This window comes from Schistocerca cancellata, chromosome 4, assembly GCF_023864275.1.
Source record: "Schistocerca cancellata isolate TAMUIC-IGC-003103 chromosome 4, iqSchCanc2.1, whole genome shotgun sequence".
In the NCBI taxonomy this organism is placed as follows: Eukaryota; Metazoa; Arthropoda; class Insecta; order Orthoptera; family Acrididae; genus Schistocerca; species Schistocerca cancellata.
Genome location: NC_064629.1, coordinates 281,764,081 through 281,836,169, shown reverse-complemented (window position 1 = coordinate 281,836,169; position 72,089 = coordinate 281,764,081). Strand labels below are relative to the sequence as shown.

At 39.4% G+C, this 72,089-nt stretch overlaps 1 protein-coding gene across 2 annotated transcripts; it reads left to right on the top strand.

The window, feature by feature from the left end:
- Window positions 1-33,005: 33,005 nt before the first annotated feature.
- Window positions 33,006-67,286, top strand: LOC126183897 (transcription factor MafK). Of its 2 annotated transcripts, none has more exons than XM_049926220.1 (3): window positions 33,006-33,220; window positions 37,092-37,258; window positions 65,927-67,286. In XM_049926220.1, exons 1-3 carry the CDS (start codon window positions 33,161-33,163, stop codon window positions 66,123-66,125), a joined length of 426 nt encoding a protein of 141 aa, XP_049782177.1. In that variant the 5' UTR covers window positions 33,006-33,160; the 3' UTR covers window positions 66,126-67,286. The 2 variants fall into 2 exon arrangements, with proteins under 2 accessions (XP_049782177.1, XP_049782178.1); XM_049926221.1 differs by lacking the exon at window positions 33,006-33,220 and adding an exon at window positions 33,227-33,611.
- The last annotated feature ends 4,803 nt before the right edge of the window (window positions 67,287-72,089 follow it).

Sequence of the window (72,089 nt, the reverse complement as noted above, 5' to 3'; positions counted from 1 at the left end):
TTCTAGCGTTTTGTTTCACATAGATATAATTGGAAAATGGAAATATTTTTTTCAATTTTTTATCTTCATTAGACGTAGTTTTGTGTTTCGGAAACACATTTGTAGAAAATGGAAATATCTTGTTCAATGCTTTATCTTCCTTAGTTTCTAAAACTACATCATTATCATCATTTTTAATTTTATGATAAGGTTTCCAAAGGCTTCTTCCTCACAGATTTAAAGCTGTGATGTAATGGCTTTTGATGCATCTAATTAGATCAGCTTTATTTAATTTTCTATACCATTTTAAATTATTACCTTAAAAACAACCACGAAGTTGAAACACTGTCAATTACTCCATTGGCCTTCATATTCACAGAAAATAAAATTCATTAGAAATTTTAAACTCAATTTTCCAAAATTGATCAGTGAAAAGTCTTATTTAATAGATATTTAAATCTGAGTATTACATGATTGTCCTTTCTTATTTTTCATAATTCTGAAACGCATTTTTTATATTTACTACTGTGGTTATCTTTATGAGAAGGATTTTTGTAAAAACAGTCTCAGCTTTTTATCTCTTCACAAGCTTTACATTTCTTTGCTGCTGTGTTTTTTTTGCTTGTTTTTACTCTTTTTCCATTGACAATAAAGTTTTTGAATGATTTTCCTCTTAATTTCTTGTAAATTATTCTTATAATAATATTTAGAAATACCTTTTCCTCATTCACAAGGAATTCGATAATCATTATAATTTTTTACATGATATTCATTTACACATTTTGTACACATTGTTCTGTATTCATCTCTTGTATATTTCTCTGAAATAAAATTATCAGTTAACTTCTCAGAATCACAATATTTACACAATTTGGATTTGACTAGGTGCTGAACCTGCTCCATTTATATAGATAAAAATTATTAGATTTGTGAAAATGTAAAATATTATAGCATTAATCTATTCTCAATCATCATCACTATAAGGATCATTACCCAAAAAACATAATCATCATCAAACTGATTTGTAAGAGACTTTTCATTAAATATTTTAATAACTCTTCTAAACATTTGACATTTAATTTGTTCTTTTAACCATTCATCAATACACTCTTTATGAGAAATATGATTACAGCTTGTTTTTATAAATTGATGATTTTCATTACTTGAAAGTTTTGGACATTTACAACCTTCCGACTGTTCCATTATTTCATATAGCTTGAATTTATTTTGTATAAGGATTCAAATAGTTCTTGGCATTTTAAAATTCTCTCCCAATTCAGTTTTTGTTTAAATTTCATTTTGAATTTTTCAGACAATGTTTGTTCATTTGACATATCATCCAAGCTTACTTCATCTTGAAATAAAATGATACAGCGCTTGTTTCTCCAGAAGCCCCATGTTTTACTCCACCTTCTTCTTTTTGCACTCCCATCGCTTGCTGTTGTGTGCTGCTATTTGTGTGGCCTACTGGTGTGTTATACAAATTTGTTTCCTTTAAATCTTTCAAATTTTTAATATTCATCCGGTCATGTTCATTATTTCATTATTGTTATTTATCCATAGTGCTTCTGCTGCTTCATTTTGGAGTTTTTGCTATAAATCTTAGTTATGGTGTCAAAACTGCTTATGAGCACCAACTGCATGTGTTCCCTGTACTAAACTGCATGTGGCACTCTGTCTAATGCACAACTGTATACATGCTCTGCACTATGATAGCTGGTTTCCATTGCACTATGTTTAGTGTAGCAGTATACATGCATTTCTGTAAGTGCGGTCTTATTGCCACACCACTGCACCTACCACCATGATGACATCAAAGGTATTGTTTTGCATTTTAAAACTTTTTATTTGACCTACCACTAAGTTATTTATACTTTCTTTGTAAGGTTTGCTTATCAATTTAGCTCGGTTTGGATGTATGCTTATTCAACAGAACACCAGTTCTGTGAATGCATCTCAGTCGATTGTTCATAAAAATTACTTTGGATATTTTATCACAACTGTGCATGAGAGGACCATACCTTAACTATTATTTTCCCTTTATTCTTCTTGTAGTTAATTTGATAATGTCCTACGTAGGGGAAATGCTTCATTAAAGCAATATTTTCGCAACCAAGCTGTTTTGTTCAAGAATATGGTTTGTAACAGCCAATACCCATAAGTCATCCTCACTCGTATGTTTCTCACTGGCAATGAAAGATGTGTCGCCTATATATTCTTTGACACAATTTTCATTAATTCTTTGTAAAAGCTGAGTGCTTTCAGTGAAGTCTCAAGTTGTTTGTTGATTTGATGTATAGCATGACCAGCGGAACTGAAAACAGGGAGAATGAGGTTAGAGTATTTTCGTTTCACTAAGTAAGAAATTAATTTAATTTGAATGGTGCACAAAGCAAAAATAAAATATGACTGTAAAATGTAAACTTTGTCTGGGAAACAAATTTTTGAAGTCTGCATGGAGTACAGCACCTAATTTAAGGAAGTATATGCAGGTAATCAATTACAATTTCAAAATTTATTATGTAGCAGTAAAGTCACAACTTGAAATACATGTACATTCTACTGCCAAGTGACACCACAAGTTGCCAAGAAATACATTTCCAGCCTAAAGAAACAATGTAACTACAAATGTTAGTAAATGAGTAATATAATGATTATTATTTATTATAGTAGGAATATAACAAATGGAAAAATATAAATATTTTACGAATGATCACACAATATTTGTTCTCATTGCAAAAGATTCATCCAAGAAGGTTATCTGAAATGAAACAATACCTGCACTGACAGCAGAAAAGGAAGTCTGACCTTCAAACGGAAAGTACAGGTACAACGATACCATAATCTACACCTTCCTTCACAAATAACGCTACCAGTTACAGCACTGTCAACAAGCTACATTTAGATTTTGTCTACTGTTCTGTTCAACCCTTTTCAGAGGTAGGAGATGAGTCATTCATCAAGTTAATAAGTGCTTTGGTATCAAATAGCAGAGTGATGTGTAGGGCTGTTGCTGCACAATTGAAAGAAAGGTACAATAACCATAAGATGAGACTCATAGAAGAGCTATCAAGAGTCGATGCAGTTACGACAGCAGTTTGCTGGAAACATTTTAGTGCGGCATCCTGGGGTTACTGTGCACTGTGTACAAAACCTGGTATCCTTACTACAAACATGCATGTGGGATGCCACACATACAATGTTCTGACTGCTGCTATTGAGAGCATCCATAGCGATAATATTCATGATGGCTGCAGAAGTTATTCAGAGATGAAGAGGCTTGCACAGTAGCACGGAGAGCTGCATCAAACTAGAGTTAGGACTGAAGACCGAAACAACAGCAACAGTGAAGTGGTATCTTTTGTAACAATGGCAGTAATTTCATCAAAGCTTTTAGGTAAGTTAATTTAATCTTCTCTTTCTGTTTAGTTTTCATAAGTAATAATTCTACTGTACTTTCACACGTATCAACTTTCCAGTGATTTCTTTTAGGGAAATCTAACATTAAATCTGGTGAAGGTGAGTTTGAGGTATTTGATGTATCAGAAAAGATGCAGTTGGTTTTTTGATGAGGCTGTGAGTGAATTCTAGTATAACTAGCTGTTTCATCAGTGATGTGCTGTGCATACATTTAATCTGATAGCAGTCAAGGTAAATAGGACATAAATTGCTTCTTGCTAACAGTCTTGTTGCATGTTACATTTGTACATCTATATGATTGTAGTACAGCCAAAAGTAGAGAATGATATTGATTTTAAGAAGATATCAAGAGCAACATTGGTATGTTGTTAAACTTTATGGAATAAACAAGGAAGTATTGTGATTGCTGATTCCATATATATGATGAGCCATAAGTTGCCTGTCACTCCTACTACTGCAAGATGGAACAGCATGTATGACAGTGTTAAACATCTGGTGTCTACAATAGAACAGTGCAGCCTAGTGCACTTTGTGTGCTCATGGACAGCATTGGGCTAGTACACTTTCAATCAGTAGATGTGACGTTTCTGAATGAGTGTGTTGCTGTAAATTTTAAATCTGTTGCAATATAAAACATACAAAACTTTAGCGTTAGTATATTATGTTGTTAATGAATTTCATAAACATTTTTTTCAGGTCATGAAACCTATTGCAATGGCACTGAACTTTTTTCAAGCTGAAAAGAATATGTGCATAGGGTACTTGCTTTCCTACTATCAAATGTTTGCTGTGGAAACTGTAAAATAAAAAGAAATAATGACAGACCTTTATTGTACTGCAGACCAGTGGCTGAAGCCTTAATGGAAGGAGTACTATACAGGTTTGGCCGAATCATGCTAGATAAGAAGCTAACCATAGCAGCAAGTTTGATCCCAGCACTACAATTTTCCTGGCTGAAGAGACAAGAGAAGGAAGAAACTGATTCTTTCTTAAAGGGAAAACAGGTTATGACCTGTAGGATGGAGTAGGGTGAAACATTGTCTTTATGAAATGAAGAAATCTCCGAAGGAAAGGATGAAGTAGTTATGTTACATATAAATATATATACTATGTGATCAAAAGCATCCAGACACCTGGCTGAAAATTACTTACAAGTTTGTAGCGCCCTCCATCGGTAATGTTGGAATTCAATATGGTGTTGGCCCACCCTTGGCCCTGATGACAGTTTCCACTCTCACAGGCATATGGTCAGTCAGGTGCCAGAAGGTTTCTTGGGGAATGGGAGCCCATTCTTCACGGAGTGCTGCACTGAGTAGGGATTTCGATGTAGGTCGGTGAGACCTGGCCGAAGTCGCCGTTCCAAAATATCCCAAAGGTATTCTATAGGATTCAGGTCAGGACTCTATGCAGGCCAGTCCATTACGGGGATGACATTGTCGTGTAACCACTCTGCCACAGGTCGTGAGTTCTGAACAGTTGTTCAGTCATGTTGAAAGATGTAATCACCATCCCGAAATTGCTCTTCAACTGTGGGAAGCAAGAAGGTGCTTAAAACATCAGTGTAGGCCTGTGCTGTGATAGTGCCACGCAAAACAACAAGGGGTGCAAGCCCTATCCAAGAAAATACGACCACACCATAACTCCACCGCCTCCGCATTTTACTGTTGGCACTACACACGCTGGCAGATGACATTCACCGGGAATTCGCCATATCCACACCCTGTCATTGGATCGCCACATTGTGTTCCGTGATTTGTCACTCCACACAACATTTTTCCACTCTTCACTTGTCCAACGTTTACGCTCCTTACACCAAGCTAGGCATCGTTTGTCATGTTCTGGTGTGATGTGTGGCTTGTGAGCAGCTGCTTGACCATGAAGTTGAAGTTTTCTCACCTCCTGCCTAACTGCCATAGTAGTTGCAGTGGATTCTGATGCAGTTTGGAATTCCTGTGTGATGGTCTGGATAGACGTCTGCCTATTACATGCTACGACCCTCTTCAACTGTCGGTGGTCTCTGTCAGTCAAAAGACGAGGTCGACTGGTACGGTTTTGTGCTGTATGTGTCCCTTCACGTTTTCACTTTACTTTCACATCAAAAACAGTGGAGCTTAGGGATGTTTAGGAGTGTGGAAATCTCAGGTACAGACGTATGACACAAGTGACACCCAATTTTCTGACCAAGTTCGAAGTTCGTGAGTTGTGTGGAGCACCCCATTCTGCTCTCTCACAATGTCTAATGACTACTGAGGTTGCTGATATGGAGTACCTGGCAGTAGGTGGCAGCACAATGCACCTAATATGAAAAACGTATGTTTTGGTGGTGTCCGGATACTTTTGATCACATAGCGTATATATTATATATATATTAATTGTTGTGTTCTCTGTCTTTCTTTTTCATGTGTGATAACCCTCTATCTCTTCCTGTACTGGTGGTGGTATCAGAATGCCCACTCTTACTCGTTCATACCAGAAGTCATCATCATGGTACAAGGAGCGTGGCTTTACCAATCCTTTGGGCACAATAGAACCAGTGGATAATGATGCCTGTTGAGCCAGGTACCTGTCGCTACATGGCTGCATGTGAGAGAAGGGATTGCTGGTAAGGTAGTAGTGAAATAGACCTCAATGTATTGGAGAAGGGAATATTGGATTCTTTTGTTTTGTGTGTTAATCAATCCGTTCTCTCTTAACACGTTTTATGTTTGCTACATGCAGCTTTTCTATTACTAATTTTTTAAAGTTAGGTCGCTAGTCCACCCAATTGAAAAGTGATTGTAATTATACTAACTATGCTTAAAAATATAATCTGTAATTGAGTATTGTGCATAATTTGCAAGTAATTGTAACTGAATCCTGTTACTTTTGGAGCCAACACCGAGAGTAATCTACTATTCCCAAGAAAAACGATTCAAAACATGTTAAATAAACTACATTCCCTTTGTTACTTTTTTTTGCAAGTATTCGAGGGGAGACGATCAAATGCCACTTCTGCTAAATATAGCAGTATATTCTCTATAACAGAACTTCTCGACACAGTTGCGTTCGTAATACTGGTTGAAACTGCCAGGCAAATTGCTCGTATGTGGTGGAATCGATGCGGGCGACTGATTGTAGCGATATTGCTTTTCGATGTATCGCTGCGATCAGACGTTCGTATGTGTGGTCCTTAAGTTGGCAGCCTGTCTCGTTATTCAAGCCAGCGATTGACGCACGAGTGGCCAATGACAGACAACTGAGAGTATGCAACGCGTATGTCCCAGAAAGTTCAAATTTGTGCGGCAACAAACTTTCGATGGCAGAAAGCATCGAGCACGAGAGGCGCCTGTAGTGGAATATAATTACATGAGCTTCCATAGAAGGCCGCACATAAAGCTCGCTGCCTGCTGCAGCCTGGATGGAATGTGCATACTCACCGTAGTAAAAATCCGATACCTTCGCACGAGGCTGTGGTTTGGTTGGGGCCTGATACCATAGCTTAAATGAGAATTACTATGATAATCACTATCATCTTTTTTGTAGTTTCCTTAAATTACATCGGTATATTCGAAATGTTGGCCCTAGGTCTTAGAAGAATTTGAATATGTCCGTACAACCCGTCTGCTTTTACCCATAACGTCATCAAAACAGCAGACGTAAACCATTTAGTCACGGACGAGGGACTGCTTCTCGCGTAAATAAAGCATCAGCTGCAAGAGCTACAGGATTTGTGACGCTTGTGTCCTCTGTCTGAAATAAGAAAGTATGCTCATTCAGAGAAAGTTAGTAAGTTGTCGTCAAATGATCTTATCGCACTGCTTTTCGGCTCAAAAGATGTTTACAGGAATCAAACGTCAGTACGCGGTCGAGAATTGAAGGGATACTTGGGTTATCTCACACACACAAACGTTATGTACGTAAATATAACGCACCGCTATGACCTACCAACTTGAACATGTGCTCACCGAAAGACTAGAGCTGCAAATTAGCAGTTCTCAAGTATACACAAACAGTTCTCGAATGCGAATGTTGTGGACATTAGTGGTGTTGGCTGAAGGAGCCATACTATACATAGTCTTCACGGTAAAGGCCGTTGAATAAATTCTTAATACAAAGACTTCTCGAAATGGTCACACTGAATCATTTTGTGCCAAACACAGAAGAAGTGCTATAATGACGAAAATAGAAGCATCATAATCCCCTCCAATAACAACGGCAGCAGTATCACTTCACCAGACCTGTCAGTAACAGCAGCAGAACAGTGTCATCACCAGTTACAGAGCTTCAAGAAAACCAGCAGCTGACACTCTAGGACCTAGACGTATTATACATAGAGAAATACCCAGAGATTCAACCTTAGACCCAGAAAATAAACAGAAAAATCATCATCATCTGTAACAGCAGCAGCAAACATCCTACTACTGCTGTAAGACCAAAAAGAGCTGCAATGCAGGATGAGGACATTTTATAATATTGTGGCACAACAAGGAAAGAACCATCCCATATGCAAGTAGCAGGGCCCAACCCAATAATAAGCTGTGCCATTATCCTTACAAGAAGTTTCATTCGCCCCACAGAATAGTGCCTTCAGTGTGTTCAAAGAAATAACAACATATAACTTAGAGGGACCAAGTGCTAACAGATTCAGTAATAAAATAATTAGTGTGCTACAAATCAATGTATGCAGCATTAGAAATAAGACAATAGAATTAAAACTTTATTACAGAATTAAGAAAGTTGATATACTTTGTATACAGACAAGAATATGGTGGTTCTAAATCTGTATAAATCTCTATGTGGAGCTGTAGAAATATTGAAATATCACTATCTATGGTGACTTTTATGTAGGAATATCGAACTCTGACAAGCAAGTTTTGACTTTTTTTAAAAATATTCTAAGGTCATTGAATTTATTCTGTGTCAACGAAAGTGCTGCTAGTAAAGAAACCTGCTTATATAATATTTTTAACATCTCTAGTGACATTGCCACCATTAGTCTTGTAGATATATAGTTTTTCTGATCATGAACCATTACTCATTACTCTCTGCAGCAAATAGTAAAATTACACCAATACTCCCAAGAAAATGTTGTACCTACAAGTAGTGATGTGGGTGAGCAGTCAGAAAGCTGAGTTTATGAACTTGTTTGCTGATAGACTAAGTAAGGTAAAACAGAGTATTTTTGTATTGAACGTGAACCCAATTTGGAAAAACTAATGTTGAAACTATATTTGGTAGATTCATTAGCAAATACACTGATGTATGGTAAAAAAAAATGTGTGTGAAATCTTATGGGACTTAACTGCTAAGGTCATCAGTCTCTAAGCTTACACACTACTCAACCTAAATTATCCTAAGGACAAACACACACACACCCATGCCCGAGGGAGGACTCAAACCTCCACCGGGACCAGCTGCACAGCCCATGACTGTAGCGCCTTAGACCGCTCGGCTAATCCTGCGTGGCTGTATGATACAATTTCGTGCCCCTAAGTTAGACTATTTTCAAATGTAATCCTTAAAAATGTTGCCACACCAGTGTGGTAGTAAACTTGAAATCATTAGGGAAAATGATACTGCTACTGCAAAGCATATATAAAAATAACTAAGGCTGATACTGAAAACTGTTAATTTGACCTGTGAACCTTTAGCATTCATTATTAACAAATTTTTACAGATTTAAATTTTCTCTACATCACTTAAAATTTTAGAAGTTCTACCAATTTTTTAAAAAGTTGATAAAAACTCCCTCAAAATTATTGACCAGTCTCAGAAGATCCAATGAATTCCAAAATATTTGAAGCTCTTTTGTGCAGTCAATTAAGTGACTATTCTGAAGAAAATAATTTTCTTTCAAAGAATTAATTTGGTTACAGACAGAGAAAATATGCCACTTCAGCAACTGCTGACATTTTAAACCAGATAATCATAGCTCGAGTCTGGCCTTGGCAGCCAGAAACAGTGGTCATGTGTGTGTGTGAGAGCTGTGTTTGTATGAATGTGTGTGTGTACATGTTGTCTATTTCAGAAGAGGGCCTTCTGGCTGAAAGCTTTGTATTTATAGTCTTTTTGTTGTGCATGCCTGCAATTCATCATCTTCGCTATATGGCGAGTAGCAATTATCCTTTTCATAATATTGTCATTATTCCATCTTGGATTTTCTGTTGTTTGATTTTACTAACAGCAGTAATTGCTTCATAGTTATGTAACAGAAAACAATATGTCTCTGCAAGAAACAGGCACTGTCCAATGGGAATTATTGAGTCAGGGGTACTATAGGTACCATTCTCTTTCATATTTGGAGTCAATGATGTGCCACATCATGTTCCCCATTCTGTGATTTGCTATGTGGATGAAACAACAATAATTACCATCCATCAAGACACATCAGTATTAAAACCTATCACTGGAGTCACTACATGCTGCGGCGAATTGGTTCTCCTCCAACGGATGTCGGTGTAACCCAGAAAAAATGCATCGTCTTCTGTTTGGATTTTCTGATGACATAGAAAATAAGTATTTTAAACTTTTAGGATTTCATATTGGCTCCTAGTTGACTTGAGGATAACACATCAGTCATATTGGCCAAAGAATATCAAGGATAGCATACCTAATATGGAAACTGGGAAATTAGTAACTTCTAAATATCTAAGGCTGACATGGTTTGGACTGTCTCAGTCTCACATTTCTTATGGACTGTTTGTATGGGGGAACTATGAGTATGTAAGTGATGCACAAAAAATACAGAAAGAAGTCCTATGAGAAATATGTAGGGTTGGGACAAGGAATCATTGTGGACCTCTGTTTAGAAAACTTACGATACCACAGCTAAAATTGTAAACCTGCACACATATGTCTCATCGCTATATGTTAAACTGAATGTAAGAGAATATCATGTAAGAGGAGATATTCACCAGCACAACAGAATGCAAAATGAAAATTGACAGCTCTCTCACCCAGAGTCAACTTCCCAAAAATCATAAATAAATTACCACCATCTACATGCCTAGGAAATAATTCCAAAGAAAACTGTATAGATGGTTGGTTGAAAACCCATTTCATAAAATAACCAAATCTGTCGATGTACAAAAAGTTAACGTGACATGCAAAAATTCAAAATGCATGACAAAATGTATGCAACTATATATCACTGTAATTAAATATATTGGTAACTTTTTATCAGAGTAATTATGTATAAAATATGATGACTACTCTATATTAGGTCAATGGCAAATAAGGATTGGGTGGTTGACTGATTCATGAAAACCCAATATTTGTAAAATATGCACCATAACAAGAATTAGAGATATTCTCACGAGGCCACATCTGCTAGCTTCAGCAACTCACAACCAAGCTGACACATATCAGCTTAAGCTAGACTTTGTGATGTGTTGCAGATTATTGTCACCACAACATTTATTCCAAAAACTAATAAGGAAGCAAAATTAACATGGTCAGTGTTCTAAACTAAATGCACAAGTACAATATACAAACCATAACATGATTACCAGTACCTCACAGATCAAAACTGATGTCTGGTAACAGTATATTCAGTCCATCCAGTAACAGAACATGAATACAGAAGATAGAAATTTGTGATATTGGTACAGAGTGTTAGTACTTGCCTATACAAATAGATACGTTTCAAGTTTCTGCACTGATTTCATCTTATGCAGTATTTACATGAAATTCCTGCCATGTAACAGTGCTACCAATATACTTGTAGCTAGTTACTTGCAGATACTCTTGCAGTCTCCATAACATCAGATTCAGAAGAGACACTAAAATAACAAGTAAATTGAGCCATTGATGAAGTCTGTGGTAAACAATCTATTAGCCTCATATTGGGAAGCTGTCTTATGTAGTATCATTTGTCAATTGCACTTCATGCTAACAATTTAAGTGATCAATATATGGCTCTCTGGCTCTCTGTCCTGCCGCTGGATAATGCCTCACCTTCTGTGCATGTGCTGATTGTTGCTGTGACCCAGAGCCAGGGCAAAATTAATGCCGGATGGCCTCTCCACTGTGTTGCAATGTATCTTATATTCTTGTTTTTATCTATATCTAATGACAGCAAGTGGAGAGTTCCAGGTTGTACCTACAAGAGCATGTGGAGATGTAATGCCTCCAAATTTTTTATTCTGTTCTCAATATCGTTTGAGCATAATATGTCATGCATAATACTTGGCTGAGTTTCCCACTTCATTGGTGCGAGTTACAACCCTCTGCTGCCAGTGGGCTCTGAATTGTAGCATGTAACATGACAGTCTGCAAAGTAACTGTCAGTGTCTGAGAAAAAGCATGCTGCAATTGAGTTTCTAACCACAGAAAGAGTTCGTCCACACACACAGAGCACCATTTCCTTCAGCATGACAATACCAAACCCCACACAAGTGCTGAGACTTCTGTAACAATCTGACACCTTGGATTCACTGTCATTGATCATCCTCCATACAGTCTAAACTTGGGCCGATCCAATTTTCATCTGTTTCCAAAACTTAAAGATCACCTTCAAGGACTTCACTTTGATAGTTTTGAAGTGGTGCAATCAGATGGAGTCACGGTTCGATCAACAAAGTAAAACATTCTACAGTGATGGTGTCAACAAACTGGTCTCTTGTTGGGAGAAACGTATTCGTAGTCAGAGGGGTTATGTTGAGAAATCAATATGTAGATGCAAAGAATAAAGATGTAGAATGTTAATAAAGTTTGTTTTATTTAAAAAGTTTTAAGAGTTTACACATAAAAAAATAGGAGACATTACTTTTCTGCATGACCTTGTAGTTGGAACACTGACTTATGGGTGCCTCCTTTGTCACACAGGCCCAGAAAGAGAAAACTGAGGGCATAAGCTTTGTTTTCTTGTAAATCATGCAATGTCCTGTACTAAGGCAGTGTTCTGCTACTGCAGATTTATGAGGTTAGCCCAGGCAAGTATGAAGAGAGTGTTCATCATATCACATTAGATATAGAGAAAAATATCAATTTAGATGACAGTGATACCACAGCATAATACAGGGACCATCTAGCAACAGTTTTGGTTTGGCTCCTCACCAAAGTGACACTTGGGTGATGCGTAGAAGTCCACGACACAACTTCTGATAAGGGGTTCTGAACACGCTACCATCACCCATCTGCAAACAACTTGGTCATACGTGCATGACATTCAAATGAGACCTCCATAACAGACTGCAGCAGTCTAGGCCCTCGCAGTTGCTACTTGTCAGTAGTAAAAGTCAGCCACCACATGACTATGTTGAGAAGTTTCCTTGAGGAAATATTGTGGGATATACAAAAGATGATCCAGTGGCTGGCCCAAGAGAAATATTTTGAATTACATGCACAGAAAGCCAGAAGAGTCACATTCATGTGATGATTGACACTAATTAAACTTTAGAGCTTTGGGAGCTAATTTGCTTTTGTAATACATGTGAATATTAGTTATAATTAATTAATAAATGTGGCAAGGGCCAGTTTGACAGATTTTTCAAGTACTGGTTACACACTTAAGTGTAGCATTTGCTACCAATGAAAAATAAGATGTTTTCATTTGCCAACAGCATGAATGTAATTAAAGTACAAAAGTAACTGCTTTTGTTTCAACATGAATACTCCATTGTGGATCAAAGCTAAGTTGCTGGATGTTTCGCACTAGAAAATTTTGTAATACATTAGTATGAAGTGTTCAAACCAAAACAGCTAACCTTCTTACACCCCAAACTAAGATTTATGATCAGTAATGTATCCACACTGTTAATGACTGTTGGGGAACGCAGGAGGATGGTGTAGGCTATGTTCAGTCAGAAAGATTCCCAACAATTAATCATAAAATAATATTTATTAAATATGAAGAAATACTCAACGTAAATGATGCTTCTTCTTGTGAAATGTCCAGCACAATTAGACGTTTGAAATTATCAGAAGTCCTCTAAAACATTAAAGTCCTGTCACTGTGCTTCTGAGTGATGCCTACATAGCATCCAGAGTTGGCCTACAATGCCTATGGAGCCTAAGTCTTGGAGACAATGGACAAACACTGCAGCATGTAGACTTGGCGGTAAATGGAGACTGTTTGTGACTCAGTGCACTGAACAGAACTGCCCACTGTAGCTCAGTGCTCTGGTATTTAATGATGCATCGACCAATCGCTATCCACACACATGATGCCCCTGGCGGCCCTTGGTATAATTCGTACTGTGAACCTATACAGCTGCTGCACTACGAGTGTTTGGAGCATGGCTTAATGGTTGTGGTGTGGTATTCTTTGGAATTGTGAGTACCGTCAGCACAACGACAATCTTGGGTTTGATGTTATGTGTGTCAAATGGACTTTTACTTAGGTATGTTGGTGCATTTTATTACCAGGTGGTGGATGTTCAGTGAGTTAGCATTGAGTGACACACAGCTTTTACCCTGTGGATGTATGGCTGTCAAGCACATGGCTACAATCTGGGTGTTATAACAAGAACAAACATTATTTATGGAGCATAGTACATTATAGAGCCAAAGTGAACATGGAATGACTCAAGTGGTCCAATGTGGCCAATCAAGTAAATAATAATAATAATAGTAATAATAATAACAGAGCCAGTGTAAGATACAGTGAAGTACAGGTTGCACATAGCACTGAACACATTGAATGGACAACAGTAGTACAGGTTACAGACTAGGCCAAGCACTCGCTTCCAATCATTTGTATAATACTGTTTCTTTAGCAGTTCACCAGAGTGCACCAAGGGGCTACCCAGGTGGCCTCTATAAGGGGGACTGTGAACTGTATGGACACACAATCTCTGAATAGTGCACGTCATGAGTGAAGGTACATCACCGGGTGTGCTTGACTTGGCATCTAACAGCAAAGTATACTGATTGTCACGGCTTACCCTCACAGTGAAAGTGTGGTGCATCTTTCTGATGCATGTTGAGTTTATAAAGGCACATTTGCATGCCGAGCGTGAGTTTCCTCGGAGACGCGAAATATTAATTAAATAAATAATCAGTGACAAATAAATAAAGCCTATGGCACACAACTGCAGCGCTGTGTCGCTGATAAAACAAAAGCACAATTACGTTACTCTTATGTTTGTTTAAGAAAGGAGAGAGCTCTGGTAGAAGTGGTGCGAGAAGCACGTATTTTATTCTATTGTCTGGCACACCGCCATATTTCATGTTATAGAAGAATACTGCGAGTTGCAACCAGACTAGGCACTCGATTCTGTAAAGAATTTATATTTATAAAAGTAAGTAGGATTATGAACTGTAGGCTTATTCATTGAATATATCTGATTTAACTAACTGTGTAACTTTTTTATGTTTAGTAGACAATCACCTCTGTACGACGTATTGGCATGGCTGGCAAATTATTGAAATATTGAGATTTAGATTATGAGTCGGCACCTACCGCAGCAGTCTTTGGAAACGATTTATTTACGAAGTCCGATTATTTCAGTTTTATTTCACGGTCAACTACGAGTAACATTGCCTTTACGAGAAAGCCATTGTCAAGCGTCTGATACCGAATAATTAAACGTCCACATTCCAGATAAGCAAATATTAATTACAATTACAATCACAATCACCATCATACAGATAGAAAAATTAATATTTAAATAATATTTTTTATTTTATTTATTTTATAAGTTGTGTGACATCAAACATAGCACCAAAGCTTAATTGGAATCCACTGGATATGTATGAAGTATGTAAAATCCAGTGCCCTTGTGCAATTCATGCTGTGTGGGACAGACCAGGCATAGAACAGAAGTTTGCTTCAGTGCACACTTAGCTCTGCAGGGTAGTGATATGATGTATGAATCTAATTTTGTTGCCTAGCTAGTTGAGAGCAGACACAGGGTTCCATGTGCCTCATTGTATGTGAAGTTGCAGCATAGAGCTGAGAAGGGATGGTTTCTGAATCTTCTAGAGAAGACCAAGATATTTTTCCATCACAGATCTTATGGCATCCACCTGTTTAATGAGCAGATGCCAGTAAAAAGCACCCATGTTTAGGAGCTTTTTAAAGATCACCTTTCCATAAAGAAAAGGCGTCTTGGCCCATAAGGGGCATGTCCAGCAACTGAGGTGGTCATCCATTATATGACAGACCAGTGATTTATGATGTGAGAGTGCTGTTTGAATTTAATTCACTTTTCTTTTTGTCTTCCAAATGATTGTTCCCTTGTACTCTTTACATGTTTTAACTTTAATTGGCATGATAATAATGTAACTCCTTATTATATTTGACTTAATCATTCTGTTTTTACGTATTAGTAGACAACAAGGTGATATGCCACCAGAGAGGTGGGGATCTACCAAATACGAAAAAATGGCTTAGCTTTTTATCTAAGATTTATATATTGTCATACCACAACAATCTTCTTCAAAAAAATGTAATAGCTCCTTTTTTAATAGACAGATATAAGAAAAGTATGTTAATGAATATTTGTCCAAATATTTGATTCTTTAACATAAAGCTCTTTACATTATTACCTCATACAACTGAAATCCAAAAGTGGGAACCTTGTGACTCTTATGGCATGATTTTATGTTATTTTATTTTATAGTACTTTTTTCAGGTTTATTCACTGTATCTTTTTATACCTTTTGTCATGCATTAGTGAAATACACTGGTGTCTAAAATTAAAGCAGCAAATGGAAATTTTGCAAGGTTGCATTTATTTTACCACAAAACAGTATAAATAAGTGATAGTAAAGTAGAAACAATGTAAAGAATACAGAGCATAAACAACTCCTACATGCATAAAGGTAGTCAAATATATTCTTCATTTTTCCAACTTAATGTATTTGCACACACACTCAGGCAATTGGTTAATGTGCTTGGTACTGGTTGTGACCATCTCTGGCAGCTATACAGGCCTGACAATGATGGGACATGCTGTGAATGATGTCATCAGTTTTATGTTGAGTCTTGGTGAGTGGTTGGTGGGTGCCGACATGATGCAAGCCATCTCCCTAGTGCATCCCAGACATGCTCTATGGGGTTCAAATTGGGAGAGCGAGCAGGCCACACCATGCATGCAACATATTCCGTTTTAAAGAACACATCAACCAACTGAGCTCTGTGAGGTCGAGCATTATTGTCCATTAGTACAAAGTCTTGGCCTACAGCACCTTGGAACAACCACATATGAGGTCCCAAGATCTCATCACGATACCTGACCTTGCTGATCCACCTGTACAATTTCATGAAGAGGGGTTCAAATGGTAAACATTGCCCCTGCCCCCACCATTAGGGATCCTCCTCAGTATCGGTCTTGTTTGGGTCCCGAAATCATGTTCCATGTTCCATCCAGATGCAAATCCATCGAGAATCACTCTCCAGACTAAATCAGGACTCATCTGTGGAAACAAAATTAGGCCACTGTTTGGCCATCCACGTGGCTTGTTGATGACTACACTCTAGACATTCCCTTCTGTGGAAACACTTTGGAAGTAGACATAGAGCAGGTCTCTGACAATGAAGGCCACTCTACCGAAGTCTTCTGCACACCATTTGCCTCAATACAACATGTCTAGTGGATACTGTGAGCTCATATGCCAGTTGCCGTGCAGTACTAAGGCAGTACTGTTGTACCCTTACAGCTAAATAATGGTCCTCTCTTCTGAAGTCACAAGTAGTGGGTCCTGCCTCATCTTAAGGATACCATTTCTGTCTCTTTAAACTGTCGCCAAATCTGAGAAACAACACGATTCATATTAAGCTATTGGGCCAAATCAGTTTGCGACTGTCCTGCTTCTTTTCTTTCTATTGCCCTCCACTGCAGAGAGTCTGGTAGGCATCTTCTCTGTGCCATACTGTACTGTCTGTGGCTGTGTACACAGCATTTGTGGATGTGGTGCTACCCAACACTATCTCCTTTCATAGGTGCCCTGATGTCATCGTTGGCATGGTTTTCCATTGACCGCAATGCCATCTACCATGCAGAGCATGATCATATGGATTACATCATGAATTAGACACAGGATGGGGAAATAGCAATTTTTTGCTTTAATTTTGGACACCAGTGTATGTTGTATAAAACTTTAGTAAATGAATTTTAATCCATTAGTCTTACTATAAATTTCGAAATGCTTTTGTCGCAACGTAATCTCACACGGGGTGCCATATGTCCTTTACGGCTTTATTTGCATGTAAATTCTGTTGTTTGTTTTGATGCACTTATATATTCACTATGTAATTTGCATGTCTCAGATATACCATATTTTAAGATTCATTTACCAGTTAAGGTCTTCAATAAAACTAAAATATAGCTTCTTTGATGTATACTCCAATAGAGGCTGCTACAGGACCTCAGTGACACACACTCATACTGTCTGCACTGGCTGGAAGCAATGGCCTCAGCTTTGTTTCTACCATTTAAAGGCTAGTGTCATTTGTCACAAGTTTATGCTCTTCTGGTGATGGTACGTTGTTGCTGTGTTCCCACTTATATGGTGCGGTAGCGTTCTCGCTTCCCACGCCCGGGTTCCTGGGTTCGATTCCCGGCGGGGTCAGGGATTTTCTCTGCCTCGTGATGGCTGGGTGTTGTGTGATGTCCTTAGGTTAGTTAGGTTTAAGTATTTCTGATGACCATAGATGTTAAGTCCCATAGTGCTCAGAGCCATTTGTTCCCACTTTGTGTAACTGCATTAGGTGCACATTTTGTACCTGTACTGATTCTAACTGTTTTTATATTTTAGCATGAATGGTGACTATGTTATAGACAAAATCTAGATGTGCAGTAAATTACAAATTTTTGTGACTGACTGCTGTCCTCCCATAAATCTGAATTGCACCAAAGCGTTCACAGTAGTATATCAGAATCCTTCACACTCCCTGGCATTCTGTAAAATTCTTGCTGGTTGTGTCTTTACTTTTAATTTTTTTCTGTCCATCCTTCTGATGGGAGGTTTGAGGGACTTTGGTCATTAACTTATGTAATAAACTGGAACATCTACAGACATTCTTATGATGATATTTATTACATGACTCCCAGTTTTGGTGCTTCAGCACACAATCAGGACTTAACTGACACTTTGGGGTTAACTCCAGTCATATACACAATCCATCAGTGGCCAGTATTTATGAACTGGTTTTCGCAGACTACCTGTAACAACAAAGTTGTGTCTCCAACCATCAGCTATCAACTGAGTGGAGAAACCTATCAGCTGGTAGTTGATGGTTGGAGACACAACAATGTTGCTACAGGTAGTCTGTGAAAACCAGTTCATAGATGTTGGCCACTGATGAATTGTATATGCAACTGGAGTTAACCCCCTCAGTTCAGTTAATACCTGAAGATGGTGTACTGAAGCACAAAAACTGGTAGCCATATAATAAATAACATTGTAAGGATGGCTGTAGGTGTTCCATTTTATTACATTACTTTTAATTGGATACTTTGGGTTTTGAGCTCCACCAGTCAGATTGCTTGTTTACAATTTTTGTTCCTCTTGAGTGACACACTATTGGAAAACTCACATTTGTCAATAAATTTTCCTTTAAAATCATTCTAGAGTGATCCTTAGTTTGCCAGTATCACTCCCAGAATTTCCAACTCCATGTTCTGTTGGATTGTACTGTTTACGGCTGATAGTTAATTTTGGTCCGCCCATCGTGGTCTCGCGGTAGCGTTCTCGCTTCCCGAGCATGGGGTCCCGGGTTCGATTCCCGGCGGGGTCAGGGATTTTTCCTGTCTCGAGATGACTGGGTGTTGTTGTGTCGTCTTCATCATCATCATTCATCCCCATTACGGTCGGAGGAAGGCAACGGCAAACCACCTCCATTAGGACCTTGCCTAGTAAGGCGGTGCGGGTCTCCCGCATCGTTCCCCTACGCTCTGTAAAGAAGTATGGGACTTCATTTCCATTTTTTTTTCCAGTTAATTTTGGCCTGTCGATTTTGCATTGTTGTCACTGACCCTCTAGATAGACAATGAACACAAATCTGTCTTGGAACTACAGAGGTGGTCAGGCATGTGGCTGTGTTGTCATTGTCTAGCGAGTTACCTTTTATCCTGTCTTCAGGCTTACCCATCAATAAACATAGAATCAACTGAAGCTTTATATAAAGCAAATTTCCACTGAATCAATCAGAACAAAAGGCAGGATCTAGATATTAAATGGCATAACATTACAATGCGTTGATGGAACCAGACTACATACTGTCTCGCAATAAATAGAGAAAATGGCAAGTCAGATCAGAAAGAGTACAATTGCTCTCAGGAAACTAGGCCCCTGTGTTAATATTGTGCATTATTATTATTATTAACTTTGTTATTGTAATTTTATGCACAGTATGGTACAACACTATGGAGGCACCATAAGAGGCAACCAAAGTTTTTAAATAATAAAATAAGACAGATGAAGATATTATGGAAATCGACAGCCAGAGCTCAATAGCACCAGCTTTCACTAGAAATGGCGACAAGTTCAGTTGCACAGGGATGGGGCAGTAAATCAGTTGCCTGAAGTGATTTATGAAAACCTAAAAAAATCTAAAACAGAATGGCTCAATGGAGATTTGAACCCCACACCTGACTACCAGTCCAATATCTAAATCTATCAAGATTTAGAACTTGCCCACAGCTGATAACAGCCAATGAGACCTTAAATTTGTATTCTGGAATGGTAAAGAAATGTATGCTAGGACACAGGTTGTAAGAAAAGAAATGAGGTTAGGATTGTAGTCACACTGGGCCCAAAATGACTAGAAATGACACAGAAGTTGTTATATCTCAGTGGATATTAGCTTAATACATAAATTATTAAATAAGTGTAAATTGTTCTAAATGATCATATCTGTATTGTATTGACTACTGTAACACCTTAGGCGATAGCTGAGATCCCTATACTAATATATATTCATTCATTCATACAGAGTTTAAGCTGTAAAATGTGTAATCCAATATTGTATCTGCTTGTTTTTGCCTCTGGTACATAATGTAATGTTGCATTGCATTGGGCAACCTTAGTTGACATCTGGGATCCCTATACTAATACATATTCATTTATTCAGACAGTGTTTAATTTTTAAAAGATGTAATCCAATATTGCATCTGCTTGTTTTTGCCTCTGGTGCACAATGCAATGTTGCATTGCATTGGGCAACATTCTACTGCTCATTCTTACATATCCAAGAACCAATATCTCAAAAATAAATAGATGGTAGATGGAACATAGTTCTCATTATCTGAAGGAGGGATATTGGAGTATGGAAAAAATGAACAGTTATCCAATGAATCACATCATAAAGGAAATGGAAATTTAAAAACTTGTAACAAGACATCTTATAGCAAATTTCTATATTCAGTATGTTCTTAACATTTTGCTAAGTTAAAAGTGGTAGTATTCTTTTAGAATTTGTGCACAGCTGATAGCAGCCAATGAGACCCAGAATCATTAAGAAATGTCTGCTAGAACATAGGATGTAAGAAAAGAAATGAGGTAGGGATTATAGTGACACTGGGTCCAAAATTACAGGAGCTCAGTTACACAGGGATGAGGCAGTAAGTCAGTCACTTGAAGTGATTTAAGAAAACCTTAAATCTAAATTAGAATGGCTGGATGGAGATTTGAACTCCACACCCAATTACCAGTCCAATATCTAAACCTATCTAGAGGAAGCAATCATCAAAGAAGATGTGTCAATTAAAAGGGGATACATTAACTCCGATAAAAGCACAGGTGAACACAAAAATTACTCACAGTTATGAAGAAAGTTTGGAAAGAAAATTTATGTTTGAGATTCCGTTGCCAAATGTAGAGTGATGAATGGAATAAGGAAGATGAAACATGAAATAAATTGGAAATACTGCAATGAAAATTTTGTTGTAGTGAATGGGGGTTGTCATACCAGCTCAAGAAGATAAATACTTGAGCAGGACTGCCAGAGCTTCAAACTGTTCCCCAAATGTTTTCAATTTAATTTATTTGTTTGTTGCACTGATCTGCAGGTACTATTTACATTTATATAGATTGAGTTACATTATATAGTTTTAGGTAAGGGCCACTTGTGTGGAAGTGAGATTATCGCTGGTCATTCTTTAGTCTTGGAATGGCATGGAAATCGTGTAACACCTGCATTAATTAATAGCTACCCAGTGTATAGACTCAGGATAAACTCATATGAAGATTTCAGGCTGGTTATGAGGTTACACAGAGAATGGATTTGCCAAACATAGCCACAATAACTGTACAATCAGAAAGTTATAATGAGGTTTTGGCAGAATTGTTGTCAGAATGGAAAAGGAGAAGGCACTAAGACATAGGCCCAATACATCTATTGTGACTTAGATTAGACTGCATGGCAGGGCCGAATCTAAAGAAACCCAATGAAGCTGGACAGACTGGTCTGAAGCCATCAGCTGTGGATCGCTGAGGGGGAACAGAAAAGACAACAGTGAGAAAATGGACGAGTAGAGATGGCACTACAGATAAACAAAGTCAAACAAGTAATTGAGAGAGAGAGAATCTGAAATGTAGCAAAAGTGAAGACCAAGAACCAATAGTGGATTATGTCAATGAGACAACAGTGAAGCGAATATACCACTGAGACCCATGTTGTAGCGCAGCAGAACTTACAGGTTGGCTGTCAGCACTATTTGGCCTTTGGAATGGTGTGTTGCACCACGGCAGGGCAGTTCTAGCATTTGAAGTTTTAATGGCTACACCTAGCAGCCGAGATCCAATTCCATGCTCTCCAGTGGGCTTTCAAAGTCACTGGGCCAGGATACCAGATACCTCACACCTGAAATTGGTGTATGTGGCCAGCATCCTGGAATATATTTCAGAAAGTGAACCGATGGCACAGTTAGTGTCCTGTCATTTAAGTCTACTGGCTGGTGTAAGCAACTGGAAATGTCCAGCATTAGACTGAGATGAAGCAATGTGGGCATTATTGGCTGTGCTTGCAGAGGCTGCATAGAGATCTCCATCTCACTGTCCAATGAGATTGCCACTGGTTTTCATAGGCACATTTATGAGTATATCTATGAGAATGTGTGAGATGGAGGAAAAAGAGGGCTCAAAGATTAGAGTTTAATGCCCATAAACATTGAGATCCTTAGAGCAGCCTGCATGGGGAAGGTCCATTATGTGCTCAGAAGCAGTGTGAGTGCTGCTGTTGTGGTGGCTGATCCCACTGCTTTCGATCATACACTCTGCTTTGCCATTGGAGGATGGTTAAAATTGAGAACTAAAAAGGTGTTTAATGCCGTTTGATTTACAGAAGTGGCTGAAAACCATTGCCATGAACTGGGACTCATTGTCTGATACTGTATTTTGGGGAAGCCATTTGATGGCTAGTGGCTAGAATCTGGACTAGAGCATTTATTGTGGCTTCTGTTGTGATGGCTGCCATGGATACCACATATGGGTATTTGGTATGTGACTATTACCCATACAGAGCCCAGAAATGGTCTCACAAAGTCTAAATGAATGCAGTCATAAGGTTGATGTTGTGTTGTGTTGGTCAGGGAGTGAAAGACTGGGGTGGTGCTGCCTGACACAGGGTGCAAGTTGAACCTCTGCACAGCATGACTTCCACATCATTGTTCAAGCCTAGGCAATAAGTATGTCATCTCTCTAGAACTTTCAGCCGTGACATTCTTCAGTGTCCACGATGAACTAATTGTAAAATCTGTGGCTGCAGGGTGACCAGAATGATGACATGGCATATATCTGCCTCACCATCTGTTATGAGGAAATTGATTGACTGATAGACGGTGCTAGATCTGAGATCAGGGCTGGAACTCTTGATTTTTGTGTTTTTGAAATGTATGTGGGCCACCCACGAAACCCATAGTGCATGACTTTAGCATAAGATCTCTCAGCATGTGTATGCAGTGATTTGTGCAGCTGTTACTGGAAATACTTCCAAACTTCCATGGCGTCAATTTTTTTCTTCGTCTATTTGGAGACCTAAGATCTCCTGCTGGTTAAATGTCAGGTCTGGTTGCATTGGAATCTCACTCAGTTGGCTGTAGGAAGCATGAATATGTCTTCATATAATGGTTACCTACTTGATTCACACATTTGCATCACATTGAGCCTTCCGTTTGTTAGTTTTCTTTTTCCTTTTTTTCCATGCCCCATATGGGTGGGCATGGGCTGTCAACGGTACAATACTCCTCTCTTCAGCCAAGAGTATTCGTGAAAATATGAAGTAGTTGATATAAAAAGAAAAATATGAAGACTATTTACATATTAAACTGAAAAATTAATAGCAGACAGCTAAAAGAAAAAAGAATATATACATTTCAAAAACAAACACCATTATCAGTACAACTACCATCCCTCAGGTGGCATATGCTGTCATCAGATCAAAATCAATGTCATCTTTCCAAGTGTACTATTTTTTTCCTGGAATGTATATAAACGTTTTATGAGACACTCTGAGCAGTCCTCTTAGATTTTTACCATCTGCTAATCATCATCAGAAGATCAAAACAATTGCAAAATGATTTAGAAAAAGATAACTGCATGGTGTGAAAAGTTGTAATTGACTTGAAACAATAAAAAGTGTGAGGCCTGCCACATGAATACCAGAAGGAATTCATTAAATTTCTGTTACACAGTAAATTAAATAAATTACACAAAATTAAAGTCATCAAGCCAACTAAATAATTAGGGATTACAATAACGAACTACTTCAGATGGGATCATCACATAGGAAATATTGTGGGGAAGACATAACAAATGTACTAAAGAGACCACCTAAGCTATACTTATCCCTTCTCTTCTTATGGATATGATACCCGAGTGAGAGTGGCAATCATGAACAAAAAGGCATTTTTCGTTGCTGCGAGATCTTTTCACAAAATTTCAGTCACTAACTTTGTCCTCCAGATGCCAAAATATCTTATTGATCATCACCTACATAGGAAGAAATGACTATCATAACAAAATTAGAGAAATCAGAGGTTTCATGGAAAGATTTAGCTGTTCATTTTTCCCATGTGCTATTTGAGACTGGAATGGTAGAGGAATATCCAGAAAGTGGTTCAAGGAACCCTCTGCCAAGCACTTAAGTGTGAATTGGAATGTGGTCATGTATATGTGGATAATTTCAAATTGATTTATTTGTGAGGCAAACATGGCTTAGAGACCAGTTTTCGGGTAGCCTTCAGGAAGTATTGCAAGGACAATTCTCACTACAAATGCCTTTAACACCAAAAGATAAAAGGTGATGCTGAAATGAAAAGATATCCTAGAAGGTGAAAGAAAGAATCCTGAAGTAAGTGTTTGTACCAATTCCGTAGCTGCACGAGCAAGTATTATGACATTGCTCTTAGTTGGAGAAATACCATGCCGAATGTTCGAGGTTGTGCAGTTTTTCCCCCCAGGGGGCTTGCAGTTCTTTCATGAGTTCATGCATGATGCACATGAATCTCTGAGCTATTGCAGCCTATTCTTCCTTCCTGGGCTGCATTTACTCGACCATACCCCTCCCTCCCCATCCTGTTTCCTTCTCCGCTGCCCCTTCTTCCCCTCTCTAGGTGTTTTTATTTATGTCGACCTGGCTATCCATCTGGTTCTCTGTATTCCTTGTGATTTTGTTCCTGTTGCCTGCTCTTTCATCCTTTTTAGCGTTTTTGGTCCAATTTTGGAGTTTGACCTCCACTTTTAAATTTTCTGTCTTTAGTGTGAGTCATTTTTGAAAGAACTCTCCCTAGTACTGACAGCGTGGATTTCTCTACCCCCTTCCTTCACTTCTTCCTTTCTCTCTGTAGCCTCCTCCGCCCCACTAGGTGACCAGCACGTGTAGCCAGTCTGTGTGATAGGGCTGTTATGTAGCAATCTGACTGAGCCCTGACAACACAGGGATAACACTGCTGATACCTGAGCTGTTCCCTCCCCATGTATGCTAAGGAGTGGTTGCTTGTCATCCTGGAGCATCGAAACTCCTGCCAACAGCTGCTGTGCCAGATGGCCGTTGCTGTGGCTGGGTGGCACCCATGTGAAGTGCCCCTGATCAGAGTGCATGGTATCAGGGCAGATGCTTGACACATGAGTGTATGAAGCTGCAAAAAATCTGGCTGTACTCAAATGACTGCCTCTTCAAGTGGTAGCAGATTGTCGAATGCTGCTTTGTATGACCCTGCACCCTTCCCTCCGCTGGCTATGCCCAGGGAAGAGGACCAGGCTTACCGTCTTGGGATGAAACACTTTTCCCGCTACCCAGTCTGTACTAGGATGGACAGGGACACATTCACCACCAAAAAGCCATTGTTTTTTTGTGGAGAATATTGAGGACCAGTTTGGTGAAGTGGAGTCTCTCAGTAAGATATGGTCAGGCTGCCTACTGATAAAAGCTCGCAATCTGCAGCCCTACATGCTTGTGACTGCTTTGGCCACATCCCTGTGTCTATTACCCCTCAACAGTCTCCGAATATGGTCCAGGAAGTGATTTTTCATAGGGTCCTCATCTTGCAAACTGATGAGGAATGCCGGGCTAATCTGGAGCAACATGGCATTCATTTTGTTTGACGTGTGCAGAGGAGTTGTGAAGACAACTGCACCAATACTGCCACCTTTCCTCTGGATCTCATCGGGGTGACCTCCCAGAGAAGGTGAAAGTTATGTGTTACTGCTGTGACGTGAAGCCATACGTCCCGCCACCCATTACTTGTTTTCAGTGCTTGTATTTTGGTCATATGTTTTCTTCCTGTATGGTGGACCCTCTGTGCGGTGACTGTGGCAACCCACTCCATGAGGGAAGCCCCTGTATTCTACCACCTGTGCATGTCAACTGTCGTGACCACCCCTCTCCACACTTGCTAGGTTGTCCAGTTTACAAGAAAGAAAAGAAGATCCAAGAGTACAAGTCCACGGATCATCTATCTTATGCCGAGGCTCACCAAAAAGATGACCAACTCCACCCTGTGTTGATTTCTTCTACCTTTGCCTCTGTTACATCCTTCCCCCACCTACCTCCTCCATACCCCAGCCCTGTCCCCCTCATCTCCCACTCCCCTGCAGTTCCCACACCCTCCCCTCCGGGTGCTGCTCCCCCTTTCCGGTCAAAGAATTGCCCCCCTTCTTTGGCACCTGCTGGTGTGGAACTGGGCCCTCCATCAGGACCCCTCCCCCCAGTGTCTCTCAGGCTGCCAGAGGCCTGCTACCATGACTCAGTCATGGGATGCACCATCTGTGTGCCCCAAGGTTGGCCGCTCTCTTTTGGTTCTGGATCTTGTGAAAGCCTGCTCTACCTCTGTGCCCTGCCCCCATCAACCTCCAAAAGAGAAGATGAAGAAATGTAAGTCCCCAGTGCACCTGGAGGTACCATCTTCCCGTTCGCAACCTGAGCCTGACATTTCCCCATCCTCGTTGGTGACGACCACTGCCCCTGTTTCCTCTTACTGAGCATTCTGTCTTGATTTTCAAGAAACACACTTCTGTGACAACCACTCTCCAATGTTTTGTGATTATCAAGCATTTTGTCAGAACCTCAATGGCCCTGGGATAGTGTCTGGAGGGGTCTGCACTTTGGTTCGCACCAATGTCGTTAGTGACCAGGTCCCCCTTTGTACCAACCTGGAAGAAATAGCAGTACAAGCAAACGGTCCCAGCAATCACCATTTGCAATGTCTACCTCCCTCCAGGTAGGCCACTTCCTTATGTTGGCCAGTCTACTCGGGGATTGATGGTCTTTGTAGTCTGGTCCCTTCAACCCCCACAAGCCAACCAACCAACCTGCCTACCTTAACACAGCAACTCACATTCCATATCTCCTCCTCAGGGACTTCAGTGCCTACCACTCCTTGTGTCGGAGTGCCACTTCAACGGGTAGGGGTCTTCTAATTGACAAACTTATTACAGACTGTAATTTGTGTCTCCTCAATGACAGTTCCCCTACCCACTTCAATGCAGTTCATGGTACCTTTTCTGCTATTGATCTCATTATCTCCTCCCCTAATGTCGTGGCTTCCCTACACTGGTCATCCCATGATGATCTTTGTGACAGTGACCACTTTCTGCTGATTCTACCATTCCCCTGCTGCTGCCATGCAGACAGGCCTCCCTGTAAGCATTCTGCAGAGCCAATTGGCCTTTATATTCATCTGCAGTGCACTTTGACACCTCTCTTGGATTGCATTTATGTGGATCTTCGAGATGAGTCTGACACTTTTCTCCATGCCGCAGGCAGTGCTAACCCCCTATCCACAGGGCCCCCTTGCTGTCGACCAGTACCGTGGTGGACCAAGGACATAGTTACTACCCAGGACTGCCAACAGACGCTGCAATGATTTAAACAACACCCTTCACAGAGGAACCTTCTCACTTTTAATTGTCTCCACGCTAAGGCTCACTACCTTATTAAGCAGAGTAAAAAGGAATGCTGGGGGTGATATGTTTCCTCCCTGGGAATGTATGCCTCTTCATTGCAAGGTTTGGTCCAAGCTCCATAGACATCTGAACCACCAGCAACAATCAACTGTCCAGGGTCTTATCCTACAGGGTGCTCTGTGTTCTGACCCATCAGTCCCTGCAGAATGCTTTGCAACACACTTTGTGACAGCATCAGAGTTATCTTCCTATCCTGCTACATTTCTCCAGTAGAAACGCCAATTTGAACAGAACCCCCTCTGTTTCAACCACCACAAAGCTGAACCCTATAATGAACCCTTCACCGAATGAGTATTCATGCAGGCTCTTACCTCGTCACATGACACAGGCCCCGGCCTGGATTCCATCCACAACCAGATGATCCAACACATGGGCATTACCTAGAGGCAACATCTCCTCAGGGTCTTCAACCACATTTGGCTCGAGGGTGTCTTCCCCTCGCAATGGCGAGACAGCATAGCTATCCCCATCCTTAACCCCAGGAAGGACCCAATGTATCTCGACAGCTACTGCCCAGTTAGCCAGACCAACATAATTTGTAAACTGCTTAAGAGGATGATTAGCTTCAGATTATGTTTGGTACTCAAATCTCCAGGCCTTTTGTGTCAATATCAGTGTGGCTTTGGGAGGACGATCTGCAACTGACCATTTACTCAGAATGGAAACAGCAATCCGACAGGCCTTTACAAATCACTGGCGCCTTGTCGCTGTCTCCTTTCACCTACATAAGACATATGACACCACTTGGTGCCACAAACTTTAGTTACCCTCCATGACTGGGCCCCCTTCTGATTTTAGTCCATGAGTTTTAATCCCACCAGCTCTTCCAGGTTCAAGTTGGCACTTCATTCAGCACTCCTTGGATCAGGAGAACAGTACCCCACAGGGTCCTGTGTTAAGTGTCACACTCTTCCTTGTAGCCATCAGTGGGCTTGTAACCCCTATTGAGCCTCTGGTTACCCTGGCATTGTATGTCGACGATTTTTGCATCTGTTTTGGTTCCCACTTGATAGCATCTATTGAACACCAGCTCCAAGGCACCATCAAATGGGCCTCTGCATGACCCCTCTCCCAAGGCTTCCAGTTACCTCCCTCCAAAATGTGGGTTATGCATTTTTGCTGTTGACCCACAGTAAACCATGATCCAGAGCTTCATTTAGGTGACCACCATCTAGATGTTGTAGCACAGTCCCATTTCTTAGACCCTGTTTTTGACAAAAACCTGATGTGGCTGCCCAATATTCACCACCTGAAGACTACCTGTATGTCGAAGCTTAATGCTTGGGGTGCAGACTGTGCTACTCTTTTCTGTCTTTACCATGCTCTAGTTTTGTCCAGACTAGATTATAATGGTTTCTCATGCAATCACCATTTGGCAATTCCTTGACCATCCTGTATACCCCATCCTCTTTGCAAACAGGGACTGTCTCCCTCCTGATACCTACCCTTGGGTGAGACTGCCAGTTGGAATGTGTCTCATTTCTCTCTGTTGGGATCTCCATCTCCACTCACGGGGAAGTGCCCTGTGTATTTCCTCCAACATCCTCCCGTGGCTGGTGCCTCGACTATGGATTAGGACCAACCTATTCTAGGGCTCTAAGGTCTCTGTTGCCCCTATGATATTCCAGTGTCTTGTATGCTCCAGTCTTGAAGAGATCCAGGGTGCTATCATCTTCTACACTGATCTTCCTAAAATAATGGATAAGGTGGAGTATGCTTTTGTCTCTTACTGGCATGGAACACCATTTACTGCTGGGATCATGTAGTATGCTCACAGCAGAGCCACTAGCAGTTAACAGGGCCCTCCATTTTGTTTCTCAGGCCTCCCTCCAAAGTGTTTTAATATGCACCAATTCAACGAGTAGGTTGCAGGCTATAGGCTGATGCTACTCATGTCACTCTTTGGTCTCTGCTATCCATGACCTTCTCTCTGCCCTTGGCTGTGGCACTTGTCCTGTTACCTTCCTCTGGGTCCCAAGTCATGTGGGCATCCCAGGGAATGAATTGGCTGACTGTTTGGCTAGAGAGGGAGGTGCGGATATGCAGGTATGCATCAATTCTCTCTTTTCCCAAAAGTGGAATTACATCTGGTGCACTAATGCTGCCAGTAATAAACTCAGCACAATCAAGGAGACTACTACAGTTTAGCACTCTTCCTTCTGCTCCTCTTGAAAGCAGTCCATTGTCTTATGCCGTCTATGCATCGGTCATACCAGGCATACCCATTGTTTTCTCTTGCGTAACGAGCAACCCTTACGATGTGGCTGTGGAGCCAGACTGATGGTATCCCATATTTTGGTGGAAGTCCCACACTTTTGGCCCTTCATACAAAGTGTAGCCTTCCAGATGCCTTGTCTTTAATATTAGTAGGCGATTCATGGATGGTTGACCTGGCCCTCAGTTTCTTCATGAAAGTGGTCTTTATTTTCAGTTACAAGGTTTTGCTTTACTCCTGGAGTAGGGGCAGGATGGTTATGGTTAGGAACTCTCTTTGTGTTTTCTGGTTCTGGAATCCATGACCACTCCCCTTGCAAAGACTGCCTTTTTAGAGTTGATTCCCCCGTTTATGCCTTCTACAGGGTGTATTTTTAGCTTCCTCACTATAGAGTTGGACCCCTCTGACTGGATCTGCCCACTTTTAGTGGACCCTCTATCTTACACAAGCAACTTTTGAATCGTGGGACTCGTGACCTCACCATTTAGTCCCATAACCCCCCCCCCCCCCCCCCCAGTCCCCAAATCAATCAATGTTGTACAGTTTTTGCAGATAAGGTTGCTCCATTCTCTTGTGATGCTCCTATAGTGGTTTCTCTAACATTGTCCTTTTACTTATGACGAGTTGAAGAAACATGATAATCTCTGCTCTACCGAGCAGAAACTGACTCTATTTGCTCTGGCTTGTTTAGTTCTACAGTGATTACTATAAATTCAAATTAGAGGATAGGTACTGTAAGATGCATATTCTACTGTCCCAGAATAGCACTTTCTGAAATTTAAACTTTTTGCATAAACATCAATTTATGCAGTAAGATTTATTGTCTTCTTCAAGGCTATACATCATGACTCCGACATTTTACGTAAGTACTGATATCACTGTCTCATCAGAACATGTTGGAGACCCTTCATTCAAATTGTGCGAACCTGGGTGATTGGGATTTCAGTCTGAAATACATATGTTGTTATAGTCTTCAGTCCAGAGACTGGTTTGATGCAGATCTCCATCCTGCTCTAGCCTGTCTCTCCATGCTGCTGTATCCTGTGCAAGTCTCTTCATCTCTGAGTAATTACTGCAATCCACATCCTTATGAATGTGCTTACTGTATTCATCTCTTGGTCTCCAGTACTAAATTGGTGATCCCTTGAGACCTCAGAATGTATCCTACCAACTGATAACTTCTTCTAGCTGGTTATACCACAAAGTTCTCTTCTTACAAGTTCTGTTCAGTACCTCCTCATTTGTTATGTGATCTACCCATCTAATTTTCAGCATTGTTCTGTAGCACTACATATCAAAAGCTTCTGTTCTGCTCTTCTCTAAACTGTTTTCATCCATGTTTCACTTCCATATGTGGCTATAGTGCATACAAATACTTTCACAAAGGACTTGGTGACACGTAAATCTATACACGATGGTAACAAATTTTTCTTCTTCAGAAATGCTTTTCTTGCCATTACCAGTCTACATTTTATATCCTCCCTACATCAAGCATCATCAGTTATTTTGCTTCCAAAGTAACAAAAGTCATCTACTACTTTAAGTGTCTCATTTTGTAATCTAATTCCCTCAGCATCACCTGATTTAATTCAACTACATTCCATTATTCTCATCTTGCTTTTGTTGATGTTCATCTTGTGTCCTCCTTTCAAGACACTGTCAATTCTGTCCAGCTGCTCTTACAAGTCCTTTGATGTCTCTGACAGAATTACAATGTCATTGGCAAACCTCAAGTGTTTTGTTTCTTCTCTCTCGACTTTAATTCCTACTCCAAATTTTTCTGTTGTTTCCTTTACTGGTTGCTCAGTATAAAGATTGAATAAAATCAGGGATAGGCTACAATCCTTTCTCATTACCATCTCGTCCAGTGCTTCCCTTTCGTGCCCCTTGACTCTTATAACTGCCATCTGGTTTCTGTACATATTGTAAATAGCCTCTCTCTCCCTGTATTTTACCACTGCCACCTTTAGAATGTGAAAGAGAGTGTTCCAGTCAACATTGTCAAAAGCTTTCTCAAAGTTTACAAATGCTGTAAACGTAGGTTTGCCTTTCCTTATCCTATCTTCTATAAGAAGTTGTAATGACAGTATTGCCTCGCATGTACCTAAATTTCTCTGGAATCCAAGCTGGTGTTTCACAGTGTCAGCTTCTACCTGTTTTTCCATTCTTCTGTAATTGCTTCGTTTTAGTATTTTGCAACTGTGACTTATTAAACTGATAGTTTGATAATTTTCACAGCTGTCAGAACCTGTTTTCTTTGGAACTGAAATTATTATATTCTTCTTCCTAAAATTTTAATACTGAAAACTGGCAGATTTTTTCCTAGTAAAACACACATCATCAGTAGGCTGTCTGTCGCACCTGCAGACTAATGTATACCTGTCAAAGACAAAACAGCACATCGTCAGAGATGCCATTTTCTACAAACAAGAGAAAAGTGGCAAAACGTAAACACGCCGAGGGAATGAGGATTAGTGTTTGATGTGTTGTTGATGACTAGGTTGTGATAGACGGTAATCACTCCGAAAAACCGTCTGCAGTTGATAGATACTGCAATTTATCCATTATATTATATGGAAATACAACATAATTCACTCTTATTGTCTGTAATATTTTTTATTGTAATTTCATGTTTACTATTATTTGCAGCCTTCGTAACTTAAGTTACGCAATTGCGATGGCGCACGATCCAGCTGTAACTTTCGAATCCTCATGGTGGATCTCTATACATTGAAAAACTACTAAGGTTGAGATTTTCATATTGTGTACTTCATATATTATACATTTCCTGCTGTCCTTGTATGGGGTAAGCGGACTGCGTACTATTTTCAGTTTGTACCGCGATTTTGAAATCAGTTATTTTCACTATAACGTTCGAAAGTGAATGAAAAATTATGTAAATAAAAGCCTGGTGTGTTCCTTTTCTTTCCGTAGTATTACCTCGCGGTAGCTACGAAGATCAACTTCAGAGTTGACACACCGTCAGCAAATCACTTTCAAGCTGCGCGCCCAAGAAGCAAACGTCGTGCCTCGTGTAGAAGATCGTGACGCTTCGTATTTGTTCGTGATCCCGCAACCAAAACAACTACATGCAACTGTTTTTGGTAGTAGAAATCTATCTTCTTTTGCTGCTGCAAAATATTGTCAGTAGCCGAGTTGAGTGAACTTGTAACTGTGACGTAACTGCAACTGTTATAGTTCAGCTGTCAGAAGCCAATGCCCCAGGAAAATATAAAACTGGATAGAAAAAGCGGTCATGGTGGTCAGTCAAACAAGGTGAGTAGGAGCGTAAACAGCTTATACTACGGGGGTCGCAATGAAGGTGACATTAAAGCATTTGGAATATTCGAGAGTTCGTGTGAAAAAACCAGTGTATCGAGCAAACGATACCAGTAACATTTCATAAATCGTTATGGAAGCTGAGTTGCGTACAGTGACTGGCACATTTCCGCGATTAAGAAGTGCTGTGGTGTTGTTACTTTCGCCTTGTATTTATCAGTAGATTGCGTTAACAGATTCGTACAATGACTGGCATATTACATTGAACTTACCTATCTTGTCCAAATTGCTGCGTTGTGCACACATTTTCGTAGTATTTGTCATCAAACGTGCACTTGGTACAATGTCGTCACCCAATGAAGAAGGCGTGTTGAGATACGGAGGTTTTGTTAGTATATTTTATGTATTATATCTCATTTATGTGCATATCTGTGTTTTATCTCGTGAGATTCCTTCATTTGGAATTAATTGTGTACAAGAAATTACCGCAAGCGATTTGGTTGTTATCTTTTGCTACGGACACTATTTTCATGTAGTTACAGGCCTATAAACGTTTTGAATCTTCCAGTAGCACTTCGATGCAAGCGAGTTGAATGTGTTTGCAAGTACTGATAGTTACTATGGGCTTTACCAGTAGATGCCGGAAAGCATAATACTATAAATTCCAGGATTTTCTTGTTGATCTGTAAGGCAATCCTAGAATTTTCTTCAGTCACATAATGTGAAAATCCAGCGTGGTCAATACTTTGTGTCGTTAGAAACAGCTAAGATGCATCACAGTTCAGATTGTGTATTAAACTGGGGGTTGCCGTAATATCTTGCCAATTTGTTGGAGAAAGGCAGTGGTACACCTCCTTCCACAATCCCATGTATAGTGAAACACTGATTGTCTAATCTGCTTTCACATTCGTTGAATTCGTTACTTATAATCAAATTGTCACCTTCCAACTTAACCCGGTCCTTGAACTGCGCCACAAATCAGTCTGTCACAACACCCAAGGTGTTTTTTTTTTTTTTTTTTTTTTTGGGGGTGGGGGGTGGGGTGGGGGAGGAGGATTCTATTTCTTTGATTTTATTTGGGAGGGGTGGATTTTCAATCCCTGTCCAGGTGATGTAGTGTTCAGCTGATCTCAGTGAGACAGTATACTGTTGCCAACATTCCATTTTGTCTGTCTGCTTTTCCTTTTGAAATAAAAAATTACTACTTAGTTTTAAAATTTATGTTGTTTAACCTGTATATGCAGACCAACAGGAACCATAAATTTGTCTATAGATGCCAGGTTTGTTAACTTTATATATGGGAGTGTTGTTGATCACATCGTTTCTGTACTGTGTTGCTTGTGCAGTATGTTTTGGAGTTCTTGTTGTTCCAAACCCTGTGTACATTTTTCTTTCTGTAGAGTGTTATGTACCATGTATTGTGTCTCTTAGTCCTTTTTCTGTTTTGTTGTCAATGTTTCACACACAAATTTTCCTTCTTCATTGTTGTGAGTGATATTTTTGTTCTTTCATTGCAAGCCTTTTTAATGTTTGTTTTTAGTTTACTCCTTTGCATGTGTTATACACATTTTCTTTGGCTATTTGGTGCCTTTAGTTCTGTAGTGCTGTTAAAATTTGGCTTGGATGATTCTGTTAAGCATAAAGCTTGACTGTCATTACATGTTTCAGGTCAAGAGGAATATTTGACAAGTCGACATATTTTACTAGTAACATAATGTGAATGGTTCCTGTGACATCACATTTTGGTACCTATATTCTGTTTTGAGGTTATTTGGTGAAGCCAACAGGTGTGAAAGCAATGAAACCTGGTTGTGACATCAGACTGATCTATAGATTAGCCAATCTGAAAAAATTGCTACTGATATCATGTTTTAGTCACCATGTGGTTTGTGCCATTTGTCGCACTCCCTGCTTCACTGGTGAAAGTCGACAACTCATATCAAATATTCCTCTTTATCCTGTGTTTCGACTGTTTGCGGATGAAAAGCCTTGTAGTTGTGCACCAGTAGCTGATATTAAATAATTTTGTGTTACAACTGTTTCAGTTCTCAAACTAGCATTAGGTATCATAAGACATTTGAAACAGCTTACGTGATGATATAAAAGCTGTGGTGTCAAAGAGCATAGAATCCATCATAAGTCTCTACTGTCAAGTAATAAAATAGATTGTACTCTCAATTAAAAACTGTACCAAAAATGAAGTCATTCTATTTGTACAGTGTGATTCAATGTTGAGGCACTTTATATACTGGTCTCTGGTGACAGCCTCTTGTGGTATTGTGTACCTCTTGAGCCATGTACACAACATAATGCTTAATTAAAACTGAAGCTGCTTGGAAAAGGAACCATTTGGTATTAATAAAGAAAGACCGGACATTTATTCAGTGTGGTCAGTGCAGGGAGTGAAATAAGAATCCACTGCAAGAACCAGGTTATCTTTCTGGGTGGAGAGAGAGAAAGAGAGAGAGAGAGAGAGAGAGAGAGAGAGAGAGAGAGAGAGTGTTTGAACTGTACTATTTGTATAGAATGAAGATGACCATGTTTGTTACATTTTATTGTTGACAGTTCACCACTTGACAAAAGTGATTTCCATACTGTTTGATGCTGTAGGTTTTTTTTTTCCATGTAAGCTGATTTAAATGTTAAGATACCTGATTATAATATGAGGACTTGAACTGGTTATAATATAGAAGTATTTATTATCAGCTCTTGGTGGTGGACTATGACGCTTTCTTATACTCTTACGACCTGTAGGGCACATTCGCAGAACGTATTGGTTATGAATAGTTATACATATGTAAAAGTTAGGTTTGTGGTTCATTCTGTATGTGCTGCCAATTAGGGAAAAAATGGTTTGGTTATGATGATATGCAGATTCTGAAACTTTTCTTGATAACAGAAGCAGTTAAAAACACTTGGTGTTTCACCAAAGGTATTGTTATTCACAGCAACTTAACACAAAAGACACATTTTTTGCAGATACTGATAGAGTAAGAGGATTTTGGTAGCTTACCCTATGACTAGAGCCTTTTAAAATATATGTACATGATAAGAGTTGTAATTCTGTCACGGATAGAGTATATTAGTTTTGTTAATGTTTAGTGTTGTTACCAGGCCTAGTACGGTATGTTGAGTGACCACTGTGAAGGATACTGAGCTGCCGTATATTCGTGTGAGACAGCATTATTGGCACTTGACAGAGTCTGAAATGGTCTCTTTGTTTGTCTCCATTTAATCGACTGGTCGGCTCGTGCAATATCCATATTTATGGAGCGTTCAGATGTGACAGTGGCCTGATGCTGGACTGTGTGGGAATATGAGGCCAGGCATGCTTGTTGTCGAGGCTCCACTTGCCCACATCTGGCCACGGGAGGATTGTTATATTGTGCAGCAAGAACATCATATCTCCTCCACATCTGTGCCTGCCATCCGAGAATAATCAATGGATTTCCTGTAACATCCTGTGCAGCCCACACTGTTGGTCCAAGATTAGTTGCAGCTGGACTTTGGAAGTACCATCCCGTGCCTAGGTTGCTGTTGACATCACAACACTAACAGCTGCATTTGGAGTGGTGCTGTGACAAGGAAGCATGGACTGTTAATGGCAGCACTTGCAAACACATTTGAATAATTTTTAGTGAAGTATCTAAGAATATACAGATGGCTCTATTCTAATCCAGTTCTGATTGCAAAGCTGATATGTAATTCAGATTTCATTTCACAGCAAAGAAAATCACGTAGCAGTACAAACATTGTTATTTGCAGTCAGCCATGTTGATTACACTCAGATTCACATCACATTATGTGTGTTTCTCACCATATTAGCATGTATTAGTATACATTAAGCATTAATTTGTTAAATTTTCAGGCACCTTTATCACCAGGTCCAGTCCTGGATATAACTGACGATGAGCTCGTTAGTATATCAGTCCGTGATTTAAATCGTCAGTTGAAGTTGCGTGGTCTTTCAAGGGAAGAAATAGTGCGAATGAAACAGCGCCGAAGAACCCTAAAAAACAGAGGATATGCAGCCAGGTATTATATTTCAATATGTTTGACATTTCAATTTGCCTCCCGTTCAGTAAATTAAGCGACTGATAACCTCGCAGCTTAGTCCCTTTAATCTACAAACCCACCCCCATCAGTAAATAAAGCTGTGTGTGTTTCTTGTGAATTTTGTCTGCCATATTGATATTCAGTTTATTGAAATATTAGTGTATTATTTAAAATATACTATATGTTATAGAATTGTAATTAAACATTGCTTATAATATTTTTGGGCAAAGCTGGAGCAGCTGACCCTTGGTTTTTGGCATTACACACTTATAACATAAATTTGTGACGAATAATGTCACTGTATTGTACAAACTTGAAATATTGATTATGTTGATAATCATATTTCTTTCACCTCCATTGTTCTGTTGCTAATACAGAATGTAAATGGTATTGTTAATGCTTTTAGTTGACATATTTTCAGTCACCTGGAAGACAGAAAAGTTAAGAGTAGACAATAAGGGAAAATACGATCTTGTCGCATACATGAATGAGGAAGTAGATCACATGACTTCTTAAGTTTGGTAACTGTATATGTAACGTCAGATTTTGCATGGAGACCACCTAAATTCTAAATTCTTGGCAACTGTCACATTTTAGTACGGCTTCAGTGTGGGTCTCCAATTTTGATGTAGCTGTTAGCCCTTCTGCCATCATAACTCCTGTTCATTCATGATGACCTGCACTGTAGGGACCTTCTATGTATGTATTCATGTGTGGGATTGAGGAAAATAATAAAAACCAATTCTGAAGTAAAGTCTTAGGGGCAGTAATCCAGTTGGCTGTCTACAGATATTGCGATAATATCCAGGAGTTGGCCAATCATGTTAGTAGTATGATACACAGAGCTACTGATGTAGCCAGTTCCAGTTGGTAGGATCCCTTAGGAAACACTTTGTCTTATGGTGAAATGATCAGAATACGAGTGACTCTACAGTGGATGGTACATCTGCCTACACACTCTGCAAGGCAGTATACACTGATCAGCCAGAACATTATAACCACCGACCTACTATCGATATAAACCCATCCAGGCAATAGCAGTGTCACGTGGCAAGGAATGACACCTAGTCAGACACATGTACGGTGCAGGTAGCATCAGTGAGCTTGCTGTCCATGTGTAGAATGGGGAAGGTGCACAATCTGTCTGAATTTGACTGAGGGCAGATTGTGATTGCCTGGAGGCTGCTCATGAGCAGTTTCAGAAACTGCACAATTTGTCGGGTGTTACAGGAGTGGTGTGGTGAGTGTCTTCAACACATGGTGAAACCATGTCCATACATCATGGTGTTGGGCATCCACTCTTCATTACAGATGTCAGACGTCATAGGATGCACAGACTGGTAAAACAGGACAGGTGGTGAATTGTGGCAGAACTAACATCAGACTTAATGCTGGGGAGAGTACAAGTTTGTCTGAACGCACAATGCACTGAATGCTCTTAACAATGGCCCTCTGCAGCTGACAACCCATTCATCTGCCATGGTTAACACAACAACATCGGCAACTATGACTGAAATGAGCACTTGACTATTGGCACTAGATCTTAGCGCAGTGGCAGAGCATTTCATGGCCTGATGAATCCTGATACCTTCTTCATCATGCCGATGAAGGGGATGTGAATTAGTCGTCTTCTAGGGTAACAGCTCTTTGACACCTGTACTATGGACTAGAGACAAGCTAGTGGCAGCTCCATTATGCTCTGGGGAATATTCACGTGGGCTTCCATGGGTCCAGTGGAGTTTGTGCAAGGCACCATGACGGCCAAGGAGTATTGTACATTGGTTGCAAACCATGTACACCCCTCCATGACGACCCCAAACTTTTTTTAAAATCGATTTTTTAATTTTTGGTGCCCTACCTCAAATGCTAGGGGGAGGGGGGTGGGCACCACTATCTAGTATTGCCTCGGTCCAGAAATATCAAAGATCCAGGGCTGATGCACAGAGCAATCAGAGTTGTAGTGGGAAGGTGGGTAGTCTCTACGTGACCCGTGTCTATGTTTAGTGTTTTGCTGTTTCTTCTTCATTTATTGCTCTCATGTCAAATGAAAACAATGGATTTCTGTGGCTGGGAGCTATCAAGTCAATTAAAGTACATTCACATAATTACGGAAGGCTAAAATATGTTATTAGTATCAGATTTTATTTTATTTCCCCCTTTCTGACAGTCGAGCATTAATCACATTGCAGAGCAATGAAGCTATTTTTGTCGGTTGGCTAAAGAAATTAGGCTTTTATTAATCTTTTCCACTGAGGCAGTCAATTGTTCACTATATTTCAGTTGCACATTTTCATCTTCTAGCTCGTGTGCATTATGCCATAATAAAGAACCAAACATGAGATAATACAGTACTGGTACTCCAAGAAAATTTACATCCGAATCTGGACATACGAATATGCACTTTAAGCCGAATTATGCATTTTAGTATAGTGGATGAAATTCTGATGGTCTTAGAGTATCCTCTAATATATTTTTTCTTTTATGACTTTATGCGACACTGTAGTGAAAGCACGGTGATGCCTGTTACATGGTGCTCTCTGGCAACTGCTGAAACGAACCTGTTTCTAACAAGTTGTGGGAAAATATTGCGGATGATTGTTTGAAAAGCATTACTTTCAAAGTAAATTTCCTTTTACGCAAGATGAACTATGTGAGAGACTGTACGATGAATTTCTTAAATCACAGAGCGTTTGACTCTCATTTAAAAATCAACTCTTTGAGGACGACCATTTAGAAGAATTTTGAGCCCAGAAGATCAGACATTTATGTCATAGTTAAAAATTTTACTGGCACATTTGTGTGATTTATCTTAAAGTGTAATACACACAAAAAAGATCAACATTATATGTGAAAGCTTAGCTTCTCGTGCAGCTTATTAATCTTAGAGGGCAATATTATATGTGAAAGCTTTTTTTTCTTGTTGCAACACTATGTATATTAATTTAAACCATTAATATTTACTGTTTGTGTGTTAGTGCTACTTAACAGTGATGTTGCTATTGGCCGACTACATCACATGTCCCCTGCTCTGAATATCCCCCGTCATCGGCTGGTGAGATCACTTGACATGAGCTATGACTGGCTTACAAAAGTACATCGCAATCTCGATTTCAATGCTTCGGATAGTAACATGCGGTGTTTGGTGGAATTCGAATTTATACTTCTGTAATACATGCAGTAAACATATGCAGTGTACATGTTGGTGCACATCAAAGATCTTTTCAAAATGTCTTTTTTTCCCCCCTTGAGTTTTGTTTTCTAAAGTGCTGGGAAGTTCTACACCGGTGTATATAACCATAACCATTCAAAGGATTGATAAGTTTTACAGTTACTATCACTTAACACAGAAAAAGTTTATTTTCACCTGGGAGAAAGTGTATTTTTTACCAGGAAATCTGGGAATATTTTTTCCTTCTCCGCGTGTACACCCTGTAGTGACATCTTTATGCTCTTTAAGTCTAGTACAAAAGTTTCTTCCTGTTAAACCAATGTTTCTACTATTACACGTGTGTCCTGCATTTCAGTCAATACAATACACATCAGTATTAACATGTTGTCTAAACTGTTCAGTACAAATGTGCCTGAACCATATTATCTGTCAAGTTGTCATGTAGTCTTCTCCAGTTACACAGCCATATTTTGAGATCCTAGAGCATGTAACATTGCTCTTTAGTTCTCCTGAGTTGAAAGTAATTTCATTCTGTTTTTTAGCCACTTTAATTTTTTTTTGTGTTCAGTTTATCAACCTTAATTGCAAAGTAACCACTCTGTGAGCCTAAAGACAGCTATTTTGCACTTATGTGGGTGGTGTTGTGGTCTTCAACCCAGAGACTCTTTTGATCCAACTCTCCATCCTACTCTTATCGTGTGCATGCTTCTTCCTCTCCGAGTAACTACTGCAACCTACATCCTTCTGAATCTGGTTAGTGTATTGATCTTTTGGTCTCGCTCTACAATTTTTACCCTCCACACTTCCCTCCAGTACTAAATTGGTGATCCCTTGATGCTTCAAACTGTGTCCTACCAACCAATCTCTTCTTCTAGTCAAGTTGTGCCACAAATTCCTCTTATTCCCATTTGTATTCAGTACCTCCTCATTAGTTATGTGATCTACCCATTTAATTTTCAGCATTCTTGTGTAGCACCACATTTCAAAAGCTTCTATTCTCTTCTTGTGTAAACTGTTTATCGTCCATGTTTGACTTCCATACGTGTCTACACTCCATACAAATACTTTCAGAAAAGACTTCCTGACACTTAAATCTATACTCGCTGTTAACACATTTCTCTCATTCAGAAACGCTTTCCTTGCCATTTCCAGTCAACATTTTATGTCCTCTCTACTTCAACCATCATCAGTATTTTTGCTCCCCAAATATCAAAACTCGTCTACTACTTTACGTGTCTCATTTGCTCAGCATCACCTGATTTAATTCAGCTACATTCCATTATCCTCATTTTGCTTTTGTTGTTGTTGTCCATCTTATATCCTCCTTTCAAGGCACTATCCGTTCTGTTCAACTGCTCTTCCAGTTCCTTTGCTGTCTCTGACAGTATTACAGTGTCATCGCCAAACCTTAAGGTTTTTATTTCTTCTCTATGGATTTTAATTTCTTCTCCAAATTTTTCTTTTGTTTCCTTTATTGCTTGCTCAGTTTACAGATGGAATAACATTGGGGATAGGTTACAACCCTGTCTCACTCCCCTCTCACCCACTGTTTCCCTTTCATGTCCCTCAACTCTTATAACTGCCATCTGGTTTCTGTACAAATTGTAAATAGCCTTTCACTCCCTGTATTTTACCCCTGCCTTCTTCAGAATTTGAAAGAGAGTATTCCAGTCAGCACTGTCAAAAGCTTTCTCAAAGTTTACAAGTGCTATAAACGTAGGCTTGCCTTTCCTCAACCCATCTTTTATGAAAAGTCGTAGGATCAGTGTTGCCTCATGTATTCCATTTCTATGGAATCCAAACTGATCTTCCCTGAGGTCGACTTCTACCAGCTTTTCCACTGACTACGTGTATGTATTTCATATTATGACCTATTACAGTTGAGACAGTGAAGTCTCATTAATCTGATGTTTAACTGAGAAGCTAATCTTCACATAGAATGTGTTCAGTTTTTTGTGCATATTGTTGCATTCTTGTTAACTCTTCTTTTAGAGTACAAAAACATCATTTACATGATGTTTCCAGTGTATTATCCTATTGGCCTCATCCATATGCTTCATAAAAATGCATTTTCCAAAATGCGTACTAACTGGAAACCCGTAGCCAAACCCTGTTGCTGTCTGTACATTTAAAGTAATTAAAACCAGTGCTAAACTACTAATAACCTCCTTGATGCCATCAAGTTGTCTACTTCTGAATCTATTAAGATTTTCAAAAACACTGTTACATATTTCTTCCATAGGTACAGTAGTTTGCATATTACAAATATGGAACTTTTCTATCCTCGATGCCCTAAAATAACAATGTTATTTTAAGAAACCTACAATAAATTTTTCAAGTTTGTATCCTGCGTCTCTCTGTACGTTAACAGTTGGTCTCGCTGAGTGATCAGGCTTATGGGGCTTAATCGTCACTTGAAGTCTAGGTGCTTTTGGATTCATAATAAGAAGCTATTTCTTCCTCTTTTCATCCACAAACATCTTACTTTCTTTTGCACTTCCTGAATTTCATCAGAGTGCATTTTAACGAGGCCCGTATGCTTAACTAACTCATTACTTGCGATGAATTGTTCCACCTTGGTTGTCTGCAGCTGTTGAGAAACCACAACCAAAGTTTCCCCTTTATGTGCCTGGTCAGTTATGGTGTTAGAGTCTGTAAGTTTGTCATTAATAGATTTTAATTCAAGGCATTCTCTCCTTGAATACTCCTTACTCTCTCGTTTAATCTCTTCCCCCTTTATCTTGTGAAAAGCTGTTTGGCTTCGAGGGCACCTAATTTGTAGGAACAGGGGCATTGGCACACTCAAAGGTCACTGTTGTGTGTATAGTTACCAATGAGTCCTGTTTGTTTTACAGAGATGTTCTGTCTAAGGTTGTGACAGTCCCGTATTCAGTAATCTACTCTCATCATCACTGAAAATGTCTGTGTTGGTACAGATGCTGCAAAGTTTTGATTGATGTCTAGATCTAATAACGCATTTATGATAACAACCACTTCTAAGGTGTGACACTATATTTCATCAAACTGACTGGCGTGTACAATCTTCGCTAACTTCACATGACAAGTACATACTCCTATTAAATCTGTCCTCATTATACAAGGCCCTGATGTCCCTATTGATACATTCAAACTTAGGATTAAATATGTTTTTTTAGCATGACAATTACTTTTAAAAAACATATTATGCCCATAACTTGGGATAATTTTTCCCAGAGATGTGTCTTGTGAAGTCTTATGTGTGCAAATGTACTTGCTAGTTTAATGCTGCAGTTGTGTAGTCTGTAGTAGGCCACTTTTTCCTTACTTGGCCTAAATCCACCTAGACTTCTTATTGTAGTGAAACCACATGTGTACAGGTCCATTTTCACAAAATGAGGTAAACGGCAACAAATGTTGAACCAATATTATTTTATTGCTTACAATCTATTTCAGAAAATACTGTTATCTTCTGGCATACAATGTAATGATGGAATAAATATGTTACAATTGTGGAAAAGTAGTTATTCCTAAATGAAAATATAATAGTAAATTGATGACCAGGCAATAATCACATAAAGTGTAAAAGTACATGACCAAAGAAATATTTTGGTTGATTATGGCATGCTTAAGGTTTCCCCTTAAGTTAGCTTTTTCAATGTTTTGCCCATTTTGGAGCATTTACTCTCTGTAAACTGTAATTGTGTTAACTGGTCTCATTTTTTAAATATAAGATTGGGCATAATGGTGGTTGGTTACACACACTGTCTTACGTTCAGATGTACAAGTTCTCTTCATAGTATTGAGAGTATCCATATGGCTTTATTTGGTTTTCCCACTCGCCAGTTTAAACCTTCCACCTCCCATAACTTTGTGCAACAACTTTACTTGCATCACATGTGATGCATGTTCTCACTGTCTCTCACCTTAGTTGTTTGTTTTTGATGTTACTGCAGCCAGACGTGGTTACTGTTGGAGTCATATGTTAAGTGTCTTCCATGTATTGTGTGGTCCTTTTCTTCTTTTTAATATTTAAGTGTTTTGTGATTATGTGGATAGTTGTTTTCTAATGTGTTGGTTTTTTTTTTCCCTTCAGTAAATTCTTAGCTCCCCTATTTTATAAAGTGTGATAAGGAACTTTTGTCCCACAGATATCATAGGGTGGAAGACAATTGTAGTTATTTTAGGCTTGCTGTTACATTTTTATTTATGAATGAGAACTTATCCTTAATTGTAACATATTATTTCCATCATTACAGTGTATGCCAGAAGATAGAATCACGTTATTCCAAAACTGGTTGTAAACAATAAAATATGATTAGTTCAACAGCTGTTGCGGTTTTCTCCATTTAGTGAAAATTTACAAGTACAGATGCAGTTGCCCTGTGAAAAGAACTCTTTCTGTCTTTCATGATCACTTGCTATTAGAAAAGACAGACAGTATTGCGCTTACACAATGAGAGGGATGTGTATATCACACTTTCTTTATACAGATCAACTGTAAATTTCGTATTTTGGTAGGCTACCATCCTTAGCTGAGTTTTCACTTGTGTGTGGTACAATACAGTGTAAAGTGGAGGAAGGTAGTGTTGGGGCAGCAGGAATTTCTGGGAAAAGGTGCTGATGGTTAGAGACTGACCCCCACCCCCCTACCCCAGTGAAGCTGCAGTGCTGGGACAATGTAGTCATCTGGGGCAGTGTAGCTGTACAGGGGTATGTACGTGTATTATACAGCTCCAAGAAAGGTTTATCCGAAAGCGATTATCATTACCAATTTTCTTTAAATGTTTATCGACATTGAAGCGCTTCATTTATTCTGTGAGTTGTTACCTTTACTCCATTAATTATTTATGTTCTACCGTGAAATCTCCATAACCATACTTAACAGTGTATGTTAATAAATTATGTGCGAGCATCATGGCTGCTAATCATTGCACCTTTCGTGACCTTCAGAAAAAGATTGTATCTGTTCATAGCGAGAAGGGTTAAGAATTTTCCTCACATACTGGCTTTCAGGCTTGTTGTTAGAGACTGTTGTCTGATAATATCTTCAGAATTATTTAGTGTAACTATTAATCACTACCACTAGCAAAATATGTGTAGTTTTCCCAGTTAATATTAGGGAAATTAGTCATCCTCCTCCTATTAGGATACGATCAGGGTATTTCCATGCGATTGAATTTTAACTGTCTGGCAAACAAGAACAAAATTCTTCCAAAACAGTTATGAAAGTTTTCTCAGAAATTATTCAGCACTTTATCTGTGATAGAAATATTCTAAATTTGTTGGAAATGCACAGACCTGACCTGTTTGAGGATAATCAAATAGAGATTAAGATCAGGGATCATATTATAATTGTAGCAGCAATGGACACAAAGATTCAAAGGGCTAGGAAAATAAAATATAATGGCCAAAGAGGAAAGTTAGAATAATAATAAACACGAAATGTGTCTCAAGTTGAAACAGTTGACCAAGCTGTTGGAAAATATGTTCCTAGCAGGATAGTTAAAGGTGTTCAGAGACACTGCTTATTGCTCATACAATATAAGGGAGCTTCTTAAGAAACAGTGTCTACTACACAACAGGTACAAAACATTCCAAAAATCTGTGGACAGACAGTAATTGAAATGTGTTTGGCTACCTGCAGAACAATGTGCAAAGCCTTCAGTAACTACTGTAACAAATACTATCGAGGACCTGTCTCAAAATGGAAAGACGTTTAGGTCATATGTTGCTGCTATCAGTGGCACGTAAGTAGCACCCAGACATTTGTAGAAGAAAGATAAACTGAAATGGAAAGTAGCAGAAAACAAAAGTTGCATTGTTGATTTGTGCCTTCAAATGTTCTTTAATGAAGTGTTGCCAGTTATGTGAGGAATAATACCTTCCCTGGTGACATTTTTTTGTGTTACCGTATTTGATTGAATGTAGACCTGAGTTCCGTAATCCATGCAATTCTTGTGAAATGTTAGTAAGCCTACCACATTGAGACTGTTGTCTTGTGATGGATGAGCGTCACATAAAACTGTTATACTTTACTCTGTAGTAACAACATACTACCATTTGTTACTAGTTAAGTGTTTCCATAAGCTCTCTTCTAATTTTATTACTTTTTTGAGACAATCTTTTGGAATGATGTTACTTTGTAACAATTTTCTCACACATCTTTCCTGTTAATACATTGATAACATTACAAATGTTCATTAACATTTGTTTTTCCTTCTGTCAGTCTCCTTGTCCTGCCAAGAGCTTTGCATATATAGTTACTTATACTTTCTTGATAGTAGGTATTCCTTCTCTGTTGAACGTATACGTAATTTCCTGGTACAGTGCTAATCTTTGTCAGTAAGTAGAGCATTTTGTACATATTAAATTCCTTAGTCTCAGTCAATAGGATGCTAATTACATAACATAGTCCATTATTTAAAACAAACATATCTATAGAGGTTGGATGAAAAAAATATGGAAATACCACAAGAAATGCAAGCTTGAACATTAATGCAGATGCTAGCAAACTTGCAGGTTGCGTTTTTGTATTTGACCATAAATAGCACCTTCGCAATGTCCTCAATATGTTAAAAGTGTCAATCGTGTTCAGAATAGGCCTAGTGTTCTGCGTAGTTGTGAGGCGAGGTGAGTGAATTTGAATGTGAGCAAATTGCTGGTGCTAGTATGGTGCGTACTTCCTTAACCAAGGGAACTGAAGTGTTTGGTGTTGTAAGAGGCACTGTGTCGAAGATTTATAGCAGACACAAGGAAAGGAAGAAAATAGCCGTTAAGTCACATCACAGATGAAAGTATGTTTTGAGTGATTATGACAGATGGTCATTGAAGAGGATTACAATGAAAAATAAGGGGAAGACAGCTGCAAAAATCATTTTTAGAACTGAATGTCGCACTTGCAAATGCTGGCTGCACCAAAACGACACGAAGATAGTACCAGAAGCTGGGAAATGCAGGGTGAGCTGGAATTCGAAAACCACTCATCAGTGGTGCAAATGCCCATAATGTGAAAACATGGTGCAGAATCCATAAAACCTGGGCTTAGGAGCAATTGAAGAAATTTATTTGGTGGGATGGCTCTTGTTTCATACTGTTTCCACCTTCTGGCAGTCTTTACATCTGGCAAACACCATCCAAAGCCTATGATGCAAACTGCTTGCTGCTAAGAGTGAAACATGTTGGGGTTTGGTGGTGATTTGGGCAGACATATCTTGGTATTCCATGGGCCCCATGTTACTCTACAAGGTTGTATTACTGCCAAGGATTATTTTACCACTCCTTGGTACAATGTTTGTTCCCCCATGATGATGCCGCGTCAAAGATGACGGGGTCCCTATTTGTATATTGTGCATTGTCCAGGACTAGTTTTGTGAGCACAAGGCTGAATTATTGCATCTCCCCTGGCCATCACAGTGACCAGATCTCAATATACTTTGGAGAGAAAGGTACATGATCACTAACCATCTCCATTATTGCTGCCCGAACTTACTGCTATTTTTTTTTTAAAAAAAAGGTATACCATTCCCATGGAAACCATACAGGACCTGTATTTGTCCATTCTGAGATGACTGGAAGCTTGCTATTTCCCTATACTGTATTAGGTATGGTAATGTTTGAATTTTTGGTGTTTCCATATTTTTTTACACCCTCTGTAGATTCATATTGTTCCAAACTACATAGCTGTATGCTTCAGGTAAAGGTATGGAAATCTGGTAGTCCTAAAGTCATCCTGTATTTATCTCAAGAATTTAATAATTTGCACTGGATTCACAGTATGTGGTGCTAATATCCCTTTCTGAGTGGGCGCTATGGCACTTACGTTACTCATACTCTCTACATAATTCACAAATAAAGCATTTACCTCTGTCATTCGTTCATTGATTATGATGAATGGAGCTGTCCTTTTTAACACTGCATCCATCGTCTTCAAGACATGTCACAAATTGTTCTAACTTGTTCATCTCATTTTTGAGCAATTGCTCGTTAATGGCAGTTGAATCTACTGTGTGATTTAATCCATTGGACATGGCTCTGGTGACAGCAAATTGCTCCTTCAACACTTTGAGCAGATTTTCTGATCTAGCTTCCATGGTATCAGTATAGGTTTTATAGTATGAAGTAACTGCCTTGTCCATATTTCACACACAAAATTAAAAATTCCTGTTTTAGATATCCAACCATGTCCAGTTAACTGCTATACTAGATCTTAAATTTGCACCAATCTTTCTATGTTTATGTTGTTTTTGCTGTTTACAAATTTGCACTTAATCCTACTCATATTTAGTTTACTCAATCTCTCTACATTGCTGGACTGCCTTATTTCGTACTAACATATGTTACCGTTTTCCATGTGATGCTAGTAATCTCATTCTACCCATGGTGGTGGTGGTGGTGGTGGTGGTGGTGGTGGTGCTAATAATATCTAGGGGTGCCGCTGTTTTCTTAATCTTAACTGCTTGGTCTATCTTTCCTTGTGATTCTGCAATCACCCACCAGTTTAATATGTGTAATTTCCAGTGAATCATTCCCATTTGTCCCATGGCAGGTTTTTTGTTTTTGTTTATGGAAATTGAAATAACTCTCTTCTACTTGTGTGTATCACGACGGCTGTTGTACATAATCATTTTAATAATACAGCTTCAATCAGCTTGCATGTACTTTCATTCTCTTATTTTTGTTCATTTTTATTGTTATGTTTGGAATGTTAACTGCTACCACTTCATATGATCCTCTGAATGTGAATCTAATGTCTTTGATCTACCTCTTCTAATTGTTCTGTCATAAAGTGGGACCTTATCTCCTGTTTCAAATGATCTTGGATCTCTGTCATGTTTCTTGCATCATGCCCTGAGTTGGTGTGTGCTTTCATTGTGGTTGTACCCAGCTGTCATTGTTTCTTTCTGAAAGATTCTTGATATGTTTACATTTCTCCCAAACATGAGTTTGAATGGGTATATCCAGTACTGCTGTGTGGTGTAGTGTTGAACACGAACATACTGTAGGGCAGGCCTGTCCACCGATCTGCTCATGCAAGCTTGCTCATGCTTGTGTCGCAGCATTGAACAACCGGTTGCCATGTGGTGACTAATGGAGGGGATGGAGGATGGGATGGGATGGGATGGGAGGAGGAAGGAATTGGAGCAAGGTAACTCCACATGAGAAACTGTTGTCAGCGAGTCTATTCTACAGTTGCCAATGTTAGTTTTACGGGAACATACCAATTCATAAATGCTACTTAATGTCTTCTGTGGTAAATTTATTTTCTAAGCCTGTTGCATTGATCAGAAATGACAGTGAATTGAAACTTGTATTTCTTTTAATTGACGAAGTGAAGAACATGGGGCAGCTAAGTACAAAACATAATTTTTACTAAGACTGTCGCAGCCTTATGACGAATGTCATTTTTGAACAAAGTGTATACTGACGTCAACTAATATTTTGCAACTCTTTTATTCACATGTGAAACACAGAATCACTGGATGTGAATGAATACTACTAATTTTCCTTTCACTATTGCTTCAATACCTTGTACCACTTTCTGAACCCTGATATTTGAAGATAAGCTTTTAGGTTGATGTCTGTCAGTAAACTTGCATGAATAGATTTAGTTCTCTTCATTCTGGAAAAAAAGTTGCTCTCATGTGTATATAACTCCAAATATTGATGTAATTTTAAGTATTACATGACACTCAATATTTATTTATTTATTTTGTGGTGGTTGGGAAATTACTCACTTACTATATCCAAAAATTCATCTAATGAGTAGAAGGAGTTTCCATTAATAAATTCTTTTAATTTCCTTTTAAATGCTATATGGCTATCTGTCAGACTTTTGACGCTATTAGGTAAGTGACCAAAGACTTTTGTGGCAGCGTAATTTACCCCCTTCTGAGCTAAAGTTAGATTTAACCTTGAGTAGTGAAGATCATCCTTTCTCCTCGTGTTGTAGCCATGTACACTGCTATTACTTTTGAATTCGTCCGGATTCTTAACTGTAGCTAGGCATGCTCTGCTGATGTGTTGTATATTGATGTTATAGTATCTGATCATCTCTGTGAAAGTCCTGACCCAGCCACCGTGCTGCTTTTCTTCAGTTTAAAATGAACTATTTTGTGCTGTAAGCAATGGATTGTAAGTATACACGTTTGCGTGGTTGGTTATGGCGAACCTTACACATGATGATTCCTCTGAAGATAACTGTAGTTGCTTGCATATGTCGCTCAGAAAATTGGACCTTGATGGAATCCCATAACTCTATACAATCTCTTCCACAAACTTTTTCGCCATTGTCTTGGTGCAGTGATGTTTGATTGGAACTGTTACTGTAAACAAGCTCAAATTGTCTAGAAATTCGAGGATATATCTATTTACTGATATCGTGATATATATAGTGGACCAACTATGTCCATAATACACTTGTCAGATACTGTGTTTCCATGTCTGTAATCACTAATAGCATCTTAGTTTTACTTTTATTAAATATTTTCTTCTTACACTTGTCACATGGTCTGACGTATTCTTCCACGTCTCTTCTTTTTTAACCTTTCTGTGTTTTATCCTTTTTTATTTATGCGGTCCAACGTTCAGTGGATCACTTGGTGTCTGCCTAACATATTGTCATGCATTTTGTTCATAATCTTTGTCATTTCTTCTTCACTAATTTCTTCAGCCTGGACCTCTTTTTCCTCTTCTTCTGTTATTGTTATTTGAGGCTCCGTAAGTGCTATCTGCATCATGAGACCTTATCCTACTGAATGTGATGCATGCAAGGTGTCTCGCTTGTACGCAATATCATACAAGTAGTTCTCTAATTTTAGTCTCCATTTCAACAATTGTGGAGATGGATCTTTGACACTAAATACGTGTCAGTGGCTTGCGATGGGTCACTACTACAAAATCTCTTCCATACACATTTGGCCTGATCCATTAGGTAGCCCACACTATTACCAAACATTCTAATTTGATTGCTGAGTCATTCTTCTCTGCTGTATTTAATTTGCTATTGGTAGACCCCCATCTATTTTCCCCTTGTGGTAGTACTGCTCTTAACATTTCCCCACTGGCATCCGTGCTTATTATGAATGGTTTCTCAACATCCGTTTAGCTTAATATGGGGAGTTCAATTATTTCTCTTTCAAGAAATGTGTTTGCCATTGTGAATATGGAAAACCATCAGCTGTGTAATAGAATGACTACAATGAAAATTTGTGCCAGAATTTGGTTCGAACCCAGATTTTCTGCTTATCCCAAACAGTCACCTTATAATTTGGCTATCCAAGCATGATTTACAGACAGACCCAAATTTCCATTATGTTGTCAACCATCTGCCTACAACCTGTACTTGTACGTCCATTATGTATGTTCCTGTAAAAGGGAGACATTTTACTTGGAAGTCACTTGTCTGGTATCAGTGGGTAAATATGATATTGCAGTGCCTGTGTTATTCCAAATTACAGTGCAAAGTTCCTTTGGACACACGTGCACTCCCAAGTAAAATGTCTCCCCTGTATGGGAATTTACATAATGGATGTAAGATTGCAGGTTGTAGACACATGGTTGACAAGATATGGAAATTTGGGTCTGGCTGTGAGTTGTGGTCAAGAAATCTGAGTTAGAGTCCCGGTTTGGCACAAATTTTCATTGTGATCATTCCATTATACAGCTGATGGTTGTCCATATTTGCATTTGTGAATACATTTGTTGTATTTCATAATGGCTGTAGTCGCCACAGTGCCTGTTCTTTCAGTGATGAATGCATATCAAAAGGAATTTTGCATTGTGATTCAGAATAACACAGGCACTGCGATATCAAATTTCTCTTTTGCTTCTTAGAATGCTGCCTTCTGCAGAGTACCCCATTCATATGGCATCTCAGCCTTTACCATCTTGTGTAATAGGCTGGAAATTTTACTAAACTTCGAAATGAAATGACAGTAATATCCAGCAATCCCAACGTAACTTTGTAATTCCTTCACAAACTTAAGAACTGGAAAGTTCCTTTCATCTGTTATCTTGTGCTCTAAAAATAGAACTTCCTTTCTCAGGAATTTTCACTTGTTGGTTAGAGTTTCAACCTCTCCCCCCTCAGTTTGTCAAAGACTTCCTGTAACTTTTCATCATGCTCATTTAGTGATCATACGTAACAAATATCATCATCTAAGTGTACCAGACACCTTTTTTCTTGAAATCCTGACAACACTGCATTCATCAGGCTGTTAAATGTATTTTGGTGCATTTTCAATCCATCTGTATTTGTTTGTATTCGTAGTACTGAAAATCTTAACTAAATGCTGTTTCCTCTGTAATACCTGGTTCCATCAAGATCTGATGACATCAGCTTGCCAAGTCTTAAGTGGAAAAATAGAAAAATATTTTGCCTTTCCCAGCTGTTCTAAGATTTTGCATATATTGTATATCAGGAAAGCCTTCCCCAACTGAAATTTCGTTTCAGTTTTTATAATTTGTTGGTATTGTGCACTTTACTACTCCAGTGATCACCCCCCCCCCCCCCCCACGTGGTTCTTCCTCCTCCTCCTCCTCCTCCTCCTCCTCCTCCTCCTCATCCTCCTTTTTTCCATAACAACTCTTTGCATTCCATGGACTTCGGTGCTCTGCAGTTATATCTTCTATTTATGTAACCTGATCTGGTTAGTGTCATCAGACCCTCTCTTGTATTGTACGAGGTGCATTCAAGTTCTAAGGCCTCCGATTTTTTTTCTCCGGACTGGAAAAAGATAGAAACATGCGCATTGTTTTAAAATGAGGCTGCGTTCATTGTCAATATGCCCCAGACATGGCAGCACCGAACGGCAGATGGAATTTTACCGCCAGCGGCGAGAATGAGAACTGTTTTAAATACTTAAAATGGCGACGTTTTCCTTACTTGAACAGCATGCAATCATTCGTTTTCTGAATTTGCGTGGTGTGAAACCAATTGAAATTCATCGACAGTTGAAGGAGACATGTGGTGATGGAGTTATGGATGTGTTGAAAGTGCGTTCATGGGTGCAACAGTTTAATGAAGGCAGAACATCGTGTGACAACAAACCGAAACAACCTCGGGCTCGCACAAGCCAGTCTGACGACATGATCGAGAAAGTAGAGAGAATTGTTCTGGAGGATCGCCGAATGACTGTTGAACAGATTGCCTCCAGAGTTGGCATTTCTGTGGGTTCTGTGTTCACAATCCTGCATGACGACCTGAAAATGCGAAAAATGTAATCCAGGTGGGTGCCACGAATGCTGACGGACGACCACATGGCTGCTCATGTGCCATGTTGCCAAGCAATGCTGACGCGCAACGACAGCATGAATGGGACTTTCTTTTCGTCGGTTGTGACAATGGATGAGACGTGGATGCCATTTTTCAATCCAGAAACAAAGCGCCAGTCAGCTGAATGGAAGCACACAGATTCACCGCCACCAAAAAAATTTCGGGTAACTGCCAGTGCTGAAAAAATGATGGTGTCCATGTTCTGGGACAGCGAGGGCGTAATCCTTACCCATTGCGTTCCAAAGGGCACTACGGTAACAGGTACATCCTATGAAAATGTTTTGAAGAACAAATTCCTTCCTGCACTGCAACAAAAACGTCCGGGAAGGGCTGCGTGTGTGCTGTTTCACAAAGACAATGCACCCGCACATCGAGCTAACGTTACGCAACAGTTTCTTCATGATAACAACTTTGAAGCGATTCCCCATGCTCCCTACCCACCTGACCTGGCTCCTAGTGACTTTTGGCTTTTTCCAACAATGAGAGACGCTCTCCGTGGCCGCACATTCGCCAGCTGTGCTGCTATTGCCTCAGTGATTTTCCAGTGGTCAAAACAGACTCCTAAAGAAGCCTTCACCACTGCCATGGAATCATGGCGTCAGCGTTGTGAAAAATGTGTACGTCTGTAGGGCAATTATGTCGAGAAGTAACGCCAGTTTCATCGATTTCGGGTGAGTAGTTAATTAGAAAAAAAAATCGGAGGCCTTAGAACTTGAATGCACCTCGTACCTTGGTTTCACACATATGGTACCTTTTTTACATCATAGTTACCTAATAAATAACAATTTTGATGTGACAAATAGTGTTAAAATGATATGAGTGTCTAGAGTGATAGTGTGAGTAAATGATGCTGACAATGAACTAATAAAGTTAGTACTGGCAATACTTCTACTGCTGCTGCCACTAATAACGGTGGTGGTGGTGGTGGTGGTGGTGGTGGTGGTGGTGGTGGTATGATGAAAATAATAACAATAATGATATTGGCAATATGAAAAAATTTATACATGTACAAAATAGATGTTTTCTGAAATAACGAGTTCTGGCAAAATGAAATTTAAGGACACTACAACAGCTAAGAGCACTGAGAAAGGAGGAAAATCTGGCTGGAAAGGAGAATGTACAAGGGTAACAAGTTTGTGCAGGTACAATGGTAATTATTATTGTTGCTGTAGTAAATATGCCATTAATTGTGTTCTGAAGCTGGACATGGTATTCATGTCTCTAGTATAATGCCTTAAGTTATTGTAGAGTCGATTTCCTGGTGCTGAGAAGAACAATGGGAGTGGGGGTGTCTGCCATATGTTGTTCAGACAAGTGTGTTAAGGTTGAGGATAGATGTTAGGGAGAATGTACATTGATGAGACAGTGGAGAAGACAGGGTATGGATATTTCTGTGGTTGTCTGCGCACAGCCAGGATAGCTGTGCATATTATGATGAAAGATGATCAAAGAGGTGAGCGTCACAGAGATAATGACCACAGGCATCTATAACCAGTTCCAGGTGCTGTGAGTTCCTTGAGAAAGACCTTTCAGGATAACAGTGCTGTAATTAGTAATGGGAAGTATGAGAGTTTGTAGAAGTTTATTGTTCAGGTCTAAAGGGGAGTGCCTTCTATATTTTTGTAAGGCATGCTGACACCTTCTTGTACACTGCAGTTATGTACTTAGCCCAATTTAGACTCCCGTCTATTATTACTTGTAGACTCTTTGATGAGAGTGAGAAGTTGACATTTGTTCCATTTAGATTGATGGAAATTAAAATTAGAGAACTACTTATATGATATTGTGTACAAGTGGGGCACACTGAATGCTTTGTATTCAGTAGGATAAGATCTCATGATGCAGACAGCACAAAAGACAATATGGAGCCTCAAATAACAATAGTTAAAGAAGATATTTTGAGCTAATGAGCCCAGAATGACTACTGCTTAGGTGTAAGATGGGTTGTGCTTTAATGTATATCTTTTGCTCATTTTGATTGTAGACACAGGTCAGTATTGAGATTCTTGATAGCAGTCTTTAGATTTATTGGTTTTGCACTTAGAGATCATCAGTATACATGGGGTATTTGCATTAGGACCTAATACCAAACCATGGGGCACACCTGATACTACTTGCCTCAATTGTGACTTTATGGAGCTGGACATGACACATTACTGACAGAATGTCAGGTATGAGTGAAACCATTGCAGTGCACTTGGCGAGAAATTTAGGCTGCTAAGATTGGCAAGTAAAACGTTGAAGTTAGCAGTGTCAGAGACATCACTGAATTCTAAGAAACACATGATAATCACTTCTTGTGCATCCATAGCGAGTTTCATGCAATCTGTTAGCTTTATTAAAGCAGTTGTTGTGCTGTGATGTTTACGGAAACCTGATTGGTATTTGTCAAGTAAGTTGTTCGTAGTTAGTTTATTAGCTGGTCATGCACCATATATTAAACGGAAGCCCCAAAGAAACTGGTATAGGTATGTGTATTCAGATACAGGAATATGTAAACAGGCAGAATACAGAGCTGTAGTCAGCAATGCCTATATAAGACAACAAGTGTCTGGTACAGGTGTTAGGTTGGGCACTGCTGCTACAATGGCAGGTTATCAAGATTTAAGTGAGTTTGAACATGGTGTTATTGTCGGCGCATGAGCAATTGGACACAGCATCTCCAAGGTAGCGATTAAGTGGAGATTTTTCCGTACGACCATTTCATGAGTGTACCATGACTATTGGGAATCTGGAATCGGGAATCGGGAATCTCCAACATTGCTGCAGCTGGATAAAGATCCTGCAAGAATGGGACCAACGAAGACTGAAGAGAATTGTTCAACATGACAGAAGTGCAACCCTTCTGCAAATTCCTGCAGATTTCAATGCTTGGGCCATCAGCAGGTGTCAGCGTGTGAACCATTCAACGAAACATCATCGATATGGGCTTTCGGATCCAAAGGCCAACTCGTGTACCCTTGATGGCTGCATGACACAAAGGTTTATGTGTCACTTGGGCCTGTCAACACCCACATTGGACTGTTAATGACTGTAAACATGTTGCCTGATTGGACGAGTCTCGTTCCAAATTGTATCTAACGGATGGACATGTACTGGTATGGAGATGACCCCCATGAATCCATGGACCCTGCATGTGAGCAGGCGACTGTTCAAACTGGTGGAGGCTCTGTCATGGTGTGGGTTGTGTGCAGTTGGAGTGATATTGGACCCCTGATATGTCTAGATACTACTCTGACAGTTGACATGTATGTAAGTCTCCTGTTTGATCACCTGCATCCATTCATGTCCATTGTGTATTCTGATGGACTTGGGCTAGCCTAGCAGGACAGTGCGATACCCTACATGCCCAGAATTGCTACAGAGTGGCTCCATCGAATAACTCCCCCCCCCCCCCCCCCCCCCCCCCAAGACATGAACTTTATTGATCATATCTGGGATGTCTTGCAACATGCTCTCAGAAGAGACTCCACCATCTCGTACCCTTGAATTTATGTTATGGACAGCCCTGCAGGATCATGGTGTCAGTTCCCTCCAACACTACTTCAGACATTAGTCGTGTCCATGCCATGTTGTGTTGCAACACTTCTGCGTGCTTGTGAGGGCACTACAGGATATTAGGCAGGTGTACCAATTTCTTGGGCTCTTCAGTGTATAATGCCTTGGACTGTGCAGGAAGAATGCAAGTAGGTGAGTAATTAGAGGTTGCTGTGGAAACATTCTTTTCGGGTAGTGGCTTAACTATTCCCTATTTTCAGACCTCAGGGAAACACTTGTGATTAAGGAGTGGTTCAAGATACCTGTTATAGTGAGCAGTAGAGGGTCAGTAATAAGTTTCATCATTTGGACCATGATGCCATTCATTGTGTCTAGTAGATGCTGATCTGATGAACATGACAGCCTTTTTGGGGGTATTGCAAGTAACATGCTTTCGATAGAATTTTTTGTGGCTTGCATTGTGTCATAATTACCTTGTTTTTTGCTTTGCAATTTATGGCTCTAATTTTTGCCTAGTTTATTGTGGTATGATGTGACTGCTTTGCGTTCCATGTTATTAGTTTCTGTTTCTGTCCACTGAGATTTCTATCACCATCTCTCTACACTGAGCCTAATATGCCCATACTTAATGCACTTACAATGCATTTACATGTGTGATAATGTTTCACTTGATTCCAATGTCTGTGACATTTTTCAAAGATAATTACTTCACACACTCAGTATTTTTAAGCCCCAGTTTATCATAATTGTAACAGAAATTCTGAAACTTTCTGTCCTCTTGCACATTCACTGGTGTCTTTACACAGTGTATTCGCTTTCCTCTCTGGTTTTCTGTAGTATACAGCTATGTGACCTTTTTGTTAACAATTCATAACATTTTGCCCCTGTATTGTTTTTTCCTTCACTTTCTCTTTGAGTAACCTTTTGTAACTGATCCCTTTCTTTTACAGACAGCAGTGCACTCTCTTTTTGTAGTGCCATTTCCATTGTGTATATGGAATGAGTTTTTTGATGAGAAAATTGATTTTCGGGGACATGCATATTTGAAATATTTAGAGTATCTTGTTTAAAACTGTCCATAAAATATTGAAATGCTGTACACAGAAGTACTTTTAATCGTTTAAAAAAAAATAATTTTTCTGTTGGCTATATTGCTAGACAGTTGACAATCGTTTTTGCACTGTTTGTATTGTTTCATTTGTGAGTAAAGGCCTGTGTTGTTTTTTTGGGAAAGTCATATTTGGTGAAGTCATGCCAAGACCTAGTCTGAAGATATTTAGAAAGCATGTACATTGGCACAAGAAAGTAAAAGGTAGTCAGAAGCTATCTGATTCATTGCCTACATCAGTATTTAATGTCCCAATAGTGCCTAACCTTTACACTAGTAGTGATAAATTGAATGGGGCTGCTGCCACTACACCTGAAAGTGATTCAAAAAGAAAACTAGCTGGGATTGAAGAACAGTACAAGAAATTGAATGCGGGGACTACAAAATCTGAGATAATTAATGTGTCTTCATTAGCAGATGCTTTGGAATACTGTGTGCTGCAAACAAAGAGTTGGTGGGCTGTTATTGCAGATACACTGTTTTTTTCCCCCTATTCCTCACATGTTGCTGCATATACAGGTAAACTATGTGATATAAACATTCGCTGGTTTATGGCTTACAGTCTATAGGTAAGGGCAGGGCTGCAGGTGCCGTGTTATGTAGTGTGATGTACCTCCCTGCTCCATTCTCAAAATCTGACAACACGTCATTGCAACACAATCTGTCGTTGAAGGTGTAGCACAAGGAAATATGAAAAATGCTGTTGAGGAAGCTGTTATTGAAAATAGCAGCAGGGACTTGTCCATAGCTTTTGATGGGAGTTGGCAGAAGAGATGCCACATACCTCTGAATGGTGCTGCAACAGCTACAAGTGTGGACACTAGGAAGATAGTTGATGCAGCAATACTTTCCAAGCAAGGATGCAAGGATAAAATGGAAAAATAAACATGAAGAAGAATGTGTAGTAAATTATTATGGTTAAAGAGGTGTATGGAAGTTGCTAGAGTAAGAAGTATTTATCAGCGCTCAGTAAAATGGTAAAATATTAGATGCTTAAATTGTCTAGGAGATGGTGACTCAGATATTTGAAGAAATCGAGGAACTGAGGTCCTATGGGAACAGTATGAACATTTGCAAACTAGTGTGTGTTGGCCACATTCAGGAAGGGATTGGATCAAGATTTCGACGGCTCAAGGCTAACATGAAAGGCAAGAAATTGAGGGATAGAAAAACTTTGGATGGGAGAAACAGACAGGTAGCTACTGCTGTAGTCGATATTCAGCAGTGCTGTTGTCTAGCAATTAGACAGAATACAGTAGATTTATGTCATGTCCCTGTTGGTTGCCGACAGGATTTTGGTGACAGTTCCTTGTGTGCCAGTGCCTTTGTAATGTGATAAGAAGAGAGACATAATAAAAGCCTTCCTCACTCACTTTGCAAAGGTGAGGAGAATAGAGATTGTAATTGTCAGAGTAGGAAGTATTTAAATAGGTAATGTATGAACCATTTACCAATTTGTTTCATAACTGCTCACACTGTTGGGAGAGGTGTCCTTACGGCGGCTTTACCTTTGTGGCCTGCTGACCTAAGTTCTTCAGAAGACAGTTGTGCTATAGCAAACTGTTCTGATTACATTAACAACATTAGTTTCCAGCTACCAGAGACGAGTTATGTCCCCTGACTCATTCTGTTTGCATACAGGGTATACATATACCTTACTCTATTCCTCAACAGCTCAGCTGCCCGAGACAAGTAATATGCCATGACTCATTCCAGCTCTGTACAGAACCTCTTGTATTAGTTCACTAATAGAGACAAGTGCAGACTGCTTGTGTTCTTCTAATGATTACCTGACACGCAGACAGACACCCAATACTTTTGGTACTACTTTGTCTAATTCAGTTACTCACCGAAATTGAATACTGACTTCTTATTGCTGCTGTTCTTCAGGTGTTATTGGTACATCTCCCATATTTGACTCGACTGCAATGACTCCTCATGGCTAAATAACTGCTGCTGCTGCTGCTTCTTGTCTAGCACTCCTACTTACAGTCCACTATTGACTACTAGATCAATGGGTGCCTTGCCACTTATTTGCTACTTTTTCTGACGGTTTCTCCTAAGTTCTCGAAACCTTCCACTCTCAGTAAGAGAAGTGCCCAAATGAGGCAGTGGATGGTTCTGCCAATGTGACAGACGTATGTTCTCAGTGCCGGAACCGTGTGTGTTAGTGGAAGTTCACTTTCTCTTCATTGTGTTCACTGCTGTGCCCGATTCCATATCACCTGGTCCTGCACTGTCTCAAGTGTTGAGTCTGTCGATATGCTTTGTGGGGCCATTTAAAGCTTAAAACATTTGCACATGATCACTTTATGGCAAAAAGGGTTGTCAGCATTGGAAGCTGGTACCAAATGGACATACACCACAGAGTTACCACCACCAGCTGTGACTACTGACTTTAAAATGTGACTCGCAGGTACTCCATGAACAGTGAAGCATAACTAGACACCAGCTTTTTTGAGGCAGCTGGGAGGTTGTTTTGACCCAGACAATGCATGATCATCTCCACACAATCTGTTTGGCCTCAAGATGTCGATTACAAACAACAGTACAAACCCTCTAGTGCCATGGTGTGCAATGAAAATGGACAAGATGGACACATGTAATATAACCTGGATCAGTGGTGTCAGGTTCTCTTCACTGACTAGTGCAACATTTGTCTGACATCTGATTAGTTGTGGAAGAAGGTGGAAATGGCTAGGAGCGAATACACATCTTGCGCACGCAGTCTCTCAGGCTGAGCAGGGAGGTGGTTCAGTCATGCTTTGGGCTGGTGTTGTGCATGGATGTTGCATGCTTCTCATTGGTAGTAGTTGCCACAGCTGAGGAGATGGATAGTGGGTGTAGATAAACAGTTGTCATCATTATGCACGTTTGAAATACATGTCATATGCTAACTAGATAGTGCAACGACATTTCACTATATTAATAAGTGTCATAAATTGTAGATAAATTTTTATCAGAAAAAGTGAGAGTTGTTTTATTCTTTATTTTTGAAATTTTGGTGTTACAGAAACATAATGGTTGATTGCCGGGTGGAGGGGAAAGGAGGGGATGAGACAGAATTAAGAGCATTTAAGCAAATGAGAGAGAATTCAGAGCATTTAGTTTGATGTAAGAAAAAATAGTATTTAGTGTTTGTCAAGTTTTTGATGTCTGTCATGTATCTCCAGCTAAAATAGCCAATTCCTGAATAAATGCATTTTGTTTTCATGATATTTTTTTCATATCACGTTCTTGAGGTGGGACACTCACCTTTGGTTAACATTGCAAAGTAAATCTTTTCTGGTGGGTATCTGTTACCTCCAAAATTTTTTGAGATGTTCAAATTCTTCCTGTAAATGGTCATTATCAGCAATCAAATGTTGCACAGGAAGATAACAGCTATAAGCTCGCAGGTGCAGATTTGTCTGTATCGGCATGTGAAAGACACCGTGTCCCAGAATGTTGCTCAACTATACAATGAGCCAAGACATCCAGGAAACAGAGGCAAGTGTTCTTTTCGAGCTCTATGGTAAACTAGATGTTCCATGAATTGGATTCAGGTTGTCTAAGAATTCATGAAATTTCTTCTCACCATGGGGGCCACGATACAAAAGTGTCATCCACATATCTCCAAAAGATTATGGGCTTAGAACTTAGTTCAGTGCCTTCTCCTCAAAATCTTCCATAAAAAGAGTGGTCCATGAAGGGAGATGAAGGGTTTCCCATGGCAGTCATGTCAAATTTTTCTCAAAATTTGTTGTTACCTAAAAAGAAATTTGAGGAGAGCATATTCTGAAACAAAGTTATGATGCACGTTTTAAAATGTTATGAAATCGAGGAGGAGAACTCTGCAAGTGAAATTTTGGTAAATAATGACACATCATCAAACCTAACCAGCAAATCCAAGCTGCAGAGTGTTTGTCTCAGCCTATCAACCTGAATTTGTGAAACAACATATTTCACAGGGGGGTAATGGTAGCATATATCTCTGCCCTCTGTACAAGGACGTAACTAGGATTTTATCAAAGGGGGTCCGATTTGTTAAGAGGACCTGAAAAAGGATCATGTTTTTCATTTCGTTCTGAAAATTCATATTTATTTATTTTATGTACATAATTTACCTTTTGGACAGTCGTGGACTGTGCGGCTGGTCCCGGCGGAGGTTCGAGTCCTCCCTCGAGCATGGGTGTGTGTGTTTGTCCTTAGGATAATTTAGGTTAAGTAGTGTGTAAGCTTAGGGACTGATAACCTTAGCAGTTAAGTCCCATAAGATTTCACATACATTTGAACGTTTTTTACCTTTTGGAGGCCTTCATACAAATAGTCTTTGGCCTATAAAATTAAGAAAGAAAAGGTTTTCTTACAGTATAACACATATTCTCAATAGATTTTCAACGAAAAACAGAGGGATTTTGGGGGGGGGGATGCAGCACGGAGTTGGCTTGGACTTGACTGAAAAAATACACACATCAAAAAAAGCTTTGCATCAACCCGGTTCCCAGAACTCCTGAAGAGAGACGTTGGCTGTGGATATTGTATCACAGACACAGTCCCTTTGACTGTTCAGAGATGTCACGAAACCCACCCAAATATGTAAACACCATACATGAGCAGCGCCATTAGACGGAGGGGCTCCAACAGCCGATCAGTTCCAGCCATTCCACCAGGAAGGAGGTACACGGCTCATGTTGTCTGTAGTTCAACCATTTCTAGATGGTCAGTACCGTGGTTTGATCATGTCTACAGTGTTACTTTGTGCCTCAACAAGGGAAGTGTCCAGGCATCTCAGGCTGAACCAAACCATTGTTGTTCGGACATGGAGGACATACAGACAGACAGGAACTGTTGATGACATGCCTCGCTCTGGCCGCCCAAGGGCTACTACTGCAGTGGATGACCACTACCTATGGATTATTGCTTGGAGGAACCCTGACAGCAACACCAGTATGTTGAATAATGCTTTTCGTGCAGCCACAGGATGTTGCGTTTAGACTTAAACTGTATGCAGTAGGCTGCATGATGCACAACTCCTCTCCCGATGTCCACGGTGAGGTCCATTTTTGCAACCACGCGGTGCAGATGGGCCCAACAACATGCCGAATAGACTGCTCAGGATTGGCATCACGTTCTCTTCACCGATGACTGTCGCATATGCCTTCAGCCAGACAATTGTTGGAGGGGCAGCATATTGGCGAGGCGTTTGTTTTCATGTATGACAGTTCGCGCCCCCATCATGCACATCATGTGAATGACTTCTTTCGGGACAACTATATCACTTGAACAGAGTGGCCAGTATGTTCTCCAGACATGAACCCTGTCGAACATGCCTGTGATGGATTGAAAAGGGCTGTTTGTGGATGACCTGTTTGTGGATGAACCACTCTGGAGGATCAATGCCAAATCGCTGTTGAGGAGTGGGACAATCTGGACCAACAGTGCCTTGATGAACTTGTGCATAGTATGCCACAATGAATGCAGGCATGCATCAATACAAGAGGACATGCTACTGGGTATTAGAGGTACCGGTGTGTACAGCAATCTGGACCTCCACCTCTGAAGGTCTCTCTGTGTGGTGGTACAACATGCAGTGTGTGGTTTTCATGAGCAATAAAAAGGGTGGAAATGATGTTTATGTTTATCTCTATGCCAGTTTTCTGTACAGGTTCCAGAACTCTCAAAACTGAGGTGATCCAAAACTTTTTTTATGTGTGTATTTTAGAAATGAACTCTACAAACTGTTCCCCATCATCCCGTATGTGAATTGGTTTTCATAATTTGAATACTGCCCGGGTGACTAGATTGGACGTTATTTTACCATTTGGTGCCTAAATAATGGAATTTTGAGCATTTTTTTAAAAATATAACAGTCACTGTTTGGGTCATATTTTTGTTGATCAACAATATTTCTGGGCCACGCAGGCAAATAAAAGTGTGTTTTTATGCACTGATTTTAATGTTATTTGTAATATGTTTACCACTCCACTGCATTGTAGAATACTGAAATATTGTAGCCGAAGAGTTGTTACAGTTTCCAAATAACACCACCAGTGCTAAATTAAACTGCTATAGATAGGTAATAAGGCTATTATAGTAGTGCGTACATATTTTCAACTTAACATTTCGTAAGTGAATGAATCAAAATAGGTTTTCCTCTTCTTTCTTGTTACAAATTTTTTCAAAGTTAGGAACTTTCAGAACAGTACACTGAACAAAAACAATAAACGGCAGCACTTACATTAAATTAAACTACAAGTAAGAACTGAACTGATTAACAAAAGAACGACTGAACTCTAGAAAGGTCAACAATGTACAATAGTCGGTCTTGGCTAAAGTAGGGATAGGTGATAGCTGATAGTGCTATTGTTATATGTCCTTGTTGACATATCGATAGTGCGCATCACTTTTTTGTTGAATCATTGAAAAAAAAATTATGTGAGGCAATGAAAAGTTTTTGTTAAAGGGCCATATAGTCCAGAATTGGTAAGCCACTCTGGCAAAATCACCTGGACATTGCAATGATGATCGCACCAACACATCAGGTTGAAGGTACCCATTTGCTAAAACATTGTGTCTTACTGCGTGAAGTAGCCTGTAATGGTCTGCTGCACATCCTTTTCTAATGGGAATCATCAGCCCTTCAAGGCCTTTTTGAAGGGATCGAAGGCATGATAATCACTTGGGGAGAGATCTGGACTGCAGGGCAGGTGCTTGATTGTCCCCACTGGAGTTGGTGTAACTACTGTGTTAAGACAAAATGGCGGCATGCATTATCATGAAGCAGCAGCACTCCTTGTCACACCATTCCACAACAATGGTTTTCGACTAACGTTCTATCCCATGAACATTCTTCACTCTCAGATGGATGCCAAGAAAACAATAACAGCATGTTGGGGGTCCTGTTTGCACGCATTTTGTAATAACGTTGCCATTCCACACTTACTGTACACATGTCAGAAAGGCACGAATGCCACACTGATCCCTTGCCCCCTCTTTTTTTTTAAAAAAAAAGTCTACTGCCATCTCTGCAAAAGGGTTAGTTTTCACTTGAGTGATGTCTTGCAGGATGTGGGTACTGCGATGTTTGCGTACATCTGACTAAGGTAAACTAATCCCTTGCCTACATGTTGGTGTTTATATACTCGCTCTGGAGTTGCACTACATTGCATATACACTGCAGTAATGCCTTCAAACAGAAACTTTTTGATCGCCCTTTATATCTTTCAGTTTCACTACGCGTCAGCTAGGTAGACTGTAATTCTGCCCAAGTGATGCGCCCCCCTCCCCCCCCCCTCCTCGATGGCTGCATCCCTGCTGTGTATTGTATAACTTCCATCATGATCTGCCATGTACTCATCCGAATGGTTTATAAGGCACATGGGAGGGCTTTATCGTCAGTCTGTCCAACTTGCTTTGAAGGTGGCTAGATGTTTTGGAGCAAAGCCTGGTTACGGTTGAATTCTCATAATTTTATGGCTCAATTAATATGCCATGAGGACATGTAAATCACATTGGTGTCTCTGTGTATAGTGTTCATATTATGCTTTTGCTGTAATTTTCTTGTCAGATGAAGTAATGTACTGCAGAAATAAAACAATCCTCTTTACAGTTAATGAGTTGTTGTTTAATTTTCTGTAGCTGCCGCATTAAACGTATTGAACAAAAGGATGAACTTGAAACAGAGAAGACCCAAGAATACAGAGATATGGAAGCAATGCAAGAGGAGAATCGTCGTATGCGTGTTGAAGTAGAGCAGCTCCATGTCAAATACGAAGCTCTCAAGAAATTTGCAGCATTGAAGAAGATTTCAATTCCACCTGAATTGGAAACTATTTGAGCTAAACTTCAGAATAGTGCTACTTGCTTTTTTGTCCTTTTACAAATTGTATAATGACAGCATTGCATATGTAAAAGACCAAAAACAAGAATTGTATCTGAGACTTCTAGTAGTTTTCAGATACATCTTTTTATCATACACTGCTTCCTTGATTGTGCAGGGGAGTTACAGAAATGATTAATCATCTGAAGGCACAGTGTCAGCACAGAACACATTTCAATACCAAAGACAGGTATTACCAAGGAGAAATTGATAGTACAGCACAGAGTTACTAAATGTCAGTTACACTGGTATTACTTTTATAAATTGTGATAAAATATTTCCAAATGTACTGTGTACTTATTTCTACAAAGTTGTATAAATTATAAGTGTCTATGGTGTGTACTATGTTTGCACTCTTTCTTGAGCTCTAATAGAGAGGAATGTGGGGAGCAGAGAAAGCAAGACCTACCTTTATCAAGGTATACCACTACTGTAACTGTGCTTTGCTCTTCGTACAAAACATTTATGAAACCTATGGCCTCTTTTATGGTGAGCTGTAGTAGTGGCCTTACTAGAACTAATTTTTCATTCATTTCACCACACAGAAACCTGCATTGTAAGATGGCATTCACTACAGTGGCCTCTAAATTTGTAGTGCACCCAGTATTGTTTGATCACCAAGGTTGGCAGAAAGCAGAAACAAAGCACTAGTGACAAAAAGTCTTCAGACTACTGCCAGTTCAAGGGTAGAAAGTAAGAAAGTGCTCAAGAAAAAGTTCAGAGTTAATACTGCTCACACATTGTGAAATGTGAGAATTGTTATAATATGGTTTTCATGCTCAAAAATTTCTTAAAAGTACTAAAGTAAGCGAAAATATTTTTGAAAACGTGAATTTTATGACACAGGTGTTCAGTTGTCAGCAAAAATATGCAGTACAGCATACCTAATGGTAAATACTTGCATTGGAAGTATACCATGCTTGAGAAACTATTGTAATTAAAATATTCATATTAACATGGGAAATTATGGGGTTCTAGTTTCTGAAAATATGACAGTAGAATACTCTATCATATAACATTTAACAAGTAAATTTAATGGTGTATGAACTGAAATGTAGGTAATTATGTGTCAGAACTGCAATATATTGACAATGAATAAATCTTTTCTTACTGTTGGTATTTTGTCTCATGTTTTTAGATTACCTTTTAATTCTCCCATATGTATTTTCCCCAAGAGAAATGTATCCAACCTGAAAAGAGATGACACTAGTTAATATTTTCAGAAACATCTTTAAAAATTCTGAGCAGATCATCAGACAGTTTCATAGACAGTCATTTTATGTTTCTTTTTGAATGTATCTCCAGTACCATATTCACTTAGATTGTATGCGGGGAAAAAAGATTATTGTGGTGTCATATAACTCTGTACAGGTATGGTTTGGTTTTGGTAATTGATAACTTTTTCATTGTTAATAGTAACTATGGTGCTGCAACTAGCACAGAAGAGTGCGCAAAGAACATGTCTGGTTAACTTTGTGTCTCACACTTTCAATTCTTGATATAAGGTCTATCCTAGATGCTACACTGTAGAAATCAGAAAGTTTTAACTATATTCAGTTAAGTGCTGCTATTTAATTTGTTAACAGATTTTGACAAGTTAATAATGATTTTAAGTTTCCTTCTAAAATATATCTTTGGAAGTATAACTATCATATTTTTTACGTGCTTAGGAAGTGATTCATTAAGTTCTTACTGAGATTCATGTCATTTCCTTTTGTGGCAGAGCTTGAAAAAGATTCCATACACAATGCCTGCTGTTATCATAATCTAAAAATGAGAATACATGAGTAAACTGAAAGAGACCTATGATTTGGAAATGGCACTTAAAATGTAGTGTTACCTTAGTATTCCAGTGACCTTTGATTCTCAAATTTCTTGGTACTCATATGTCTGTAATGGTGCCTGTAAAATGTGTGATTTCAACTCTTCCCACTGGCTTCTAGGACCTTAGTGCTGAGAATGAAGTTTCAATTATGTTATTAATTCTTTACTGCTATTTGTGGTGTATGTAGGTTGGTTTCAGTTTTCCCTTTTCCATTGTCTTTGTTTGTGTGAAAACCTTACGCAGATCCAGCACTAAACTTTTATACCTGACTTTCTCAAGAATGTTTCTCTTTGTTGTGTTGATAGGTATAGACAGCTAAGTATCAGCTGCAGACTGTGCTAACTTCTGCTTCCGTAACTGGAACGACAAATGATGAATAGTGACATTCACTGTAATTTGAATCGTGTTCTCTTAATCTTCTGGAAAGAATAATGTGTGTCACTTTCATTCTCTTAATCTACTGAAAATAATGTCCCTAGAACAGGAAAGTAAGTTTTATATCAATGTAAACATCACCATGTTATTCACAAGCACAGAATCCTGTGCTTCACTGTCTAAATATTGCACTTCGAAAGGGAGTAAGAGTGTGATTGCCTGGTTGGATAAACAGCAACACTTCTGTCAAGAATTGGAGGTGATATCGATCAGCATGCTGAAATTAAGTGCGAAGCTATATGCTCAAATATTAATGCTATAGTGGATCTTACTTCTGTGAACAGAAACTGTAACTAAGACTGCAGAATTTTCCTATTTTTATTGGTACTAAAAACTATCAAAACTATACATCTACGAGGGCAGTTCAATAAGTAATGCAACACATTTTTTCTGAAACAGGGGTTGTTTTATTCAGCATTGAAATACACCAGGTTATTCCCCAATGTTTTAGCTACACAACACTATTTTTCAACGTAATCTCCATTCAATGCTACGGCCTTACGCCACCTTGAAATGAGGGCCTGTACGCCTGCACGGTACCATTCCACTGGTCGATGTCGGAGCCAACGTCGTACTGCATCAATAACTTCATCATCCGCGTAGTGCCTCCCACGGATTGCGTCCTTCATTGGGCCAAACATATGGAAATCCGACGGTGCGAGATCGGGGCTGTAGGGTGCATGAGGAAGAACAGTCCACTGAAGTTTTGTGAGCTTCTCTCGGCTGCGAAGACTTGTGTGAGGTCTTGCGTTGTCATGAAGGAGAAGTTCGTTCAGATTTTTGTGCCTACGAACACGCTGAAGTCGTTTCTTCAATTTCTGAAGAGTAGCACAATACACTTCAGAGTTGATCGTTTGACCATGGGGAAGGACATCGAACAGAATAACCCCTTCAGCGTCCCAGAAGACTGTAACCATGACTTTACCGGCTGAGGGTATGGCTTTAAACTTTTTCTTGGTAGGGGAGTGGGTGTGGCGCCACTCCATTGATTGCCATTTTGTTTCAGGTTCGAAGTGATGAACCCATGTTTCATCACCTGTAACAATCTTTGACAAGAAATTGTCACCCTCAGCCACATGACGAGCAAGCAATTCCGCGCAGATGGTTCTCCTTTGCTCTTTATGGTGTTCGGTTAGACAACGAGGGACCCAGCGGGAACAAACCTTTGAATATCCCAACTGGTGAACAATTGTGACAGCACTACCAACAGAGATGTCAAGTTGAGCACTGAGTTGTTTGATGGTGATCCGTCGATCATCTCGAACGAGTGTGTTCGCACGCTCCGCCATTGCAGGAGTCACAGCTGTGCACGACCGGCCCGCACGCGGGAGATCAGACAGTCTTGCTTGACCTTGCGGCGATGATGACACACGCTTTGCCCAACGACTCACCGTGCTTTTGTCCACTGCCAGATCACCGTAGACATTCTGCAAGCGCCTATGAATATCTGAGATGCCCTGGTTTTCCGCCAAAAGAAACTCTCACATCGGTTACAGACGCCATTTTAACAGCTCCGTACAGCGCTGCCACCTGTCGGAAGTCAATGAAACTATACGAGATGAAGCGGAAATGTTTGAAAATATTCCACAAGAAATTTCCAATTTTTTCAACCAAAATTGGCCGAGAAAAAAAATGTGTTGCATTACTTATTGAACTGCCCTCGTACATGATTAAATCACAATTCACACTTAAGTCTTTGGCCCGGGGTTAATAGAACCACTTTCAGACTGTTTGACTACCATTCCACTCTCGAGTAGCATGTGTGGAAAAGTACACCAGTATCTTTGCATGCGAGTTCTGATTTCTCTTATTTTATTAGAACAGTCATTTTTCCCTTTGTAGGTGGGAGTGAAAAAAAAAATTGGCATTCAGAAGGGAAAGTCTGGTGATTGAACTTTTGTGATTAAGATCTCACCACAGAAAGACAGCCTTTGTTATAATGATTGCTACCCTGACTCGCTTATCTTTTCTATGACACTCTCTTCCCATTTCTCAATAACACAAAATGAGCTCCCTTTCCTTGAACTTTGTCCTTCATCTGTCCTATCCGATAAGGATCACATACCACACAGCAAACTGGAGAAGAGAATGGGGTAGCGCATTGTAGACAGTCTCACTATTATATTTGTAACACGTTTTAAGTGTTCTGCCAATAAAATACAGTCTTTGGTTTGTCTTCCCCACAACATTTTCTGTGTGATGGTTCCGTTTTAAGTTGTTTATAATTTTAATTCCTAGGTATTTAGTTGAATTGACAATCTTCAAATTTATGTGATTTCTTGTGTAATGAAATTTTTAAAAATACTGGTGTGGAGTACCTCGCACTTTTTGTTATTTTAAAGTTGGGTTCTACTTTTCACACCATGCAGATATCTTGTCTAAATCAGTTTGTAAGTCATTTTGCCCTTCTGATAACTTTACTATATTGTAAATGGAAACATAAACGACAAAAAATCTAATAGGGCTGCTCAGATAGTCTCCTAAATCATTTATATAGATTAATAACAAGCAGAGGGCCTATAATACCTTCTCAGGGAACACAAGATACCATTTATATTTCATCTAATGACTTCCCTTTGATTACTATGAACTGTGTCATTTCTGACACAGTCACATATCCAATTGAGTAGTTGAGACGATACTCCATAGTCCTGCCGTTTAATTAGAAACCATTTGTGTGGATTGGTGTCAAAAGCCAATCAGCTAGAGGTCTTTTGTACACAGCACTCTTTGCTTTGTGTGAAGAATGAGCCAGTTGTGTTTGACAAGAACATTTTCTGAGCCCATGCTATTTGTGTGTGTCAGTATAACATTTTCTTCATAAGCTGAAATCTGCAATAACTACAGACCTTTACTGCCTTCAATGTTGTAAAGAATTTACTGTTCTCAGTTATGACGACACCGTTTACTTACTGAAATTACTCATAATTTGCTTATTAATTTCAGTGCTTTAAAAGACTAGAAGTTTCCTTTACTACTACTACTACTACTACTACTACTACTACTTTGGTAAATTGATTTAAAGTTTCTAAAATTCCTGCTCACTTATCATTATTTTCGGGAGCTCATTTTGAAAATAATTATTCATTATAACAACTGCGAACACAGTGCCCGGATGCAATTAGTTCTTGATGTAGCTTCTCATCATTTTCTTTGAATGTCATTGTTGGTATGTGCCTTTGTTCCTTATTTTTGGATCAGTATGAAGTCATTTATGAAACTGAACAATTTATGAAACAATGTTTTACCTAATTATCTTTCTGTTTTACTCTGTTGGTGTTAGAATAAAGGTAGAGAGGAAAAGTGAGACATGAAGAACGAGAATTCAAGCTATAAATATCTTGGAAAGACATTAATATGGGACAGTAACCTTCTTTTTTTTCTTCAGTTTTGTGTTCTGAATGGCTATTTGTGGCTCTTTTGATTTTAAGAGAGGCAACTTTTACTTTCAATTTCTGCAGCAGCCTGTTATATGCAAGTAGAGGTTTTACTGTAATCAAGCATTTTTTAGAAAATAACAGGAATTTTTTTACAACAATAAGTTGTATGATGAAGTCCCATACTCCTTGATAGAGCATAGGGGAACGATGCAGGAGACCTGCACCGCCGTACTGGGCAAGGTCCTAGTGGAGGTGGTTTGCCATTGCCTTCCTCCAACCGTA

What these genes read in the sequence shown, in the direction of transcription:
- LOC126183897 (XM_049926220.1), top strand. Translation starts at nt 33,161, where the DNA reads ATGCCCCAGGAAAATATAAAACTGGATAGAAAAAGCGGTCATGGTGGT. An exon ending in ATGGTGGTCAGTCAAACAAG is followed by an intron (nt 33,221 to 37,091) that starts GTGAGTAGGAGC and finishes TTAAATTTTCAG; the next exon opens with GCACCTTTATCACCAGGTCC. An exon ending in AACAGAGGATATGCAGCCAG is followed by an intron (nt 37,259 to 65,926) that starts GTATTATATTTC and finishes AATTTTCTGTAG; the next exon opens with CTGCCGCATTAAACGTATTG.